We start from the raw sequence: 72,089 nt of genomic DNA, 5'->3' as shown, positions 1-72,089 counted from the left end.
TTGTTTCTTATCACTGCTTTCATAGAACCAGCAACCGTTCTTCCCTGTTGCACCCTTTCAATGACTTCATCCTCCAAACTTCCATCCTTACCCATCAGACTACCCAAGTACTTAAGTGTACTCACATTTTCCATTTCTTCGCCATCCAACCGCACCGTCCATTCTGTGACTTCATTTCTCTCAAAGACCATAACTTTACTCTTCCCTACATTCACCTTTAGATTCCATTTCTTACACATTCTCCCAAACTCATTAACCAAGCCTTGCCGTTCCCCTTCGTCTTTACAATACAGTATCATCAGCAAACAACAGTACAGGGAGTTTCCAAACACTGCCCTCTCTCATTAGAGTTGCTCCAACATCCACTGCCCTACCTTGTACCTCTTGTGTAACCCCATATGAACAACCAGGGGGACATGACACATCGGTGTTTCAATCCAACATTCAAATAGAGAAATTCACTCAGTTTACTATCCACACGCACTGCAGCCTTAGCACCCTCATAAGTACTCTTCATGGCATTCAGCAACTTCCCGTTTACTCCATATATTCTTAATATTTTCTACATTCCTTGTCTATCCACCCTGTCATATGCATTCTCCAAATCCATGAAGACTGCATACAACATCTTTCACTTCTCTAGAAACTTTTCTACTAAAGACCTGAGAATGAGTATCTGATTTACACAACGTCTTCCCTTCCTAAAACCTCACTGTTCTTTTCCAACTAATTCCTCTGTTATGTCCCTAACTCAGTCAAGAAGTATCCTACCATATAATTTTCCTTATTACACTACGATGACCAATGCCCCAATGGTTACCACATTCATTTTCCCCTTTTCCTTTATACAGGGGAATAATTATACCTGACTTCCAATCCTGTGGGACTCTACCCACAAGGGTTTGGGAAGTAATTCCATTTTGTGCAGTGTTTGTGTAAGCTGGTGTACAAGAGATGTACTGGTATTGGAGGTAGGCTACAAAGCAATGCTGATTTTGTGTATGCAGTATGTAATGGAAACAGAGAGATGTGAAAGGATTAATCTTGCTGGAGGGTCTTTTCAGTGTGTCAAGTAATTTTATTATTTTGGGCTGTAATATGTGCTGGGGATGGGACTCAAGCTACCCCGGTAGCAAGGATAGGTAGTGGCTGGAAGTTCTGGGAGTTGTGAGGATTGTAATGCTAAAAGTTAGTGAAACTTGGGCAGTAAAAGAGGAGGATATTCATATGCTTAATTTTACAGTACATAGGTGAGAATAATTACATGGATGTGTAGTGTGTCCTTGAATGACAGGTCTGGGAGGGGTTAGCAGTGCTAATGAAGAGTTGAGAGAAAGGATGGGATTTAAATGTATTAGTGTTATGATGAGGTGTAAACAGAGATAGTTTGGGCATGTGAAAAGGATGGAGGATGACAACTGGGTGCTGAAGATAAGAGGTTTGAATGTTGGACGTAATGTTGCAAGAGGCAGACCAAAAAAAGACTTGGGTTGAGGCCATAGTGTGTGACCTCAGGAATAAGTGACTGAATAATGAGGCTGCTAGGGATCAAGTAGCATGGAGAACTGCCATTAGGTGATCAAGGCCAGTGTATACAAGCATGTTGGGGCCTTCATTAATGAAACGAAGTGAAGCCCCTGGGGTATGAGACACCTCATATATGCTTCTTAACAAATGAACTGATTTTCATCCATTCCTGGGGTAGAAGGTATATGGCAAGTCTGATGTCATTTAAGAGTTGGACAGAGTCAGCACTAACAACAGGTGGTATAAAGTATAGTTCATCCACTATAACTTGACAGAAATATTTGTTGCTTTAGGCTATTTTCCATAGATTAGTGGCAGAATATGACATAATGGTACTACAGCTTTAAATCTATCTTTATCTATCCAACTACAGTGTCTGTAGCCTGACGCCCTAATCCCGGAAAGGGTGGCCGCAGATGAAACACATCCAAGTTGCTCTGTCACCCACCATTTGACTGCCCTCCCCCCAGCTTCCTCCCTCCTCCCTCATATACCTCTCAACTCCATCCCTCCACCTCACCCTCGGTCTCCCCCTCCTTCTCCCTCCTCCACTTCACCTACATACACCCTCTTATTCAGTCTTTCATTCTCCATTCTCTCCACATGTCCAAACCACCTCAGTGTATTTCTCCTAATTTTCTCAGTCACATCCACATCCATCCCACAATGTTCTTTCACTTCTTCATTCATCAACCTGTCCCTCCACGTCACTCCACATGCTCCTCTCAGGTAATTCATTTCCACTGCTCTCAGTCTTGGCTTGTTCCCCCTCTAGCAAGGTCCACGCCTCGCTTCCATACGTCAGGGTAGGGATCACAATACTATCATGCAGTGACTTCTTAACTTCCACACTCACCTCCCTATTTCTCATCACCGCTTTTAGTGAACCAACAACAACATACAGCTTTACATACTTTCCATAATGATTCTTCAAGATTAGCATCATATTATAGTTTTAAAATATATTTCTACAGCTCACCTTTCATGGTGGATAGAGGGCAATTTTCGACCAAGCTAAAATGGACAGAATAGGAGAGTGGTGGGCCACTCAAAGTGGAAATAAACACATTCAGTGCAAGGATGGAACTGGGCATATTATTCATTATAAACTCAGATAATTTTGTACTGTGGCTATTTCTAGCAGTCCAGGAGTTTGTGGAGACAGTCTTAAAATCCTTCCGAGTGCTAGAATTCACATCAGTTGAGCAAAGTCATCTAATGATAGCCTGAATAAAATAATGCATCCACAGAAGGCAAAAAGGTCAAGATATTGGGGGTGAGGAACATATCTTATCTATCTATGCATCTACAGATAGAAGCTTGAAGCCCAGGTGTGACCTCAGAAATAATTGCCTCAATTTCCAGCATTAGACTGCCCCTCTCTAACTCACCCCCCTCCCCACTCTAATACATCACCCTAGCTTTGGTCTCCCCTTCCCTAACCCCCCCATATATATATATATATATATATATATAGATAGATAGATAGATAGATACCCTCGTTATACAGAACCCTCCTTTAATGAATTTCGGTTTTACTGATCGCCTTGAGCTGGCTGAATGTTATGTGCATTTAATGAATTTTGCATGGTAAAAGAATGGATGTGCAGCAAACACCGACCAACATGGTGTCCCTACACACACGTGCACTTATACGCGCATGCATGCATGCACACACACACACACACACACACACACACACACACACACACCACTATCATTCCATCATCATTCTTCACACACTGCTTATCCATGATATCTGTTTTACTACTTCATCCAATTTGCCACCTTAAATATCTCATTCTTCCTTTCCACGTAATTTAGGTTATCCAGTAAATGTCTGAGACTCAGATTTTGACCTTGAAACATCTTTTCTAGCCCTACGCTTGGCAGCCAAGTATTCCTCTGTTACCAGCCCTTTTCCATTCCCGGAAAAGCCATCTTTTGTCCTTAACTGCAGCTTCTGCACCCTCATCCCACCACCAAGTTACTTTATGTCTTGGGGGCAGGGCCTCTTGTTCATCCACACACTGAATCAGTAACTCTCAGGAGATTGTTCATGAAAGCTCTGTACTGTTCAGTATTACTTCTGTCAACAGCTCCCTCTTTAGCCACCACTCTACTCGTCTCACTATAGAAGGCATCCTTTACTGCTTGGTTTTTCAACTTCCATATTTTCCTCCTAGGTGCATGGGTCCTCTTTTTCATCACCTGCTTCTGAAGCACATTGTCACAGATCAACAACTTATGTTCCTGCACACACTCTTCACTCCCTATAACTTTAAAACATCCCTCACTAACCTGTTAGCCCTCCTGACCAGGAAATGGTCTATCTGGCTGCTTTTCGCCCCAGACTTACATGTAATCAGCCTACTGTCTCTTTTCCTAAAATGTGTGTTGCACATAATCATGTTCATTGCCTCCCCAACTTCAAGTACCCTTTCCCCTTCCTTATTTCTTGTACTATACACACATCCCCCATGTACTCCATATCCTTGAGGTACATGACCATTGAAGTCCCCTTCCAAAACTACTGTACAATCTCATCATCCTCCATACCACTTACTACACATATTAAGTCATCCCAGAATCTAACCTTCTCTGCCTCATCCAAGCCTGCCAGTTGAGCATATGCCTATAAATGAAAACATTGTCCCACTGAACAAAATTTTCACTACTGTTATCCCTTCACTCACTCTCATTACATTCATGACATTCCATCCATTTCTCCATAACCAGCACACCCACACAACCCCAGCACACCCACACAACCATATCCATCTGCCATACCCTGCCAAAATATCTTGTATCTGCCATCCCTTCTGGCAATCATTCTGGCTGATCCTTCCTTGTATCTAACTTCTTGCACACAGCCAATGTCCACCCAACTCTTACTCATCACCTTCATTGCTTCCCTTGCTCTGCCCCACAAACGTCCCACATTCTATGATGCCACACTGATCCCCTTGGGCGATTTAGTTTCTGCAGGCCTGCTGATTTTTTTTTTTTTTTTTCCATAATCGGTAAAAGTAAAGTAATGAACAGAGACACACCATTAATGTACATCCCCCCAAAAGAAAACTCATTATTGTGCACCTGAGCTGGTTTCTGCCAAGAATGTTGGTGCAAAATCTGTTGTTTCTGATGGCCTTGAAGATGAGGCCCTACTTAAGGAATGAATCCCAGATGGTGGAGACCACTAACTCACCACTCCCTGGCCTCAGAACCCTGTACCTCAAGCCCATCTCAGGTCTCAGTATGGTAGGTGTTTCTTCCTTACTGTACCCTTTTTATCAGTTTCTATTAACCTAATCATTCCTGTGTGTGTTTCTGATAGCATAACAATACGTATATATGTATTTAGTGGGTCTAAATTGTTGTAAAATGGAAAACTTGGGTTTATAAGTGTGGTGCCAGGTACCAGTTAGGATAAGTACCATAGGTTCTGTGTTTTCATTACCACACAGTTTGTTACCACACACTAGGTCTGGTACCAATTATGCACAATAACCAAGGGATCATTGTAAATACAGGTACAGTATATATATATAACTGCCTAGCCCCATGCTCCTCATGGGGCAATGTAGGATTGGATGATGGATGTATATATATATATATATATATCTATATCTATATATCTATACATATATATATCTCTATATATATATATATATATATATATATATATATATATATATATATATATATATATATAAAACTGAAGACCAGGACAAGGAGACGATGAACTAGGACCATGTTCGCGATTTATTGCAGTAGTGATGTTTCGAGGCAATCCAACCCCATCCTCAGACAATGCTAAAATACAGTAATCCCTATACTATCCGGACGCCCACTTTCCGGACACCCCACTTACCGGACATTGTGGGGCTGGACCTTCAGAACTCAAAAATGGCCAAAAAAAGAAAAAATACCCCCCAAATCCTATTTTTTTCCCTCCCGTAATTTGAAATTGCCACGCAGCGCTGAACAGCTGCTTACACCACGGCCCATTCACCCCTTCCTTCCTTCCCTCTCCCCCCTCCCCTGTCAGGGTTGCTATTTGGTATTTTTCATTACCAAATGTGGGCCAATTTGGTCATGAAAAATTCGTTTGGTATTCTATCTATATACCTAGGCTGCTTCCCCCAAGGAAAGGGAGGTAGCCGAGACAGGACGACTCACTCTCCATTTACTCATCCATTCAAACACATTCATTCGCGTCTTAGCTCCAAAGGCGAGAACGGACAGATCCTCACCGCATCACACCGCACAAGGGTCAACTGCGCAATGCAATCAGTGACATCCGCAGCAGGGCCCGACAGCAGAACTGGTTTACCCCTGCCACATCATAACAGACCCATCCCCTTACCCGCACCTGACCTGACTAGCTGATCAGACCAAATGCAGGAGAATATCCCCTCAGGGCTGCGTCATCACTTATTCATTCACAATTTCTCTCCATTTATTTCTGTAACGCACAGCCACTCTTCCTTGCTCAACAGACATCCCTCTCGCATCCAGCGCTCTCTTCACACTGTCCATCCATCCTATTCGTGGTCTTCCTCTCAGTCTTACACCTCTCACATCAGATCTAGTTATCTTTTTCACCAATCGCTCATTATCCATTCTCTCCATATGCCCAAACCATTGCAACACCCTCTGCTCAACTCTACCAGCCATCTCCCGAACAACTCCAGTTCTCCTTCGCACTTCATCATTTCGCATTCGATCCATACGCGTCACTCCAAACATACTCCTCAGACATCTCATCTCCATTACATTCAGACTTTTCCTCTCTGCTACACCCATATTCCATGTTTCAGCCCCATATAATGCAGTTGGTACCACAACACCCTCATACAGCCTTCTCATTACATCCATTCTAAGCGAACGACATTTAAACACTTTTTTCATTCCTCCCAGCACCTTTCCTACTTCATTTATTCTAAACTTCACTTCTGCATCTATTCTTCCATCCACAGCAACATGTGACCCTAGATATTTAAAACAATCTACCTCCTCAAGCAACTCACCATTCAAAACTATATTCATCCCCCTACCATCTATCAACCTCGTACACTTCATCACTTTACTCTTATTCTCATTTACCTTCAATTTCCTCCTTTCACACACCCTTCCAAACTCCTCTACCGACTGTCTCAATCTCTCCTCTGAATCAGTCACCAGTGCAGTATCATCTGCAAACAGCAGCTGCTTCAGATTCCACTCTCCTCCATCAACATTTACCAGACTCAGACCACCTAAAACTCTTGCATTCACCTCCCTTACAACACCATCCATGTAAATATTAAACAACCAAGGCGACATCACACATCCCTGTCGCAGCCCCACTCTCACGGGAAACCAGTCACTCACAGCATTTCCCCACTCTTACACACGCTCTACTATTTACATAAAAACTTTTCACCCCTTTTAGTAACCTACCATCAAGTCCATACAATCTTAAAACAGTCCACAAAGCCTCCCTATCAATTCTATCATACGCTTTCTCTAAATCCATAAATGCCCAAAACACATCCTTTCCTTTCGCTAAATACTTTTCACACACTTGTCCCACAGCAAACACCTGATCAATGCATCCCCTCCCTCTCCTAAAGCCACACTGCTCATCACTAATCACTCCCTCTGTACCATCTCTAACTCTCATAATTAACACTCTACCATACACTTTACCTACAACACTCAACAGACTTATACCCCTAAAGCTAGTACATTCATACTTATCACCCTTGCCTTTATACAACGGGACCACACAAGCACTTGCCCAGTCAATTGGCACCATACCTTTCTCAAAGCACACATTCAACAATCTTACTAACCAGTCAACAATAGTCACTCCACCACCCTTCAGGCATTTGGTATTGAATCAGAATAATGCATTACCAAATGGATTTTTCACATGTATGAGGATACACAGGATGTAGTTGGTGGATTGTTTGCTGTCTCTGATTAATCTGCTAGCATACATAGCGTGAAAATAACCAACATGCTGTTAACTATGAGAAGAGTGATTACAGGTATTTCCACTTGTATATATAATTAGTGAAGAATAAATGCTAGCTTTACGAATTTGGTAGTGAAAAGTTTAATTTGGTAATGAAAATTGAGGAGTTTGGTAATGTGGCCATTGCGATCTGGCAACTATGTTTCCCCATCACCAACACTCCAACAGTTACTGCTTAACTTCGATCGCGAGTGGATGCGTATGACAGTGGATGCCACACGTGCTCCTTTTTTTTTTTTTTTTTTTTTAAATAAACTGCAATACCTCGCCAGCAGACCACACGGGAATTTACAGTGTTGTGCAGTGTTAATTAATTTTAATTTTTATATCCCCGAGCTAGACCTCATCAGATCATATAGCCCTGCTAGGGTTACAGGAGAGCGCTACCCCTCCCAGCACGGCAGCCACCAGGCGGGGCACGAACTCGCAACCTCACGATTACGAGCCCGACACCCTACCACCGAGCTACCACACTCCCTAAGTGCAGTGTTAAGAAATTAGAATTTAGAGTGCAAAGGATTAACTGTGGAGTGCAAACTGGCAGTTGACACTGGCGTGGTGCAATTAACAATGTGCAGTGTTAAACAATTATAACTCAGTGCAAAGAATTACTGTAAGTGCAGCACAACACTGGCTTACTGTACGTGCTTCAAGAGCATTTTCACCACTGCCACAGAGAAGGCGGCCACAGACATTCTGTAAGTACCCAGGCTGAGGTACAGTCACTTCTAATTCCTTATTCTTTGGTTCCTTTTCATTTATTTCATGCTTTATGTCCATTATTGGTGTGAATAGGGTCTTAAATAGGTTTAAATAGGTGCTATGCATGTCCGGTAGAGGGTTATTTAGGTGGCTTTCAAAGTTAGGCTGGGTTAGGGACCTTAAGTACAAGTCCAGCAGGCAGGGGCCCACTTTCTGGACATACTTTTGGCTCTATTACATCGGATAGTGGAGGGATTACTGTATATACAAATGAATTAAAAACTGAAGTTGCAAAAAATTGCACCTTATTCACAATATACAAAAAACCACTCAAATATATACAAAATAAATGAAGTTGAAAAAAGAAATTATACTTCATTCACAAAATACCAAAGTTCTAACTTACATAGGTCTACACCAAGACAACTGCATAGATCCACTGGTCATTACACAAAAGTCTATGAAAAAGTAAACTTGGTTGAGCTGTGTGAGACTGCTGAATCAAATCACAATGAGTCAGTGGGTAAATAATTTAATGGAAGAGTCATAGGTATTCAGTGAAGGGTTTAAGTCATATATAAACAATGATTCTGCAGTTCTAAGACTAGTTTTATAATTATTTGTCATTAAAATCTCAAAATCATCCAGATCAAAACAGTGACCCAAAACATATGAATGTTCCCTAATTTCCAAGAAGGGAGGGTTTGATAGTGGTAAAGTGGTTCTATATGTGTTCAAACATCCTAATTTTCAGGGTTCAGATAGAACTCCCAGTATGTCCTGCATTATAGTAGGAACAATTAAACTTATACACAGTGGTAGAGCATAAAGCATTTGGGATTCTATCCTTATACCTAAAAAAGGATCCTGTAGTATAGGAGTTTGTAAAGGTGAACCTTAATGAAACCTGAGGATAAACTGCATTAAGCAGTTTATTTAATTCCTCTCTCATGAGAAAACTGCTGTGCCCATAATAAGGGAGACTAATGTAAAATACTTGTTTGGGAACTAAAGAAGCAGGATTTGTGCAACTGAATAATTTATCCAGGAACTTATATAAGGTACTTTCAGAAAGATGCACAGGGTATCCATTAGTCAAGAAATGTGCTTTAAGCCTAGTAATTTCTAGATGGAAGAAATTCCAATCTGAGGAAAGATTATAACACCTGAATAACAAATTCTTAATGGAGTTGAGTTTGAAGACCCTGGGTACATAAAATAAAAAAAATAATTTGGTTTTACGCCACGTATCCCCAAAGGGCTTAGGCGTTGCCCCTGGGTAGAGGACTTTTGGATTGGAGCGTGTAGCATTTTATGTCCGGATGCCCTTCCTGATGTCTACCAATGACCCTTGGGTGGAATTGATCCTCCGACCCTTCGGTCAGAGTGCAGCACTCTAACCCACTGAGCCATGGCTGCTAAGACAAAAAATTAAGACCAAGTCCTGTAAAGGTACTCTTCTTATAAACAGAAGTACTGAAACTAGAGTCATGTCTATGGACTAACACATCAAGGAAAGGAAGCCTACTTTCCTCTGTTTCTACAGTGACTTCAGTATTAGGGTGCCTACATTAATCTTAGACACCCTAATACTGAATTCACTGTAGAAACAGAAGAAGAAAGTAGGCTTCCTTTCCTTGATGTGTTAGTCCATAGACATGACTCTAGTTTCAGTACAGTACTTCTGTTTATAAGAAGAGTACCTTTACAGGACTTGGTCTTAATTTTTTGTCTTAGCAGCCATGGCTCAGTGGGTTAGAGTGCTGCACTCTGACCGAAGGGTCGGAGGATCAATTCCACCCAAGGGTCATTGGTAGACATCAGGAAGGGCATCCGGACATAAAATGCTACACGCTCCAATCCAAAAGTCCTCTACCCAGGGGCAACGCCTAAGCCCTTTGGGGATACGTGGCGTAAAACCAAATTATTTTTTTTATTTTATGTACCCAGGGTCTTCAAACTCAACTCCATTAAGAATTTGTTATTCAGGTGGTATAATCTTTCCTCAGATTGGAATTTCTTCCATCTAGAAATTACTAGGTTTAAAGCACATTTCTTGACTAATGGATACCCTGTGCATCTTTCTGAAAGTACCTTATATAAGTTCCTGGATAAATTATTCAGTTGCACAAATCCTGTTTCTTTAGTTCCCAAACAAGTATTTTACATTAGTCTCCCTTATTATGGGCAGGGGGTGCTAAGAATCTCACGGTTGCCTCAATTACAATCTAATTCCTTTGTCAATGCAAAAAATACAATTAAAATTGGTAACTGGAATGTGAGAACGCTAAATCATGACGGTAAAATCGATGAGTTAGTGAAGGTTTTTCAAAATTACGGACTTGATATTTGTGCTCTGACAGAAACTAGATTAACTGGAGTCGATAAGTTGGATTTGGAGGATGGTATACGTTTATTGATATCTGGTCGACAGGACGGAATGCATTATCAGGGAGTAGGATTGTTGCTGGGTTGTAAGGCAAATAAGGCTTTATGTGAGTGGGATCCTATAGATGAGCGATTGTTATACGCACGGTTTAAATCAAATCATGGCAACATCAGTCTGTTTGTGTGTTATGCACCTACTAATGATGCACTCGATGAAAGGAAAGACACATTTTATGAAAAGTTGCAAGAAGGAGTAGGAAGGGTACCTAGACATGATGTTTTGATCTGCGTTGGAGACTTTAATGCAGTAATGGGCTGTTCAAATGAGGGATTTGAGGCATGTATGGGTAAGATGGGAGTTGGTAGTAGGATGAGTGAAAACGGAGTGAGGTTTGGAAGCTTCTGTCTAGCAAATGACTTAGTCATCGGGGGCACACTCTTTCAGCATTGCAATATACACAAGACAACTTGGGTGTCGCCGTGTGGAAAATATAAAAATCAGATTGATCACATCGCTATCAGTAGGAGGCATAGAAGTTCTCTGCTAGATGTTCATGTTAAACGGGGAGCGGATATTGGTAGTGACCATCAACTCAGCATTGCAAAAATAAGATTTAAACTTAAAAATCAGAAGAAGGAAAAATCTGGTGCTGGTAGATACGATATTGTTAAACTTAGAAGGGAAGGAGAAGAAAAGGAGGAATTCAGATTAGAATGCAGAAATAGGTTTTTGGTGTTGGAAACGTTGGAAGAGGGGGAGAGAAGTGTAGATGATATGTGGGAGGATGTGAACAAAGTTTTGCATGAGACTGCTGAATGTACGATTGGAAGGAGACATAGATTCAGGAGAAAGAAATGGATATCAGAGGAAACGTGGGATATGATAAAAAAGAGAGGTGAGGCTAAATTGAGGAGTGAGATGCAATGCGTTGATGAACGAGAGATTGAATTAGCAAGAGCTGCGTACTGGAGTTTGAATTCAGAAGTAAGAAGGTTAGCTAGGAGAGATAAAAGAAGATGTGTGGATGAAAAGGTTGCAGAGACTGAAATCTTAATAAACAAAAATGATGGCCAGAGTCAAAGAATAGCATATGAATCGATTAGAGAACTGAGTGGTAATGCAGGTAAACACAAGGAAATACCAGTTAGAGACAGGGAAGGAAATTTATTGACCAAAGATGGAGATATTAAAAACAGATGGAAAGAGCATTTTGAGACAGTTCTTAATAGACCAATACCACCAGAAGAGGATATACCGTCTGCTCAGGAAGATTTAAATATAGAAACAGGAGAGTTGAGGCTTACAGAAGTGGAGAAAGCAGTAAAACAGTTAAAGAATAATAAGGCACCAGGGGAGGATGGTTTATTTCCGGAAATGTTTAAAGTGGAGGGGGATAGATTAATAATGATCTTGACCAAGCTATTCAATAAGATATGGGTGACGGGGTTACTACCATCAGTTTGGAAGAATGGTGTAATTGTTAAAGTTCCGAAGAAGGGAAACCTTAGTGAATGTGGTAATTGGAGGGGAATCTCTTTGTCACCAATAGCTTTGAAAGTTTTCAGTAGAGTGTTGTTAAATAGGTTGGAGCTGGTGGTTGAGGGTATTCTGAGGGATGAACAGGCTGGTTTTAGAAAGGGACGTGGTTGCAATGATCAGATCTTTATAGTTAGGCATTTGATGCAGCAAGTTAATGAAATGAGAGTACTGTTAAGTCTTTGTTTTGTTGATTTTGAAAAGGCTTTTGATAGTGTTTCGAGAGAGACTATGGGGAAGATCATGAGACATTATGGAATACCAGAGGAGTTTGTGAGGGTCATTGTGAACATGCATGAGGACACATTTTGTAAAGTGATGGTTGATGGTTGTCTGAGTGATTCGTTTGAAGTCAAGTCCGGAGTAATTCAAGGTGGTGTTCTATCGCCTTTACTATTTACATTGGTCATTGATTACATTATGAAACGCGTTGGAACAGAAACCGGTGCAGGTATACTTTGGAGAGAGAACAGGAAACTTTTGGATTTAGATTATGCAGATGATATAGTTTTGATTTGTGATGGGCCAGAAGAGATGCAGAGAGTGTTGGACTGTTTGGTGAGTGAAGGTCGCAAGGTGGGTTTGGTTATTAATTGTGGAAAAACTGAAATAATCAATATGAATATGGAAAATGCGCAGGAATGTGTAATTGGAGGTATGGTTGTAAAGCAAGTTGATAGGTTTAAATATTTAGGTACTTATTTAGCCAAGGATGGTTCTTTGAACTTTGAATTCGAGGAAAGGTTAAAGAAGGCTAATCAGGCAATGGGAATGCTTAAAAATATTTGGAATAATAACAATTTCTCTGTGCATACAAAAATAAAACTTTATAAGGTAATGGTTAGGAGTATCTTAATTTATGGACACGAGTCTTGGTACAGCACAGTGACTATGGAAAATAAATTCTTGGTGTTTGAAAATAAAGCACTTAGAAGAATATTAGGAGTTAAGTGGTGGGAAAGGATACCAAATACCTGTAGTAGAATTAGAGAAATAACGGGAGTGCAGCCGATCGATGAATATGTTAGATTCTCACGATGGAAGTGGCTAGGACATGTGTATAGGAGACAGGGAATAGTACGAGGTACACCAGGGTGGGTGGCACTTGGTAGGAGAGGTAGAGGAAGGCCAAAAGAGACGTGGGTGAGGACAATGAGACGGGAAGCTGGAGATGAGTGTTGGGGAGATCTTGAGGAGTTAGCACAAGATAGGATGTGGTGGTGTGAGTTCATCGAGGCCCTATGCATCCCCGAGGGTGCCACAGGAAATGATTGAATTGAATTGAATTGATTATGGGCACAGCAGTTTTCTCATGAGAGAGGAATTAAATAAACTGCTTAATGCAGTTTATCCTCAGGTTTCATTAAGGTTCACCTTTACAAACTCCTATACTACAGGATCCTTTTTTAGGTATAAGGATAGAATCCCAAATGCTTTATGCTCTACCACTGTGTATAAGTTTAATTGTTCCTACTGTAACGCAGGACATATTGGGAGTTCTATCTGAACCCTGAAAATTAGGATGTTTGAACACATATAGAACCACTTTACCACTATCAAACCCTCCCTTCTTGGAAATTAGGGAACATTCATATGTTTTGGGTCACTGTTTTGATCTGGATGATTTTGAGATTTTAATGACAAATAATTATAAAACTAGTCTTAGAACTGCAGAATCATTGTTTATATATGACTTAAACCCTTCACTGAATACCTATGACTCTTCCATTAAATTATTTACCCACTGACTCATTGTGATTTGATTCAGCAGTCTCACACAGCTCAACCAAGTTTACTTTTTCATAGACTTTTGTGTAATGACCAGTGGATCTATGCAGTTGTCTTGGTGTAGACCTATGTAAGTTAGAACTTTGGTATTTTGTGAATGAAGTATAATTTCTTTTTTCAACTTCATTTATTTTGTATATATTTGAGTGGTTTTTAGTATTTTGTGAATGAGGTGTAATTTTTTGCAACTTCATTTTTTAATTAATCTGTATATATTTTAGTTTTGTCTGATGACGGGGTTAGATTGTCACGAAATGTCACTTCTGCAATAAATTGTGAACATAGTGTAACTTCGTCTCCTTGTCCTGGTCTTCAGTTTTATTTATATGCCATCAAGTTCCCTACTGGATCCTCAGTTGTTACTATTCTCTCTCTCTCTCTCTCTGCCTTTTCCTCTTTTGTCTTTCCTTCATTCTTTCCTCTTCCTTCTGCCTACGGGTGACTTTACACTCCCTCTTCTGTCTCTTTCCTTTACTCTTTCCTCTTCCATCTGCCTGTGGGTGACTGTACACTGAATGACAAGCCAAATGGTTTCCTCTATACCAGGAAACTATTTACTCTGCTGGGTGGTAACCATATAACCAAATTAAGGCACCTGGTGGTTTAGTGGGTAAATAAGGTGCACCAGTCATATTAAGCCTGTGTAGGTTTATATCCAAGGGATGGTTGGGGTTTATTGCTCACGTAATGCCACTCAGGGATGAGTGAGGCTGGTCACTGTCATCTTAAATGCTAGGACCAACTTGCCTAGCCTCGGGTTCCTATGCTCCTTATGGGGCAACATAGGATTGGATGATGGATGGTTGGATATATATATATATGCCCCATAAGGAGCGTAGGAACCTGGGGCTAGGCAAGTTGGTCCTGACATTTAAGATGACAATGACCAGCTTCACTCATCCTTAACCCCTTAACCGCGGGGCGTCACTTTCGTGACGCTTGGGAGCAAGGGATCATACCGCGGGGCGTCGCTTTTGTGATTCTGTGTTATTTTGAATTCACCCGGGCTTCCAAGTGGGGGCTTGTATCATCTATCAGTACTGCCAGTGTCCAACACTAGTCAGCACTCCTAATCTCATCTGTACTCCCATCCATTGTTGACAATTTAGCCATTTCTCCCCGTTCTTGACTCCCCTCCCTAACCCCCCTCCATTACCCTATCCTCTCACCTGCCCGGCCATGCTACGCTAAGTAAATCTTCCCTGGAATTTTTCACTGATTTCATCCATTGAAATAAGCCCTATGTCCTATTCTTATACCAAATAATATATACAAGAAAGAAATAAGGTAAGTGAGAGTGCCATACACCTGGAATTGGCTAATTATCACCTGACAACACCTCACGTGCACTCGTTCGCTAATTTTCGCTGTTTTTTTCCCCTTGAAATATGCCGTATAATCTATTTTCGTAATAAATATACACGTAAGGAGGGAAGGGAGAAGCCTAAGTGATATTTACATTCACCTGGAACTACCTAATTTATAATGTATTGTCTAGATTTCCTGCCAGTCATTTCAGTGCTAGACATAGCTGTTTCAAGACCTAACATTGGTAGCTCTGAATAACCCCTAAGCAGGCCTCCACCCCAGCCCTCCGTTATCAGTTTACTCTCATCTTCCGAAGCGAGGGTACGTATGTTTCTTCTTGCTGACTTCAAGGCCTTTTTTCACCCCCATGCAAAAGGGCCCTGTGACCTTTACCCCTTACTAAACCTCGTGTGGAAAGAGGTAAAGGGCTGCCAATTGATAAAAGAGTGACTACGATCTTTCTATTGAGTAAAACAGTGCAAGTGGAATTGTAAATAATGTGTAAACAGCAAGTGAAAGTAATGAATGTAAATATACCTGAACAATGGAAAATAGTTTTATAAGTTACTTCAAGTGACAGTGCATAACACAGTGTAAATAAAATAGAAATGTAAATAACGTAAATAAAATAGAGAACGTAAATAGAAATGTAAATGAGTAGTATTATAAGAATACAAGTATATACCCTAGGAGTAATGAAAGTGAAAGTTTCACTCTAGCATGTTTGAATACTATGAGTTATGAGAGTGAAGATGAAAGTGACATTCACTCTCAATGCCAGTATACAGGACGAGAAAGTGAATGCTACGTATTTTACTGAAAGAAATTGAATCCCTACAGTGACAATAAACTAGTACTACTGAAGGAAACTTATGGATAAAGACTGTAGATATATATAAGTGTTATATAGTAATAGAAATATAAAGTGTGAGGGGTTTTATGAATAATAAATGACAGAGTACCAGGAGCGAACTAGTGCCAGTGCGACGATCAGACGTGCTCGTAATTTCCATTGCTTTCACAGTGTTTTTTTTTTTTAGTATGGATCCCAAACTACTTGAAAATTGTAGAATAGTGTTTATAGTGTTTGTATCTGGCTGTGGTAATCATATTACGGGTTGTTGGGAAGTGTAAAGTGGAGACTTCGTTACCCTACTTCAGAGGTTTCCACAAGTCCTACGGTAACCGACAAAGGCTCAACAATCATTCCAGGAGAAAGCTGAAGGTATGTGCCATAAGCATATGTAATTTTATTATTCTAGGACTAATAACTGATTTTTGGCAAATATTTTTTGAGAGTCTGTAGGAGCCCAAATAACCCCGCGGGACACGCAAGTCATTGGTAAACAAGCCCGCGGTGTAGGGGTTAAGTGGCATTCCGTGAGCAATAAACCCCAACCACCCCTTGGATATAAACCTAGACAGGCTTCATCCAATTGGAGCACCTTAATTACCCACTAAACCACCAGGCGCCATAAGTTGATTATATGGTTACCACCCAGCTTAGTAAATGCTTTCCTGGTGTACAGGAAACTATTTGGCTTGTCACTCAGTGTAGAGTCACCCATAGGCAGAAGGAAGAGGAAAGAATGAAGGAAAGAAAGACAGAAGAGTGTAAAGTTACCCTCAGGCAGAAGAAAGGGGAAAGAATTAAGGAAGGAAAGACAGAAGAGGATGGATGGAAGAGAGGAAAGGGCAGACACCCAAAGCTTCACTACATCGAGTGAGTGGATGATGAGTGCCCCCACCTACTACAAAGTTGTGGTGCAGGAAATACCCAGACAAGAGTAAATAGCAACCTGACACCTTCAGGCTCCTCTAACACTCCACTGAATAAACTAACGTACCATTAGCTGGAATAAACTAAAGAGTTGTCCTGCCCATTAGTGAGTTAATGGTGACAGTACCAATACATTCAGGCTCAGGACTCGCTCAACTGAAAAAAAAATAATACTAATAATAAATAACTAACACTGGCTGGAATAAAATACTGAGTTTTCTTGACCAAGAGAGGGTTAATAGTAACAGTATCAACACTCTCAGGCTCTTTACTTTTTTTTTTATATATAAATTCATCTAATATTACCTGGAATAAAATACAAACAGTTGTCCCAGTCATGACAGAGTTTCGATACACATTACACAACATTTACAACAATCAATTATTATAAATTATCAGGACACAGTCTGACCAAATATAAGCTGACAGTGGAGAGGTTACCGATAAAACATGGACATGAACTAACTAAGAAAAAATTACATTAAACGTACTGATAACGTAAGTCTAAGCTCCTCTGTCCAACCCCTTCTGTTTGAGGATGTTTTATTTTGGTTTATTCTTGCTGCCACCAGAGAACTTTTGGAGTGGAGTGGTTAGCTACAGCCTTAACCTTTTCACCATGATTTCATATATCCTTCTATTTCCAGGTATTTTATGCAGCCTGGGAAACTCTTCTCATTGGAAAGGTTAGATAAAGCTTTATTAACCACTTCACTGAATAAAATCATCTGATGCCAACAAGAATAAATACAAATGAGATACTAAGGCAGGTGGGGTTAACGAACTCCACCCAAACAGAGATGAATAAAAACGAGCAATAACGAGTCAAATTAAAAAAACACATCCTTGGGCTGAAGGGGCCTGAGGCAATACTGTACAATACTTTCCAATGTTAGTGCCCATCCAAGCCATATCCTGGTGAATACTTATATTTCTGTCAGCTCGCAGCTCTCTATTTTCTTAATCCCTTTAGTATGTGCACGTATTATTTATATCTCGCCACCGCTAGACAAGTTTATTCAGCTCAGGAACCACTTTTAACTGGAAGGATTAGATATAACCTTCATAAACCCCATGTGCAGGCCAACCCTTACATCCTAAATAACATGGAGGCAGTAACAATAAACCAGCAAAACAAGTCACTGGATTCAAGGTCAATCATTAACTCCTTCACAATGTGGATGCCATTTTTCTTTTTATTCCTGCCACTCCCTAACAGTTCTACTCAGTTTAGGAAAGCCCCTCACAGAGTATATTACGTTTATATCTAAATCCTCTGGTTTGAAAAGTCACTCTCAAGATGGTTAAATCTTGACAATGGGAAGAAAATAGCAGATGTAAGAAAATACTCGTACTCGTCACCAACATTACCATCCCTAGTCATCATCAGTATCCCTCATCATCACCATAAACATCCCTCATCATTAACATCCCTCATCATCATCATGAACATCCCTCATCATCATGAACATCCCTCATCATCATCACTGACATCATCAACATCCCTGATCATCACCATAAACATCCCTCAGCATCATCATCATTAACATTTCAACTTTTTAATCTCAGAGAGAGAGAAAGAGAGAGAATCATCATGCCAACAAAACAGGCCACACATTCATTCACTCACTATTCAAGCCTCTGGAATCCTGACTCCACCTCACACTCACATACATAATATCCACCAGAGTCAATCCAAAGACTATCATATTACAAAAAAATGGGTGCCAAACCCTTGTCATGTTTCCTTACATAGTCCATCCAACCAGCTCTATCTCCTGCCACTTCCCATGCCTCATCAACCACCTCACATTCTCACTCCCTCCACCATGGGCCATCATGCTTCTTCAAGGTCACACACATACACCCTTTATCACCACCCTATTTATGCCCATTCTCTCTTAAACACTTACCATCTACATACACTGTTCTACTCGCTGTCCACAAACTTCCTTACTCCTCATCTTTTGCAAATTATATTATGAACCCCTCCAGTGACAGACACTTTCAGTATTTCAAGATATCTGATATTTTAGAACAAATGTTGCTTCACATCTAATCACTTTTGTTTACAAGCAGCGTTCCTCAAAGCTGGACTATTGCACACAAGGCCTGGCCAGCCTGTGCTGCACCCCTGACCTGTAATCATTAATGAACTTCTTAATGATCATTCTGTACATTAATTCTGACCCAGTCTCCACATCCCGCATACATTCTTCAATACCCTCTTCACTGCTTTAATTCTTAGCTTTAGTCTTCACATCACCTCCAAGTCTTATACCCATATGTAATAAGAATCTAACACGTGTTCCAAGAAAGTCATATAGTAAAAAAATAGTCATCATGATCTTGAAAGGATTAACTGCTTTGAATCCCTTTAAGCTGTGAATATATATATATATATATATTTTACTGATAATTTAATTTAGCTTAGAAGAGACTTTTCAGGCTGGAGGGGATAGATACAGCCTTCAATCACCCCTTCACCAAAAGAGGTCAGTGATATCTCAAATATATTCAGCTGGTTGAAGCCTTAGTAAAACAGAAAAACACATGATTAGGCTGAAGGGGTGAGGAGAGAAAGTACTAAAATATAAATATAACCCATGAATCATTACAAAACACAAAGTCCTCCTTTCACATTTATTCAACAGGGCAAGGAGGCTCATCTGAGATGAAAGGTCATATTAATCCGATGAGCCCAGGGACATCTTTTTCATGTTATTTCTGCAATCTCTTAATGACATTAATATGCTTAAGGTAGATTTTCACACTGGATGGGTTAGATACAGTCTTAATAAACACCTTAAAACATGAGAGAACTTTCTTAAGGCCAATAAAAATCTGCTGGTAGCGACAAAAATATGCTGAAAAGGATGTCACCCACGCTGAATGGGGCCAAACATACATGATGAAGAAGCCCCCAGTTTTTTATGGCAATATCTGAAGCACCTTATGAGGATAGAACATGCCCAATTTTTCTACATCATTGGTGACTGTACTCAGTAATGTGGCACGTCAGGTAATCAAGTATATTTAACTATTGGCATTCCAAAACTGTAAGACAGGGTAATAGCCAATCCCATTCTGCCCCCTTTGAGGTGTATGGCCCCAGGCTAAACTACTGTGGTCCATTGCATTTATGGTACTTGACCATCCCACTTTCCTTGGTGGAATTACATGACTGAAAAGTCTCTAGTCAACTCCTGCAGATCAAACTTATGAAAAGTTGTCATTAGGTGTGGTGTTTTGACCACTAAGCCACCAGAGGTGCGTAACCATTAATGACAGTCTGATCTTGCCTGTGCTTGAGTCACCTCTTCAAAGATGTACTTTCTTATTTTATTCTTGCTATCTTCAGGCGATTTTATCAACTTAAGAAAGATCAGTAATAGTGTAGGAAATTATTTAAGGTTATATCTAACCCCCCCAGGTGAATAAAATCATCTGGATGCAGTAAGAAGAAAAATTATATAAATAATATGATGCTCCCAGGCAACAAGTGTAAATTTTAAGCACATAGCCATTAGGCAAAAAACTAGTGGTGGCCTAGAGAGCTGCTGGTGCTGTTTTCTTTACATAATCCATCATTCTGCAGTTCAGTGCTGCCATGAATCTGGCACAACATACAGGTTTGAATAATGCCCTTCCTTACCAGTGTTTTAACAACATACAGGCCTGGATTCTCATTGGTTAAGGAGTTCCCCAGCACCTCTTCCTCACCAACATATTTCTGTATACTGTATTTGCACATACACATGTAAAAATGATGCCATCTTTTTCTTAAGAAATATCCATATCTGTGTTGGCCACAGTACAGATCATGTTTTCTATGGACAGACAGCTACACCAAGTGCTAGAACCAGCTGTATTACTTCCCAACTGTTGCCAGACTCTGTTGGCAAATAAGAAATCTAAGACATGTAATAAGATGTTAAAGGAGGAGCTTCAGCTTCAACTCAGACTCTGTCTGACTTTCCTGCTGGTATAACATTCATCAATATTCTCTTAGATGTTATTTGTGCCAACTATGTTGGTATTACCATGATACAGTTACAACAATCATGTAGTATTCAAAATAAACTGCTAAGGAAGAGGTGCCATAGCCTCCAAAGCTTACCAGAATACAATTCAAAAGTGACATTCCAGGCATGCTAGAGCTGTGTGACCTTTGCCTTCTGGGAAGTGAATGATTTTTTAAAACCTGAAAAAGCAACGTTCAAATGCTTTCTGCCTATCTGTTCATGGGACCAATTACTTTTTATTATTTTTCAATCAACTCCCAGACCTTTAATCTGCCTTCTTGGCCATTCCTTTAGTTCTACATCATATCATTAAGAGTTTACCTTCCTTATTACACTTCACTTTTCTTACAACACTATACGTCCCTTATCACATTTTGCTTTCCTCATCACACCTGATTTTACCCTCCTTATAACACATTCTCTGTATTTGTGCCTGATTGAGATGAATAATGCAACACTCTTAATCTTTTGAACCAGGGTGATGTTCTTCTTAGTATATTCTTGCTGCTTTCAAAAAATTTATTCAACTGAAGAATGACCTCTCACTGCTGAAAGGGTTTGCTATATTAATGCCATATCCAACTCCTCTGATTATAAAAGGTTACCCCATGCCAAATAAAACAATCCGATGGCAAGAATAACTAAAATGAAAATGACATCCCCGGGACCAATGGGTTAAACATGGCTGCTTTGCATCACCACTGAGAAGTACCGTATTTCGCAGTGTGGAAGATGCTGCATTATGGAAGATGCGCCTTGATTTTGAAAAGGCAGTCCATGAGAAAAAAGCTTTATACTTGTGACCAGCATAACAAACTGCTGTTTGATATAATCAGATTGCACAGTTTTCAATATCTGGAGTCAATATTGCACCAAGTTTAAATTAAGACGTATAAAAACGAAAACTTGTAACAGCTTTATATGTATACTTGACAGATGCCAGTCCTACTGGGATTTGCTTACATCTCTCACCAGTCCATTTTTTAATTTTTTTAGTATGATGGCGTGAGTATAATTACACTAATACAGTAATAAATAAGTGCATATATCAGCGTTTAAAGATTTTTTGGGGGGTGGGGGGGGAGGGGGGCAGAAATGAACTGAAAATTAAACTGACTGACATCATAAGACCTTTTATGCATGTGTAAATCATGAACACCACCAGTGTTGCACCACCAGTAGTAACAAACACTACATGGGATATGTGGATAAGCCCTTGACATTATTTTTTTTTTACTGATGACTAAGTACTAAAGTGCACTGTATTTTTTACAATACAGCATATGAGCAGTATCAGTTACACAAAAAAGAAAAAAACAATACACAACACTGACTGGCAAATGGTGAGCCAGCTATCAAAATAAACGGCTGTTTTGAATAGCGCCTAAGCTGATCCATACGTTAATACATTGATTTCATCTTCAAAGACACTTGGTTCAAAGTATTTTTTAAGAGGGCGGGGAGTGGCCAAAGCATCTTCCACACAGCAAAATAAGGTAAGTGATGCGAGAAATAAAATGAGATATGCATACAGTATATGACTTAATGATAACTCAAAAATAAATTTATTGAGAATCATAATTGCATTCACATAATTTGTCAGGGCAAAACAAGACTAAAACCAATACTGTACTGTTCAAGCGTTCAGATCAGTGAGAAGAGACACAGTGATTCCCAAAGATACTCCAAGTACAATCACAAGCAAAAGTTTACCAAAATTCCCTGCCAGCATTGCATCCTGTGTTCTGTACACCTCATTCCTTCTCAAACATCAGAAAGCACTGGTATCCTTCCTTCTCATGCTCTTTTGCTGAATGCTTCCAGCAGCTATAAATACAAGCATTTTGTGTAACAATTTTTCATTCGTACCTGAATGTCTGAGGGTATCCTTTCTTCTCACATTCTTTTATATGCCTGATTTTAATCACATAAAAATATTCTCCAACACCTTTCATAACCACAACCAGCAGAAAGTGATAAACTTTTGATCATGATGGTCCACAAACAACTGCTTTCACAGACGTAAAAATAATACCGGTACCAAAAATTATCTAACTTCTAAGCTGTTTTTCTTATTAGTTCCTGTAGTTTTTTACTCCTAATTGTACTTCATCTTGTCCTCTTCACTGTAATTGTCCATTTTAATTTTTTAATGCAGTAAAAGAAAAGAGCCAAAGGCTCAAAGTCTTTGGGGTTGAATATATTTTCTGCACATTATAAATTATTGTTCACACTTTTAAATCACTTTCATGTTAATATTTTTCAACTTCACATTACTTAATGCACATCACACTAATTATTAGTGTAATTATTAGTGTTCAGTATGCAATAATTATCCACTGATATCAGAACACTGTCTTTTCACAACAAAAACAATGCCTGAAGATTCCTTGTCTTTCAGTAACAAGTGCATTAAGTCATCACACTGTCAACATGAAGAAAAAAAGAAAAAAAAATCAAGGTAGGATTCTATACACCTTGCACAGTGTTTTCTTTGTGGCATCCTGTTGTGTACAGGTGAGGAGGGAAGAATGAAATAATTAAAGGAGATGAAATAACTAATAAGAATAGCACAGCCGTGTCTAGCTAAGAACCAAACTGAAGTGGTTTCAGTAATGTACAGATAATTATCTTGGTAAAAAATGTAGGGTGGAACTCGTGGCAAAACTGGTTTGAACTACAGAGCCGTGTGGAGAGATGAAATAAAAATCCTAAAAAAATTTACTGAAAAATTGATGATTTATGAAAAGGTTGAAAGTCGAAGCATACTGCTGAAATGGAGAGAAGGAATCAAGTACTAAAAAATTTATGAAAAAGTGATGATGTATGAAAATGGAGAAAGCAGAATCATGATACAGAAGTGTGTGTGAGAGGAGTGTGATGGGCTATTTGCGAAGATCTAAAACAAACACACTGCCGTCGGAAGCAGATGCCCCAACCTTGTCACCTCGGGAGTTCCAGCACACCTCAAAGATCCCACCAGTCCCTTTGTAACTGTGCACCAGCTGCCCAGACTGTGGGATACCAGAAGAAGAACAAACATGAATGCTCAATCAATCAACCATCAACATCCTAACCTTTTCTTTACTGAGTATTGTTACCTGACAATGGAAAGATAAAATAATTGTGGACATTATCATCCTGACATATTTTAATGGATATGACACAGGAAAATACCAAAGACAGTATCATGCAAACAACAAATTTATCAACTGATCCATCAATCTAAACAACAAACTACATTTAAATTTGTATTTATGTATTACTAAGAGGCAATAACAACATCAGCCTGACTTTAGAACACATTACTTGAAGAGGGTGCAAGTGGGAGGGTGGGGGTGGGATGGGGGGGAAATTGTATCTTCTCAATGAACACAATTTCCATTTTTTCTTGCTGTTCCCCCCCCCCCCAACCCTGGACAAAGACATAAGACCCAACAGTCCTCCTATGTGCCACACTCCTCCACCCATCATCACACTGATGTTATCAACCACCACCAATACCCGTACTGAATACAGAATATAGCTGTCTTCCTCAAGATTAATGTGCTGGTACTCACAAAGGTGTTTTTTATGATTTGCTGGTGGGTTTTAATCAGGTCTGGATAATCAAATTATTTGCTGCCCCAGCCTGGGATTGAACATACATTCTTTCAGAAGCAGCGCACTTCTTTAACCCTTTAACCGCGGGCATTGTTTTGCCCCGACTGGCCTCTCCCGTGGGGGTTCCAGCCAAAATGTAAACAAACTTTAAACCTTTATAACTCTGCACAGAATAAATCTAGAGCGAAAAATAAGGTACCACTAGAAAGTACTAACCTTCGGCTTTGCATCGATGTAGGTTTCATTATTTCGTTGACTATCACTGGATGGGCAATGCCATTAGAAGTGAGCGATCTAAAATCACTATTTTTCGCTCACACACCATTACCAAATGCCAACCTCATTCTGATAATAATACTATAAACATATATGAACACTGCACATACGATAAACACCCACTCTGTGTTCACTGAGGCAGGTAAAAGGCACTGTAATTGCCCGCACTTCACTGCCACATCAGCAGTGTTGTAATCACTATTTTTCGCTCACACACCATTACCAAATGCCGACCTCATTCTGATAATAATACTATAAACATATATGAACACTGCACATACGATAAACACCCACTCTGTGTTCACTGAGGCAGGTAAAAGGCACTGTAATTGCCTGCACTTCACTGCCACATCAGCAGTGTTGTCACTCACACAGCTGGACAGATACTGATGGGTGTTTGGTCCGGGGTGGGGTGGGGGGGTGGGGGGTCGGCTGGAGTAAAAGAACTTAATAGCTACTCTCCCTTGAAACAATTGGCGCATGGAAAAAACGCGCAGTATTCAAAATGTTCACAAACATTCGAGAATGACACCCGCGGTTTGGTCCAGTTTTTGCAATATCATTCTGGGATGACACCCACAGTTAAAGGGCTAATCACTCATCCACCAACTCTTCAAAATTCAACAATTCTAGACCATCATTATTTGTCAAGGATGTGTTCCCAAATACCAATTTTTTTTTTTTTTTTCTATCTATAGCCAGACATCATGATCCCATAAGGGATGGCCATTTGTCTTTGAGCTAATTCTCTGCCAACCCACTTGTTAACACGTAGGGAACACATATGGATTGGTTATATGATTACCACACAGTTGATAATTGTTTCCTGGCTTATAGGAAACCATTAAGCTTGTCACTCAATGTAAAGTCACCTGAAAAGGAAAGAAGAGTAATAAAAAATGACAAGAAAGATGGGAGAACTAGGAAGAAAGGAGGGTAGACACAGGAAAAGAATGACAAAGGTGAAGGAAGAAGCAGGGAGCACTGCATCAATGAAAACTATACCCATTTTATACTAACCTGACCCATTTCTTTGCCCTTTTGCAGTTTATTTCACATCTGTATTGGAGTAATGGGGTAGGAAGCAAACACACTATGACCCAATGCGCCCCACTTAACGGACAGTGTTCATTATGTCTGATGGAAGTCTGGTGTCTTTGCAGTGTCCTTTAAATCCCATATCTAGTGTATTTAGGTATATTAAATTGAGGGTCTACAGTATAAGTGATTTTTGGTATCACTAACCCAAAACTGGGTGTAAGTTTTTATTGATCATTTTAATTGATCACATACTCAACCATCGCATACCAGGGCATGATTGTGCTATTTTTTAACTACAGTGTTATTTATGAATGCTATGTACATAATAACAGGACATCATTATCCTAACATATAGAATAATATTAATGCACCATCTGTAAAATAAATAGTTTAAAGTGAGATGCTAAAAATCCTCTTGCATAAATGATAAAGATGATCTCTGGAATAGAATAGTCAGGCTGTATCTAACCCCACCAAGAAGAAGAAGAAAAAAAAAATCTAACTCTAAAATACTGGTCTTATTACCTGCGTGGACCATATATGGACACACTTGTCAAAGCTCCCAGATGCCAAAAACTTGCCATCAGGGGAAAAGGCCACGGAGTAGACAGGTTCTGAGTGCTTGGTGAGTGTGTGGATACATGCCCCACGCTCAACGTCCCATAGCCGCACCGTCGAGTCAAACGATGCACTGTTGGGAAAAAAAAATTGAAGTTATCATTGCTACACTGCACTGCTGAATCAACTGATACATTGCTTAGCTATGAAGCTACTGTTATTATTGCAAGGTAGCTGGTGGATGGTTACCATTATCCCTGGGAGGTACTGTACTATTATGCAAATGGTGTGGTGCCAAAAGCATGATGGCTCCCCAGTGGGAAACTCACCAACATTTACAGAGCAGGTCTGGCTTGAGATAAGTAAATATATATGTTTTCAAAGGAATGAAAGCACACTCAACCCTCAGCTATCACGGGTTCCGCTATAGTGTATCTTGTTATCACACCTATATAAAAAACTACCCAAATACCTTTACCATGCACTAAATGCCTGCTATCGCGCACCGCAAATATTCAAATTTCAAAAAGGCCAGGCTCCAGTGCTCCGCCCAGCAAACAAAAGCTTCACTCTGTGATTGGTCGTGTGATGTCAGCGCCAGCTGAGTGCTGATTGGCCGCGCGACCGAGTCTCCTGCCCGCCAAACCATTCAAGTGCGCGCCCTCAGGCCATGAATAGTGACAGCGAGAACAATAACCTTTTTTATGATATGACCATGGCCAACGTACCCCCTCCCCATCCCCCTACCATCACCCAACATAATGCTGCGGCACCTGGCAGGGAAATAAAGAAAAGGAAGAACCTAAGTTATGCAGATAAACTGGAAATGTGAAACTTATAGACAATGGAGAGACCAAGCGAAGTGTGGGGAAGAAACATAACATCAGTGAATCAACTGTGAGGGGTATTTATAAGAATCGTGATCACATCATAAAACATGCTCATTATTGGACTATTGTATGTTAATATGTGGTACAAAAAAGGTATCTTAGGGGTAAATATTGAGGTCATGGCACCAATTAGAATTATTACCATAAGTTCTTCAATTTGGCTATCACGGTTTTGGCTATAGCGCAGCCACAGCAGGACCAATTGGGAGTGATAGCTGAGGGCTGAGTGTAGTAGTAGTAGCAGCAGTAGCAGTAGTTGTTCCCAAGGCAGTCCGGCTGAATATTCCCGAGTCCCTAAAGAAGGCCATGGCCGAGACCGGGCTTTCCCACAGAGCTCTCAAAGAGTGTATGTTGTGTTGCTGGCGTAGGTGATTGTGTGCAATGCAGTCTTCCATAATGTACTTAATAGTATTGAGTGCTGTGTTGCATCCTGGACAGGCATCAGCGATGGGAGTCATCCAGCCTCTTCTGATAACTAAAGAGGGCTGGATGATGCCAACATCTCAGCCTGGCCAGGTGGACCCTGTCCTTATGAGAGAGAGAAGATTTAGAAGGGTGGCTATCAGGAGGCCGAGCATGCAGTTGTGTTATCTTTGTGTGACTGAATGGAGCAGTTAGTGATTTATGCATGGATATGCTTTTGGAAGATGGTCTGAGGGGGGAGAGATGACAGTATTTGTGTACGATATCGTGTGCTGGGTGTTGTTTTGATGTTCCTTGGTGTGTGTGTGTGTGTGTGTGTGTGTGTGTGTGTGTGTGTGTGTGTGTGTGTGTGTGTGTGTGTGTGTGTGTGTGTGTGTGTGTGTGTGTGTGTGTGTGTGTGTGTGTGTGTGTGTGTGTGTGTGTGTGTGTGTGTGTGTGTGTGTGTGTGTGTGTGTGTGTGTGTGTGTGTGTGTGTGTGTGTGTGTGTGTGTGTGTGTGTGTGTGTGTGTGTGTGTGTGTGTGTGTGTGTGTGTGTGTGTGTGTGTGGGTGTGTGTGTGTGTGTGTGTGTGTGTGTGTGTGTGTGTGTGTGTGTGTGTGTGTGTGTGTGTGTGTGTGTGTGTGTGTGTGTGTGTGTGTGTGTGTGCGCGTGCGCGCGCGCTGCCATGTAGTGTAGTGGATGATGTGGGTTTGTGGAGGCTGCAGCAAGAATTTGTGTGCCTCTCATATCTAGATGATCCTTAACTTTGGGGACTTAAGATTTCTTGGTGTCGGTGGTCTGTACATGTAGTAGCTGTGCAGCCTGTGATTATTTTTAGGGCCTTGTTCTGTATGGTCCATAGGGTGTTGCAGTGTGTTTCAAAGAGGTTAGAAACCCACGCAGAGGTTGCATAGTTCATCACTGAACATGGCGGTGGTTTCTTTGTTGTGTCTGCATGTTGTATGGGCAAGTGACCTTAGGGCGCTGAGTCTTGGTGTTAATTTATTTTTAATGTTTGTGATGTGTTGTTTAAAAGACACTGATGTATTGTATGTTACACCACAGATTTTGTGTGTGTGTGTTGGGGAGGGGGGTAGGAGAGTGTTGTTTATGGTGAGGTGTGGAATGACTTCTGCTGTCCAGTTTCTGAGATGGGTCACTGTTGATTTGGCAGGGGCTACTGTGAGCCTGTTTGTGGTGAACCATTCATGTAGTGTGTTAAGGTAAGGTTGGAGGATGTGTGTGGCTGTGTTCGCATTTTGGTGTGTACATGTGTTTTTATGTTGTCTGCAAAGGAAGCTATGTGTACCTGTGGTGTGGGGTGCAGTTATGTCATGCATTGTTAGAGAGCATAGGGGTCAAAATAGATCCTTGAGGGACGCTGTTTGTGATGTTTCTGATGTTCGATGCCTGACCAGCAAATGTTGCATGGCATGTGCACATCTGCCTGCTAAGTAGTTTGCCAGACATTTTTTTGTGTTATTGTGCATGTTTGTGTTGAATATTCTGTTTGTGAGGTTGTGGCAGAGGATGGCATCAAAAGCTTTGCTAATGTCCACCATGACTAGGAGTGTTCTGTATGGTGGCCTAGCTGAATTGATGTCATCAATATCTCTTTGTGTAAGGTCTATAAAAAGTGTGTTTGTGGTGTGTAGCAGCCTAAAACCATGTTGTGATGGGGCTAGGGGGCTGTGAGGTGTTACTAATTGTAATGCCAGTTGTTCAGTGACTTTACAGGGGGTGCAGAGAAGTGTGATGGGGTGGTGTGTGGAAGGTAACGTGGAGTCGTTGTTGGGTTTGGGGATAGAGATAATAGTACCATGCTTCCTGATGTTGTGTATTATGTTGTGTGAGAAGCTGAGGTTATGCTCAGTGCTGTAATTTGGCAGGCAAAAGCCAATTAATATCAGAATTAGAATGAAAAAATAATCCGATAATCAGAATAAAATTGGAATTGGCCGATTCTAATTCCAGTTTTGCAAAATATCGTTCTCCTACAGAACCCAGTAGAGCACACCCCCTTTATACGATGAACCAGTATGCAATGAATCGCTCACACCCTCTTTGTACAATGATGAAAGTTCGTTTTTTTTTTTTTTTCAATCTACAATAGCACCTTCACTTATACAATCATTATGATCCTGTACAAAGGCTCACTGGTCAATGTATCATCACTACTTTCACAAATATGATCACCAACACACAAGCTTACGGTCATCTCTGTTCCAAGATGACCTTTGAACTCACTCACTACTGGGTGTGTTAGTGTCAGTGATGGAACAATAGTGTGGTGTTGGAATTCACACAGCAAGTAAAGTACAGTATTGTGAAATAAAATAACTACCACCTTGTCAGCCTGACCCTCCATTGTGACATGGAGGGTCAGGCTGACAAATGAAGAAGTGAAGGAACGTTGTGGGGTGGATGTGGATGTGGTTGAGAAAATTTGGAGAAACACACTGAGGTGGTTTAGACATGTGGAGAGAATGGAGAATGAAAGACTGACTAAGAGGGTGCATGTAGGTGAAGTGGAGGTGGGGGGGGGGACTGAGAATGAGGTGGCGGGATAGAGTTGAGAGGTATATGAGGGAGGGGGGAGTGAGTTGGGGGGAGGGCAGTCGAATGGTAGATGACAGAGCAACTTGGAGGCGTTTTGTATGCAGCCACCCTTTGTGGGATTAGGGCATCAGGCTATAGATAGATAGATAGATTGTGGAACCAGCTGACTGTCCAATGTTAGCAGTGTTCAATCAATTATTTGTGTAATGTTTGTGGTAAAAAGAGTTATAAGCAAATTTTAGGTAAATTCTGTTCACAAATGGTCTCACCTCATACTTTTGAAATATTCATTACTAACCTTTAGCATGACAAACTGTAGTATAAGAGCAGAGCTTGTGAGGTGCAGTGGATGTTTGCAAGCAGAGTCTGTTTACATGTGGAATTGGTGGATTTTTTTTTTTTTTTTTACATGGTGACTAAAAGAAAATATATCACAAACTTCCAGTCATTCCCCACAATCACAATGAATGATCTAGAAGGTAAATACTGGATACTAATAACAGAACACAGAGAAGAATGTGCTTTTTAGACACACGATCAAACTCCACAAATTATCTTTACATCTTTGATTATCTTCATTTATAATATCCATTTCAAATAAATCACCAGATATATGTATGTCTTACTACTATTAGCCCACTTTATGCACACAGTAAGTATCATTTACCAGTTTCTTCAGCTTATGTATGAAAATCTAGTCTCCAACATTTTTGTTTAGGAACATCCAATCTCCATCATTTTTGTTATACAGTAAGTTAAATATTCCCTAAAGTTACTTGTAATTTTATGAAAATGGAGGTCTATCTACCTATCTATTGCCAGATGCCTTAATCCCCGTAAGGGGTGGCCACAAACAACTTGCCTCCATGTCGCCCTGTCCCCCGCCATTTCACTGCCCTGCCCCCAGCTCACACCCCCGTCTCTCATATACCTCTCCACTCCATCCCTCCATCTCATCCTTGGCCTTCCCCTCCCTCTCCTCCCCTCCACCTCACTCACATACACTCTCCTCGTCAGCCTCCCACTCTCCATCCTCTCCACATGGCCAAACCACCTCAATGTGTTTCTCCTAACACTTCCTATTACATCCACATCCATAACACAACGCTCCTTCACTTCCTCATTTGTCAGCCTGTCTCGCCATGTGACTCCACAGACTCCTCTCAAATAGCTCATTTCCACTGCTCTCACTCTTGACTTCTGTTCCTCCAACAAGGCCCAAGCTTCACTTCCATACGTTAAGAGCTGGTATCACAATACTGTCATGTAGTAACTTTTTCACTTCCATGCTCACTTCAGTGTTTCTTATTACTGTTCTCAAGGAACCAGCAACCTTTCTTCCTTGTTGTATGGAGGTAGGGGAAGTAAGTATGGTTACAATATGTAATATGACAAAAGTTGCTTTCCTAAATGGGCCCAAAGTTAAGGCCGGTTCACACTAGCTAAATCGCGGCCATTTTTTTCGCCGATTTGCAGGGAAAAAATGCCGATTTCGGCATTTCTCCTGGAAAAGTGTTCACATGGACGGGGACTGCAGAGGCAGGAATGTGGCAACAGTGTTTACAAACAAAGATGGTCCCCCGTACCCGTACTAGGTGTGCAGCTCTTGCACTTGCACTTTTCCTACTTCAAGATAAGCCCTCACGGCCGCGATTTAGCTCATGTGAACAGGCCTTTACTCTCACTCAGCTTTCCGGTGGCTTCAGGGGCCATATGCATAAATTTTCTTAAGTATAAATTATGTATAAGATGCCTTTACCTTTAACTCATACTTAAATTCTCATACTTTTATACTCATGCTCATATCAGATTCATCCAAACTGAAATGAACGTTAAAGTGAGACTAGTAGTAGTGGCGGTGTAAACACAAGATGTCGTATTCGTCTTCGTTCCCAGAGTTTTGCCTTGTTCGGTGCTTCCATTTATATCGGCCTGGCTTCTTTCTCCCGATTCCAGCAAAAAAAGACCGACATGTCGGTCTCTCCATACCGGGAAAAAAGTTGCCGGAATTTCTACCAGGAAGCAAATTCCGGCAAAAAACGGCTGCAATTTTGCTCATGTGAACTGGCCTTTAATGTAGTAGAGGTCAAAATGTTAGTTTTCTCATTAGGCAATCCAGCTGTCACAATATACTTCATCTTACCTATATAAGAACACTGGTGGCAGTCTCTAGATATCCTTGATAATTTGGTGCATGTTATGTAATGATTAACCTAGCTGTAATAGGATGGTACTGACAATATGTTATTACAAAATTGAGCACTTGAGGTCGTGTGTTGGTTTTGACGATTGCTTCTGTAAATATGCATGGTTTGTGTAATTGTCATTCCAGCAGCACAACAGCACAGGTGATCTGTCATACTATGAGAGCAGTTGTATCTAAACATACTGATGCATCATAAATACCAATACCTAGACATCTTTTCATGACATTTTATTTTTCACTGGACTATCTTAAGTGAGCTTTCCATCGCATGAAATCTGTCAGAAACTCTAGAACTTACATTTAAGAGTGTGGATGCATAATTCTCATGCATAACTACATCCAGACAGTAATTACTGTGCATACACTTATACCTCAATTCCATATGTTTAAATTAACCTGTGGATTGTAAGCCACAGCTCAGGCTGGGTAACGTCACGTTGCGAGCTACAGCTCAGGCTGTGCTGGCTGTGCATCACCGTAAACAACTCGACCCCCATGCAAACTTACGCATGGCGCTAAGCAAAGACAAAGAGAGATTTTTTCTTTTCACCAGATGATGCCTTGGATGTTTATCTTCAAGTTTATGATAAATAAAAAAATATATATATATATATATTTTTTTAATTTTTTCACTACTCTCGTACATAAACTTAGATATGGCCCAACGCAAAAACGAATTTTTTTTTTTTCTTTTCACCAGATGATGCCCTGGATGTTTATCTTCTGGTTAAAAAAAAAAAAAAATCCTTCATTTTTTGCACACCACAGGGTGGGATAAAAAAAAAAGGAACTGCGCAATCCACGGGTTAAAACCATCCTTGGCCATCTTACCAACTGCAAGAAATCTGGTAATTATATAACAGATTGCCACTGTCCATAAGACAACTCTCTACTGTTGAATCCTTTTAGAGACAGCTGAAAGCCTTTCTTTTTTCAAAATGCTACGACCTGGAGAGAGGTACTATGACAGATGATTATAGGGTTTAATTTTTGCCACTTTCATGTATATATGATGTAGCTTGTATTATATACAAGAAATGTCACAATTCTTGTAACTGTAAAAATAACGAGCGCTAGTGAATTCCCAAAAGGAAGAACTGGCGCTTTTGAGAAACAAAAGGCCAGATTATTATTATTATTATTATTATTAATTAGCAATCTCATTATGAATGGCAAAATTGTCTGTAACTGACTCATTCTTAATGCTATCTAGCCAATGTTGTCTGCTACGATAGCAATGTGACTCACTGTGCACATTCTTACTGAGGGTGGTACCGGGTATGCAATAATGTATCAACCATTAAGCTATAAGAGTATCAATAACATCACCACATACACATGGATTAGACAGTGATCATAATTTTGGAGGGCAGAAAAAAAAGGTGTCATCTTAATTCTGGAGATAAAGAGGGAGCGAACGGGGAAAAAAAAGGAGGGGGGGCATTGCTCTTTTATAGCCAATCTGCTGATTCAGACACCAAGTATCAGTATCAGCTTGGTACTGGAATAAATGTCAAAATGAGCAATGAACCAGTCCAGAGATGTGGTTTGGCTGCAGCACCCAGTTATGTTAAATAGCTGTCTATGCTGTGAGAAGGATGCATACAAGGAGTGTACCAGTAAATGTGCTGTGGTGTGAGGGACTGCTTTACTGCCTAGTGATATGAAATAGGGAAGTGACTGTGGAAGTCACTGCATGACAGTATTGTGATCCATACTCTTATCACCTGGAAGTAAAGCTAGGGCTCTGTTGGACAGACACAGAGAGCAGTGGAAATGAGTAATCTGAGAAGACCATGTGGAGATACAAGGTGAGATACATAAATGAGTAGTAAAGGAGCTTCGTGGTGTTATGTGGTTGTGACTGAAAATGTTGACTGAAATACTCTGAGATGATTGGGTCATGTGGAGAAGATGCATAATGAGTGACTGACTAGAAGTGTATGTGAGTGAGGCTGATGGCAGTGAGGGAGACCATGGATGAGAGACAGGGATGGACTGGAGAGATATATAAGAGAGATGGGTGTGAGTTGGAGGGGGGGAAGTAAAATGGCAAAGGATGGGGCGACGTGGAGGCAATTTGTTTGTGCCACCCTATACAGAATTAGTGTCTGGAAATAGATTATCTGCGAGCTGTATTTTGTACTGGTACTGAAAGAGATAGTTCTGACCACATGAACCTGTTTACATCTGGGAAGTGTTGTGTATTATCTATTCTAGGATTACCAGTGACTGACCTGGCAAGGATAAGATTCATGTTGGGGTTGTTGGTGCCAGGACCGGTGGGCGACCACTTGATTGTATATATCTCTTTGCTGTGTGCCTGTAGGTCATGTACACACGTGTCTTGACGCATAGACCAGATCTGTGAACAGGGGAAAGAAAGGTTAGAAAACAGCCATCATATTCTGGGATATTCATAGACAGGCAGGTCCCGATCTTACGAGCTAATCGGGAGCAAGGATTTTGCTCGTAAGCCGAATTCTCACTAAACGAAGTGAAGAACTCGTGGGAAAATAGGGTTAGGGAGCAAGGCCTCTAAGCAACCTCCCCAATAGCACCAAAACTGACTTTCTGATCATTTTAAATTGGAATAAAGGGTTAATACAAGAGGGTAATACACCTGAAATATAAAAACAGCATTAATATAAGCAGAATAACATAAATTAGAGGTAAAACAGGGATGGGGTGAACAACCAGCCAAGTAACCTCCACCAACCACCAACACCTGTGACCGACAATTTTAAGCAGGAATAAAGGGTTAATACACGTGAAATACAAATATCCTCGTATTGATTCTCGTACGTTGGGATTTGGGGAGATTTTATCTGCTCGTTAAACAGGTGGTGGTGCAAATTCAAAGACCTCGTATTAGTGAATTCTCGTTAAGCGATTGCTCATTAACTGGGACTTGCCTGTACAGTACTGTACGAAGGCTGTTCAGGAAGTATATACCTGACTTGTGGCTCTAAAAAATTTAACCTTAACCTGTTGAGCTAGGACACTAATCTGCCTCAAAGTAGGCCACTTCTGACTTGACACATGTATCTCAGCATTCTTTCCATTGCCTGAAACATTTCTCAAGGTCAGTTTTCAGTACCTCCTGCCGGTGCTTTGTTGCAATCGTCATGCTCTCTTCTCTCGACTCAAATCAGGAACCTTCAGCGGAGTTTTGAGCTTGGGGAATAACCTAAAGTCACAAGGAACCATGTCTGGTGGGTAGGGAGCCTGCTGGACTTGCAAGATATTGTGCTTGGCCAAAAATTCCTGAATGAGTTGAGAGGAATGGGCATGGGCGCTGTCGTGGTGCAGCTTCCAACTTGCCACCTTCCAGAGGTCTGGTCCATTCCACCGAACTGCGTCTTGAAGATGATGGATAACGTTGAGGTAATAATGCTTGTTGACAGTCTGATATTCTGGTGCTTTTTGTGATGCACACACGAAGGTTGTAAAAAAAAAAAGAAAAGAAAAAAAAGAACACACACACACACACACACATTTCACTTTGCTGCAGACCTGTCGTGCTTTTTTTGGCTAAGGTAACTCTGCATGCTTCCACTGGGACGACTGTGCTTTGGTTTCTGGGTCATACCCATACACCCAAGTCTCATCTCCAGTGATAACAGTCTCCAGAAAGTCTGGATCACAATTTGCACACTCCAGCATGTCTTGAGCAACGTTCATCAGAGAGAAGAGATCATGGCAAATGCAACAAAGCACCTGCTAGAAATGCTGAAAACTGGCTTTGAAAAATGTTTTAGGCAGTGGAACGAACGCTGGGCTATGTGTATCAACTCAGAAGGGGCCTTCCTTGAGGGGGATTAGTGTCCTAGCTCAACAGGTTAGCTACAGTCTATACACTTACTATGCAAGTTTCTACAACGCAAAATGTCTAGCATGCGACAAGGGGAGGGGGGTTAAATAATCGGTAATGCTTGGGTTGGTTTAGAAAACGAGAAATCTGGGCGGCAAAGTGAGCCAACTTCGGTGTTGCGCCACAGAGCATGACCTGCATCACCATCATATGCCATGGCCATGGACAGTGAAGATCTACTGATGTGAAACGTAGGCAAAATCCTGGAAGCCTTTGACGAGTTTAAAGATCAAGCGACAACAAACTAAAACTATAAAGTGAGAGCTCAAGAGGTTCTGGGTGCCAGAGAAAACAGCCTTCATTACTACCAAGACAGGCATGCTGAGGAAGCGAGCTGATGGCATCAAACTCTCACCACCACCTTTACTCCACCACGAGGAGAAGATCCAGTGCCCTCAACATCAGCCGAGGGTGACAACAATGGTGCATCTGTTGTGTCTGCCTTGGACTATAAGGGATTCAAGACTGATGTGGAGCATGTTGGTGGTGGAGTCGGGAGTCACGAGGTATGGAGGGTACTGGGGCCGGGGCACCATAACTGCCTCACCTTGCCTTGGAACCTCCACCTCTTCAGGTCAACTAAGTTTGTCCAGCACAGATTTTAAGATACAGGTCTATTGTCTATCTTGCCAGATGCCTAAATCCTGTATGGGGTGGCTACAAACAAATTGCCTCCACGTCACCCTGTCCCCCGCCATTTCACTGCCCTGCTCCCAACTCACATCCCCCTTTCATATACCTCTCCACTCCATCCCTCCACCTCATCGTCGGCCTCCCCCTCCCTCTCCCTCTCCCCCCTTCCACCTATTGTGTGGGTTATATTTACTGTGAACATGTGTTTAATGGCCCATAATACAGAGGCAAAATGACAGACTAGGGGCCAAAAGGGTGACTTTTGAGGTGGCCACCCCAACAATTAGAAGTTTCCCAGTAAGGTATGTTATTTCTAAAGCATGAAATTTCTAGACAGCGAGGTCTTCTACCGCCGAAATTCTCACATATAAGCGAATGGCCTGTATTTATTTTTTAGCCTAAGGTTGGGCACTTTCTGAACAGACCTCATATTTCTATTTCATCTATCCATTCTGACTCTTTTCTTTTCTTAAACCTCCTATTTCACTTTTAAACACTCATTTACACTCTCAATCCATCAGTCTTCTTGGACTATCATGCCCCCTCCCACCTTCAAATTCAATCATATCATCCTATTTATAACCATCCCTTGATTGCAGTGTTTTCCAATCTTTCACTTATAATGGCTCCCTAACTTCCAAATATTCTATCAGCGTCTCCACCCCCCTTCTAGGACAGTGTTTGCAAGATCAAGGTACGTAACAGGGATAAGAGTATTTTATTAGATTATTTTATCATGTGCAATGAAGGTAAAAGGACTTACGACATAAAAGTTTTTTTTTGTTGATTTACTTTCAGGTTGGGTTCCCCTCCCCCCCCCCTTTTTATTTTTAAGCTTCCTTCTTTTTTTCAGTACTGTGCTCAGCTTTAAAAAACTATATGGTACACCCACAAAAAATAAGAAGGTACAAACACCTAAACTGGGAATGGTGTGTAAATCCTATGGCCAGACTCAAACACACTGTGAAGTATTGTGACCCACTGTATCCCATATGACAGACACTGTTTGTCATAGTCCATGGAAGTTTGGTGACCTATACAGTATCGGCTAAATCTGTTATCCAGTCTATTGAGGTCCATTTTGTCTACTGTATTTACAAACTGCAAAAATTATAAAATATTTCCTTAAGGAGGGTTAAGTTCACCAATTATTTAAAAAGAGATAAATGTAAATGCTCCTCATATCATTCTCCGGAAAAATTTAAATGTTGTAAAAACTACTTCTTAAATCCCTGTCCACAGTACGCACTCCACAGATTGGAAAACACTGCTCTATAGCACTGTATACCTGAAATAAGCTCTTCTGTCCCACACATAATTCCCAAATCTCTGGATTTCTTACTAAATCCAACACAGACAACCCACAAATATTACACAAGTGTTGTTTCCACTGCTCTCACTCTTGATTTCTTATTCATACTAAACAAGTATCGCATAATTTCGTATCGCTAATAAAGGCTCCAACTTGTTTGGATGCACTGGTCCTGGTAACCTAATGGAGTCTCTCCATGCTGCTTGATCTCAAGCAGCCTCCCTGTTCAGTCCCTTATCCCTGAAGTCAAACTCTATGACCTTGTCCCAGGTTTTTTTTAGGTCTGCCTCTTGCAACCCTACCCTTGACATTCACACTTCTCACTTTTTGCACCCAACTGTCATCCTCCCTTTCAACATGCCCAAATCATCTCAATCTACCTCTCCTCGTCACAACACCAATACACTCCAGTCCCATCCTTCCTCACAACTCTCAATCATAATCCCAGGCTCCCCAAGCCTCACAATCAAGGGAGTAATGTAGTACCAGCCAATCAGGGCGGTACTTGCGAGGAGGATGGGAGTGCTTGTGACAGGGAAAACTGGAGCTCCTGTTTCACTAGCCATCAGGATGTCCTGACCATACTGCTTTGTTAAATTTTTTCTTTGTGACACCAAAATGAAGAGTAGGCCAGCATACTTTCCTAAACACTTTTCTTTACCTATGCACTACTATACATGCACTTTACATACCATGCAATGCATCCCACTGTGTCAAAGGGGTTGATGCCAGCATGGGCATGTGGTCAGAAAACTTTGTGCCCTGCTACCTAATGTCTGATCTGAGGGGAGGTGTGGCGCAGACTTCACCAGCGTAGTTTTGGGGACCAAGTATCATACCCACATTTTAGTGTGGGCACCACCACACCTTTATACGAGCACAATCCTTTTGCAGGCTACCAGCTCAGTTCTACTTCAAATCAAGGTCTGCGTACCAACAATTACCTTTCTTCCCTGTGCCTAGCTCTCTTCTTAAATAGCACATTCACCTCTCATTTCCACTGGCAAACCAAACTATTTACATTCTTCTATCAATCTGCCTCTTTCCATCCATAAGCACTTAACACTATGGGTCATATTCTCTTAAACACTATTACCTAACTCTTGCCTACGTTTACGTCCAAACCATATACCTCCCTGATATTACACAATTCTAAACCAGACTGCAAGAATCCTCCTCACTATTACACTGCAGAACTGCATCATCTGACTACATCAGACTTAAAATACTTCACTCTCCACTATTCATCATCAGCTTTTTACATTTACCATTCATCATCATTTTCCTGACCCTTGCTCCCACCTCAGGATAAGGTGAGGTAGGATCCACACAAGCGGGAAAGAATAGTAAAGATGGAGAACTATCAGTATCATGGCCTATGTAATGGGTCAAAATCACTCTTCAGAACCCTGGCTCAAGCCCATACTGCATACTTAATAATCTGCACATATTTGGGGGTAAATTTCCTGGTGGATGCACTTCATCTACACTTGCCAGATAAGTGTCAATCTGTTGCCTGTTTCATTGAAAATGGATGCCATTCCCTTGGTGGTAGGTATTAAGCAATAAAAAAAATCTGGTCTCCTCCTGTGGATCAACCCTGTGCAAGGTCATCATTCCAACCAAAGCATTCTGCTACACTACCAGGCACCTCAACACACACATGTATCCAGTAAAAAACAGAAAACATGTGTACCTTTAGTGTCATATCATCCGAGCAAGAGGCAAGAAGGTTCCCCTGTGGGTCCCACTTGATAGCATTGACCTCATTAGTGTGACCCTGGAAGCTCTTGATAGGCTTGTCCTGGCCCAGCTGACACACGTGGATGCACTGGTCTGTAGAACACGAGGCAAACGAGGTGTTGGTCTGCCAGTCCACATCCAAGGCCGGTGCTGAGTGGAAGGCAAACTGTTGTGTGCAGTGCCCTGAAGATGCATCCCAGATGATTGTTGTCTGCACAGGGAATGGAAAATATTCAAACTAATTTCTTGCTACATGTTGCCTTTAATGGCCTTATCTCCAACTAGGTAAACAGTAAAATATAAAAAAAGACTACCTATGAGAGTTATATTGCTACCCATATTGTTTCAGTGACCCCAGGCTCATCAGAACTTGAACTCATTGGACAACTGACTGAAGATGCCATTCTCTCACAATTCACTGCCTTCCTATTATGGGAGAGGAAGTGAGGTGAGGAGCATTTGTACAACCATGCAGCAACTGCTTATATTAATACCATGGCAAGAAGGCATCCCTCACCAGAACTATTACCAGTACCAGTATGATCTGTTTTCCAAAATTTACCATCCTAATTGTATGAAAAAGGATGCTGATATTCTGGAGCACATCCATGACATAAACAAAGATTTAGTGTACAAACAGTCCTTGTTTTAAGTTAAAGATACTTTTCAAATTATCACTTCTTCTTCCATATAACTGGAACTGTAAACTGGTGGAAACTGACATCATCATCATCATCATCATCATCCAGACCTCTTTTTTTCCCACCTAAGGATGGGATCAGGTAGGGTCCTGAGAGTAAAGAAAAGGCTTACAAGGATGAATATGAGCCAAATATTCCCAATTAAATGGGCCACACTCATAATTCACTCCCTATCCAAGCCCCAACAATCCTGGCTGCATCTCACAGGCACACCTCCCATGAATACTTGTTTATAACCTCCAATCAAACTGAGACAATCCAATGCCTATCAAGTTAACAAATGGGTGCCAAACACAAGTCACACACACCTCCATACCAAATTCTTCTAAAGACTTCAATCAACTCTCAGTTCTCAGGTATCACCACCCTCCATACCTCTCCTCCTCACACTCATTTACCATAACTACCCACCTTCTTGTCCAACCATGTCTGTTCTTATCTTCAAGCCAGCTCAGATACACCCTTTCCACCACACTATTCACACTTGTTCTCTCCACGGGACCATAACATCCAAGCACGCACACTTCAACTCTCGGGTCTACAGATTTTGTTACTCCACATTTTTCACTAATCACATCCATCCTTATCCTATCCACTCTTGCCACTCCACACACATTTTTCAATAATCTCATTTCTGCTGTTCTTCCTCTTGACTGTTCATTTTCATGCTGCATTAAGGTCTCACACCCATAGTTTACTGTAAGAACTACACACAAAAGGAACTGACCTCACAGGGCATACCAGAAAAAAAAATAAAAAAGACTCAAGGGAATATCTTATGATACAGGCAAAATTGTGCTGCATAACTGCATCCTAATACATGGGCAAGTTGCTCTTACCTTTAACTACAATCTGGAGGCATCTGGGCATCGCTGTCTGCAAAATTTTGAAAGTACTGTATTCCGCATTCACCTCCTACTGAGGGCACCGAGGGCAAGTCTGAAAGGGCTCTTTTTCTTTCTTTTTTCTTTTTCTTTCTTTCTTTCTTTTATTTTTTAAGGTTTCATTGTCACAGGCCCCCTCCCTATCCCCAATGAACTCGTGTTATAACAACCTAGCTATATTGCATCATTACGTGATGGGTTTTCATTTAAAACACTCTCACTGCATAATGAGGCAATGCTATGCATAACCTATGGGAAAAGGGAATTTGGTGTTTGAATGCCACCTGCTTACACCTATAATGCTATGTGAGAAAAAATAAATACATAAAACATTAAAAAGGCTAGTTATATCTAAAACACATACAAAATTAACATATGACCTACAACAATAAATATCCACCGTAATGGTAGCAAAGAGATCCCCAAGAGAGGCCACTGGAATTGCAATCACATCCACAAACCTTGAACTCTGGCTGGCTACTACTTACAACTTCTATGGTAAACAAATGTGCAGTATCCTTGCATAATAAACATGTCAACCAAGCAGTATTAATTTGTACGATACCATAATAAACAAGAACTGAACACACATGATGTAGTTTTGTAATTCATAATGGCACATAAATCACCATTCTTTAAATTTCTCAAGGTTTTCTATACTCAACACATATAGACACACCCATTCACAACATCAAATACATATTGTTATAATATATTCTGCAATTTGTATATTTTCCTATGCAAAATAATGTGCTTTTTTTAAACTTTACCCTCACTTAATGATACAGTTTTTAATAACACATTTTCCTTGTAAATGATGAATTACTGCACCGTACCTTGTCAACACCAGCACTAAGGATGTAGTTGCCCTTCTTATTCCATTTGAGGGCAAAGATGGGTCCCTTATGTTGTCCTAGGGTGGAGGCCAGGCGCCCATCAGTCATCCATATCCGAGCATAACCATCATATGAACCAGTAGCAAGGAGCGTCCCATCACACTGAGGTAAAAAAAGGATGTGGTAAATAATACTGTGGTAGACTCTGAGGTAAGCAGGTAGGTTATTGTTGTTGCTCAATCCCCCATCTGCCTGACTGAGTAGACCTGTCAACTGCAGGTAAGCAACTGTCATTGTGCAGCTGTCCCACAGGTGTCCTACACTGTTGATGCTGCGTCTACATCTTAGAGTGGCCTGCACTATGCAATGCTCCACTGTGTGTTTCATTGTATAAGCTAATTCTATAAGCAAGGCACACATGTGCGACTACCCATCATAAATCTAAACTGGTAGCTGAGGAGGGCTAGGTGATGTCCTGCTCTAAGACTACCTAGGTGAACTCAATCCTCTCCATTCAAGGACATCTCCAGTGAGTGGATGTCAGGAAAGGGGCTTGTAATACAGTTTTTTTAATTGAAGTATTGTATCGTCCTGCATGTGAATTGACTATGTAGGTGTTTCTTCATTGCTAGCGCTGGAATGTCTGGAGGTGGGATGTTGTTGTTGGTTAGATAATGTCTGTGTGGTACTGTGTGTCACAGTTATGTAATGACAAGTGTGTTGTGTACTGGCACAGGCTGCTGCACAGAAATAAGTGCCTCTCTTATCAAGGTAGCATCTAACCAAGATTTTAGTTTCAGAGTGAAAGTGAGCTGTGGGAGTGGTTTTAGTGCAGCCTATGGTGAAGCTTAGAGCACTGTTCTGCATGGCTTGCACGGTTTTGTAGTATTACGTAGGATGGGAGCCCAAGCTGGGGATGCATAAGACATCACTGATCTAACTTACTGTTTGTTGGTAGAGAGACTATTACTTTTTGTTGCTCAATGTCTGCTCCTGTAGTTGACCAGAATGCACTGAGTCTGCTGGTACACAGTCCCTTGATGTCCAGTATATGGTCCCTGAAGGTGAGTCTAGTGTCGTTTGTTACTCCAAGATCTTAATAGGGTGTGTGTGACACGGGTTCATTGCTGAGTATGATGTTAGGGGTGTACCTGTATTCATGTTTGCTGCTGGTGATGAGTGTGATGGATCTGGCTGGTGCAACTGTCAGTCTGTTGTCCTTAACCCAAGTCTACGATGTATTAAGGTAGTCCTGTTACAGTGTGCAGGCTGTCTACACTGTTAAGGTGATATCATCTGCATATGAGGCAATGTTTGTGGGAAGCTGGAGTTTGGGAATATCATGTCTGTATAGGCTGACCAGTGTGGGTGAGAGAACAGAGTCCTGTGGAACTCTAATGGGGAAATTCTGTGTTCGTGATGACTGCCCTGGAATGTAACACTTGCCTGGTTACCACACAAAGAGTTGGCATGCCAGCATTTGGTGTTGTTCACCATGTTTGTGTTATACATCTTGGTGATTACTTTGCACTGTCGGATGGTACCGAAGGCTTTACTAATACAGTAATCATTCGATTATCCGACATAACAGAGCCAAAGATATGTTCAGGTAATGGCTCCGCCCGGATAATGGACTTCTCCCCTAGCCCCCCCCTTCATACATAGCCTAACTTTGACGGCCATTGTAAAAGGCCACTACAGTACAACACTTGTTCCTGGTGTTTTACACTGCTATATCTGGTGAAACAGACCTACAAACAATAGCCAAGCAATTACCATGGCCAAGCAGACCCATCAACCACAGACAAGGAATCACCACTGCAGGGCCATAATCTGCAGTGACATGAAAAAATACCATACTGCACAGTACTGTACATGATAAGACTGGCTACACAAGAGAAATGAAGTGGGCACACAAAATGTTATGGCAAAATGGAATAAAATCATGGTAAAATAGAATACATTCATGGAACGGTAAAGTAAGCTAGAATAAAATCAAAGAACAGTACAGTCAGCTAGGAAAAAAAGGCTACGCAAGAAAAAGCTGTGGGCACACAAAATGTAATGGTAAAATGGAATAACATCATGGAACAGTACAGTAAGCTAGAATAAAATCATGGAACCGTAAGGTCAGCTAGAATAAAACCGGCTATGCAAGAAAAAGGCAGTGGGTACACAAAATATAATAGTTAAATGGAATAAAATCTTGATAAAAGAATAAAATCGTGGAACAGTACAGTACACTAGAATCAAGGAACAGTACTGTCATCACGAATAAAATGAAGGTTTGTTCTGTTTCATTTAGTTTTTGAAGGCTCTAACATGGTTGCATGCGTCGGCCTCGGCCATCTAATGGCAGCTCTCCATGCTGCTCGATCTATGGCAACAATCACAATTCTTTGTAGGGTGTCGTGTGGAATAACCTGCTAGCTCCTTGACTCTGACTGTTGTACTGCGGCTGGCGAAGCTGTTGCACTGCATAGAACAGTAAATCCCATGTGGTTTAGTGGCATACCCTGAAAAGCTTAGTTGGAGTTTAAGTCAAGGAGGAGCTCCTGCAGTCAGCCCAGGGGAGTGGCTGTGGGACGTGGTGATGGACTGTCCACTTCAGGTGACTCTGAAGGCAGCTGCAAACTCTCGTCCAGGGGAGAGACAACAGCTGACGACATAATAGGTTGTGGTTCCATCATTGCAGGCGTGGTTTGACACTGTAATGGTGGCAGAGAATAGGTGGACTGGGTGGGGATCAGAGGCCTGAAAAAGGAGCCAATCTTCGACTGGCAAAAGAAGCAACAATTCTGGCGTCAGATGACACTCTGCCACACAGAATGCAGAGCCTCCACAAGGTGAAGAGACACCATCTCTCTGTCACAATCCAAGTGCTCGGCATACTCAAGCACATGCTTGAGGTGTTCTCAGAATGTGCTCAAGTAGGGGATGGCCAGAGTACTGCAGTTCTCCAGGTCGTCTGTGTTGTCCTCGTCACTCTCATATGGCTGGGCAGCAGCTACAGAAGTGGTGATCTCAACTTCAGACGTAACCTGATAGCCGAGATCGCCCCCGTTGTCGTCTAACCACTCCCTCATGCCTTCGACGTCCACAGCCTCACCTGCATTACAAAAGCGTGTGTGGAAGTCATCCATGTCAAAGGCCAGAAAGTCGTGTCTGCTCTCATATCCCTGAAGGAGATGGGACCAACCACTCTCAAGGGTTTTAACAGAGGCTTCCCTCCACGCAATCATCCAGCTGTACACTGCAGACTTGAGGTTGTGGCATTGCAGGTTTTCCAGTGTCCTCTGCCCTCGCATGTCCAGGCCCTGCCTCTGCTCCTTGTCCTCAAAGCAACCACCACCTTGTCCAGGAACCTCCAATGGTACAGCCTCTTCATGGCCACGATAGCACACTGGTCCATTGGTTGAATCCATGCAGTGGTATTAGGTGACAAAAACATGCACCTGATGCGACCGTCATCTGTATCCAATTCCTTCTCGGAGGGGTGCACAAGGGCATTGTCCAGGAGAAGAAGAGCCTTTACCTGGTCACAGGGGAATCCAAGTTCCTCCATTTGATAATGGATGACCTCCTTGGCAAAATGCCTGTGGAACCAATCTGAGAAGATCTTGGAGGTAAACCAGGCCTTCACAGAATGGTATCACACAACAGGAAGGACATTCATTAGCCCATGAAGGCAACGGGGCTGTTTTGCCCTACCAACAATAACGGGCTTCAGCCAATGCATCCCGTTTGCATGAACACAGCACAAAAGAGATACCTGATGCTTAGACAACTTGTGGCCAGGCACACGCTTCTCCTTGTCATCTACCAGGGTGTTTGTGGGTACTGAGCAGTAGAAAAGGCCAGTTTCATCTGCATTATAACTTGACTAAGAGTGAGGCCCTCCTTCTTAATCACGCCTAACAATTGCTGACGAAATTCCTCCACTCCCTCCTCACTAGCGTCCAAAGCTTTGCCATGGTCTTATGATCTGTAAGGCCATGTCGAAGCTTGAACCTGAAGAACCAACCGATGGATGCCTTGAAGTCAGGGATGTTGTGGAGGTGAGCAAACTTCTCGGCACTGGCTTTCAACTCGGTGCCATGCACTAGCACACCTGCAGCTCATTACTGGGGGTACCAGATCAATGTCGAATGGTCGACATCAGCATGCCGGGGCAAACTCATAGTCTTCCGTCTGGTAATGTGTCTGTTCTTCTCGTCAGTCTGCCACATACTGAGTGAGTCCGTCACAAGATTTCCTTATGTCATGTAGGGCTGAACAGGCCAGGTCATACTCTGAGACATGGGAACTGGACCATCCCGTATCAAACTTACCCAGGATCTCACTCTTCTTCTCCAGAGTCAACATTACCTTCTTCTTTTTCCCTGGTGGAGGGGCCATTATCACCAATGGTGGGCAGCGCAAACGAAGAAGGACCTTGTGCAAGCACAATCCACAGATCACTACCTTGCCCAAGCACAAGTGCGCAATCTGACAAATATTTAGCTTGTGCAATGTCATAAAGCGCAAGCGCAAACCATTTGTATATATTTGTGGGAATTATTGTTAAATATTGAGTTATTTAAGTAAAATTGCATTCTTACTTACTTACTTTTATTTATTATTATTATTTTCTATTATTTGTAATTTGCGCAAGTGCACAATATACTATTTAGCTTGCGCAATGTCACAAAGCGCTAGTGCAAACCATTTGCATATATATGTGGGAATTACTGTAAAATATTGAGATATTTAAATAAATCAGAAAACTTACTTACTTTATTTATTATTATTCTATCTATCTATCTACTGCCAGACGCCTTAATCCCGTAAGGGATGGCAACTGGCCACAAACAAGCAACAAATCGCCTCCATGTCACCCTGTCCTCCGCCATTTCACTGCCCTGCTCCCAGCTCAGACCCCCCTTTCTCATATACTTCTCCACTCCATCCTTGGCCCCCCCCTCCCTCTCCCCCCCTCCACCTCACTCACATACACTCTCCTCATTAGTCTCTCAGTCTCCATCCTCTCCATATGACCAAACTACCTCAATGTGTTTCTTTGTTTCTCCAAAGGCTTCCTATCACATCCACATCTACACCACAATGATCCTTCACTTCCTCATTTGTCAGTCTCTCTCCATGTAACTCCACATGCTCCTCTCAAATAACTCATTTATTTCCACAGCTCTCAATCTTGACTTCTGTCCCTCCAACAAGGCCAAAGCTTCACTTCCATACATTAGAGTTGGTATCACAATACTGTCGTGTAGTAACTTTTTCACTCGTGGAAGTTCAAACAGAGGAGTGAGCGGGCTGCGAAGCGGAGGGACAGGGAAACAAAGGCTGTGATGTTGCCAGTTTTACTTTTATCTGAATTTTCGCAAGATGTTGTATTTAATAATTCAATATATACTGTATATACAATAGCATGTGTAATTCCTTACAAAAATCATTAAAACATATAATTTAAATCAAATATCCATAGCCTAATAAATTATTAGGCTGTGGATATTTGATTTAAATAATATGTTTTAATGATTTTTGTAATGAATTGCATATGCTGCTCTTAATAAATAATGTATTTTTAATTTAGTATTATTTACTAATAATAATAATTTAAAAAATATTAAAATACATTATCTCTGTTGAAGCATTTTAAGAAATGCTACTACCCCCCATCCCTTCCGCCTCCCTCAGAACCCTCATGACCTGCCCGAGCCTCCCCTATCCCTTGTCCAGACATACGGAAGATCCAAAGACCACGTGTCCCTTGGATTGCGCAATGTGCAATCCACAAGACAGGTGCACACCTGCCTTTTCATGTGCGAATGCGCAATATTGCGCATGGTCTCATAAGGTGGCAATGTGCAGACAATATTCACCGGAGCACAATGGTGCGCAATTACACTTTGCACAAGTGTACGTGCACCTGCCCAGCACTGATTATCACACACCCTAGGAAGAGGCATATGAGGAACAGCAAGGCCTGAGGCAGGTAGGGGATCACCACAAAAGCAACCACGTGCATCGCCATGACAACTTACATGGGGAAGATGTTTGCTCAGTGGCTGTCATACGGAAATCAGAATGACTAAGGGGCCTCTAGCAAACGGTGGGTGAACCATGGAGCCAGGCAACATGCCACCACTGGGCTATCCTCACCTGCCTGGGTGATAAATGTTCACTCTGCCAAAATTTCACCCTGGAGGTGAGAATTTTGTGTGGATATTTTGAAAAAATGTATGATTAATGGTTTAATACAGCCAGATCGCCGCATATGAACATTGGGCTGTACGGATAGTGGACTTCCAGATAATCATGTGTTTACTGTATCTATTGCTGTGAAAAGTGTGCATTGTGCAGGTGTCGTGGATTTGATGTCATCAAATGCTTGGATGGGTCTGTACAAAGAAGGATGTGTTAGATCCTTGTTTGTTTTATGTACAGTGCTAACTGTTCTATGTTTCCAAATATTAGGATTGCTACAGTGTGCATGAGTAGTTGCTAATGTTTGTGTGGGCCTGGATGCTTCGTGGTCCTAAATGTTTTTGGGGCAGGTCGCTGATGCCATCTGGCCCTGTGCTTACCGAGTTCTTTCTTTTCCTAATAATGTTATGTGTCTATTCTGGGGTGAAGAAAAGGGGTAGGTAGCAAAGCTTTACAATAACATCTAGATAAGCCATGACGACAACAACTTACATTCCAATCTAGTGATGTGACATCCTTGTTACTGGGAACCTCAGTGCCTCCCTTCTGAATGCAATGACGTAGCACCAGCTGGTTGGGTGACGTGGTGTTGTCATTCATGTTCCATATACGAGCTGTGCTGTCACCTGAACTGTGGAAAGACGGTATGAAAAAGGGTGAACTGCTACGTCACCAGCAAGGTCCACGAAACAGGCCAAATACTCATTCATTCACCATTTAAGCTCCTAAAACTCTGTTCCACCAGCATACCTACTGTATGAAGAAAAATACCTAACTATGAGCAGATAAAACTGGTTATGGAGTGAAAATGCTGAAATAGGAAAATGTACAAAAATGGTAACAGAGTTACATGGATAGAAAAAAAATTATACAGTGGAGGTAGGGTTGCAAGAGGCAGACCGAAAAAGACCTGGGACAAGGTCATAGAGTGTGACCTCAGGGATAAGGGACTGAACAGGCAGGCTGCCAGCGATCGAGCAGCATTGACAGCTGCCATTAGGTGACCAATGCCAACACACGGAAGCATGTTGGAGCCACAGCAAATGAAATGAAGTGCACTATTTGTTATGCAATTGTTCTGTTATTTGGTGTTAGCAAAGGTGTCTCAATGGCCTTTCGTGCGCCAAATGGAATGAGAGGCTGTGGCTCCAAAGGAATTAGAGGCAGCCATCTTGGCTCAATAAGTTGACTGGGAGGCACTCTTATCAGCTGACTGGGAGGTTGTGTACACATGGTAGACACAATTTCCAAGTCACAAGTTTCAGTATTTCACACAAAAATGTTTATAACTTCACTTAATATTACACACCACTATTTGCTGCTCGAACTCTGGCAGTCTCCCTATTCAGTCCTTTATCCCTGAGGTCACACTCAATGACTTCGTCACAGGTCCTTCTTGGTCTACCTCTCACAACTCTATCCCTAACATTAACAATTCTCACTTTCTGTGCCCAACTGTCACCCCCCGTCCTCTCCAAATGCCCAAACCATCTCAATCTGCCTTTCTTCATCACAACACAAATACACTCCAGTCCCATCCTACCTCTTAACTCTTCCACTGTAAACCTAGCATCCCCAGGCCTAGCATTCAAGGAAGCACTGCACATCCACCTAACCACTGTCATTTCTGTAGGTTTGAGCTGGTGAATATCCACTTCCTCTACTGCCCAGGTCTCACTTCCATACAACATTACACTCCTAACACATGCCACATACAAGGATCCCTTAGAACAGAGGGAGAGCCCTCTAAGTGTCAGGAAAGGCAACAGCTCCCTGAACTTCTAATCACTCCTCACTCTAACCACAGAGCTCCAGCCCCACCTCTGGCACATAAAAGGTCACAAATAACAAAACTCTTCCACACACTTGAGAGACACACCAGCAAGATCAATCCTTTTATGCCTGACAATCTGCACCTGCTCTCCCCAACACACTGCACAAATGAAACCAACATTATCTCGCAGTCTCCCTCTAATACCACTACATCTCATATGCACCCACTTATCACAAACAGCAGCACAAAACGGAATTACTTCCCACGCCCTTGTGGCAAACCGCACACAGCCACTCTCCCTCTTCTTTGACAGTACTGCCACCAACCCTACATAACATCACCTTTGTTTTATCTGCATTTACTATCAAGCCCTTGTGCCCCACACCATCTCTCCACTTCCTAAATCCTTCCTCCACCTCCCTTCCATTTTCTGCAATCAACGCCGAATCATCAGCATACAACATCTCCCAAGGGAGTCCAATTCTGAAGTCACATGAGAGGGCTTCAAGTACCATGATAAACAACAAGGGGCTCAAAACTGACCTTTGATGCACACCAACATTCATGGAAAACTCATCACTTAAATCTTTATTCACTTTTACCTAGGTGTGAGCACCCACATACAAAGCCATAACCACCCTGAGCAGCCACTCCTCGATCCCAAGCTTTCTCATGGCCCACTTCACCACCTCCCTAGGGACTCTGTCAAAGGCCTACTCCAAATCAACAAACACAAAGTACAGATTCCTTTTCTTTCCTATATATTTTTCCTGAAGCTGTTGAACAATGAATATAGTATCAGTGGTCCCTTTGGCAAAAACCCAAACTGCATCTCACCAATACTCACTCTTTCTGTAATCATACCTTCTACAACTCTCTCCACTACCTTCATTATCTGGTCCAAGTTTTATGCCTCTATAACTTCCTCTTTCCAGGGCATCACCCTTCCCCTTGTACATATTTACAATCACACTCTTCAGCCAGTCATCTGGGACAATGCATCCATATCATATTTATCAAGTCAGTAACTAACCCCACTCCTACATCTCCTGGGGCCTTCAGTATTTCAGCAGTCAACACAGACACATCTACTGCCTTTCCCAACTGCATCCTGCCTACTGCCCTGCTCACATTAACGGCATCAATCAAAGGCTGTAGGCTACATGCTGGAACTGCTGACTCCAAACCTTCCCTGTTCCAGTCAAACTCATCATTCAGCAACAGATTATAATGCTCTCTCCAGGCGACATTGATGTCCCCACTGTTCACCACTGCCTTTCCTTCATCATTCTCCACACACTGCTCACCTATGATATCTGATTTCCCTCTTCATCTGATCTGCCACCTTAAATATATTCTTCCTTTCCACATTATTTAGGTTATCAAGTAAAAGTCTCTGAGACTCAGATTTTTCCCTGTGTACCTCTTTTCTAGCTCTATGCTTGACAGCCATGTATTCCTCTTTGTTATCACCCTTTTTCCATTCCTGGAAAACCCTTCTTTCACCTTAACTGCAGCTTCTATACCATCATCCCACCACCAAGTTACTTTATGCCTAGGGGTGCCCCTTGTCTATCCACACACTGAATCAATAACTCTCAGGAGATTGTTCTTGAGAGCTCTGTACTGTTCATTAACACTTCTGTCAACAGCTGACTGTTCAGCTATAAAAGGTATCCCTTACTGCTTGGTTTTTCAACTTCCATGTTTAACGCCTAGGCGCATAGGTCCTCTTGTTCACCACCTGCTCCTTAACCCCTACACCGCGGGCATGTTTACCGATGTTTTGCGTGTGCCGCGGTGTTATTCGGGCTCCGACAGACTCTCAAAAAATATTTGCCAAAAATCAGTTATTAGTCCTAGAATATTAAAATTACATATGCTTATGGCACATACCTTCAGCTTTCTCCTGAAATGTTTGTTGAGCCTTCGTCAGTTACCGTAGGACTTGTGGAGACCTCTGAAGTTGGGTAACGAAGTCTCCACTTTACACTTCCCGACAACCCATAATATGATTACCACAGCCAGATATTAACACTATAAACACTACTCTACGATTTTCAAGTAGTTTGGGATCCATTCTCCAAAAAAAAAAAAACACCGTGAAAGCAATGAAAATTATGAGCGCGTCTGACCGTCGCACTTGCGCTAGTTCGCTCTTGGTACTCTGTCATTTATTATTCATAAAACCCCTCACACTTTATATTTCTATTACTATATAACACTTATATATATCTACAGTCTTTATCAATAAGTTTCCTTCAGTAGTATTAGTTTATTGTCACTGTAGGGATTCAATTTCTTTCAGTAAAATACGTAGCATTCACTTTCTCGTCCTGTATACTAGCATTGAGAGTGAATGTCACTTTCATCTTCACTCTCATAACTCATAGTATTCAAACATGCTAGAGTGAAACTTTCACTTTCATTACTCCTAGGGTATATACTCGTATTCTTATAATACTACTCATTTACATTTCTATTTACGTTCTCTATTTTATTTACGTTATTTACATTTCTATTTTATTTACACTGTGTTATGCACTGTCACTTGAAGTAACTTATAAAACTATTTTCCACTGTTCACGTATATTTACATTCATTACTTTCACTTGCTGTTTACACATTATTTACAATTCCACTTGCACTGTTTTACTCAATAGAAAGATCGTAGTCACTCTTTTATCAATTGTCAGCCCTTTACCTCTTTCCACACGAGGTTTAGTAAGGGGTAAAGGTCACAGGGCCCTTTGCATGGGGGTGAAAAAGGCCCTGAAGTCAGCAAGAGGAAACAGATGTACCTCCACTTCGGAAGATGAGAGTGAACTGATAAGGGAGGGCTGGGTGGAGGCCTACTTAGGGGATATTCAGTACAGTACACCCTCATTATCGACGTTTTTTTTATTGACGGATTTGATTATCGATGGTTTTTTTGTCTCCTGGGAGTTACATTATTATTATTAAAAAAATAAAAAAATAAAGAATTGTATTGGCACCTCCTAGCAAGTTTGCACGCCATCCTGCCAGGTGTCTCTGGCTGCTCGCAGCATGTTCCCGCCGACCCAACAAACAACAGCATCAGTACACGTTTGTCTGTTCTCATATCGTGTTCGGCCACATCTATCGTGCTTTCGCGATCATCAAGGCTCCGAAGCGCCCTTGTAACACTCCAACTGGAAATAAGGCAGCTAAGAGAGCAAGGAAAGTACTTACCTTGGAAGTAAAGAACGAAATACAGTATTACAAAAACTTAGAAGTGGAATGAGCTATGCAGCGGTTGGTCGCGAGTATGGCATGAATGAGTCCAGTGTTTGTGGCATAAAATGGAGAGAAAAAGACATTAAAGATGCTCTGGCTTCGTACACACCAGGATCGGCTAAAGTAACGATGCATGTGAGAAATGATGCCTTGGTGAAGGTGGAAAAGGCACTGAATATTTGGATTGAGGACTTAAACCGTCGACACGTGCCGCTAGACTCCCAGTTCATCAGAAACAAAGCAAAACAACTCTACGCTCGGTTTGCTGGTGAAAGCAGTGGTGTTGGTGAAGATAATGGTGATGAAAGTGAGGCAGGTGAAAATAGTGATGATGGTGATGAAAGTAATGACGATGGTGATAGGCCTAGTAATGTTGGTGCTTCTAGGCAAAAGAAATTTGCAGCCAGCAAGGGCTGGTTCGAGAATTTTAAGAAAAGGTATGGCCTACATAACATTAGGATGACTGGTGTAGCAGCTTCAGCAGATCAGATAGCAGGAGAATCGTACCCACGTGACTTTGCTGAACTTATAAGGGAGAAAGGGTACAGGCATGAACAAGTGTTTAATGCGGACGAAACACGCCTGTGGTGGAAGAAAATGCCTAAAAGAACGTACATTTCGAAGAAGGAGAAAAGTGCGCCAGGCTTTAAAGCAGCAAAAGATCGTGTGTCTGTGCTGTTGTGTGGTAATGCAGAAGGACATATGATAAAACCCATGCTCCTGTATCATTTGTTATAATGTTAAAGACGAGTTGGATTTTTTGTCAATAAAGGATATTTCTTGCAAAAGTTAGGCAGAGATTAAATGTGAAATATACGAGCATAAGGAGAGTTGAATTTTCCTAAAAGAAGATCCTAGCGAAAGCTAGGCTAAGATTCATCTTTGATAGCATAAACTGCCATACAGTCGTGAAAATTTAGGTCTGGGAGAAATGGAATATCAAGAATGAAAGGAAGCTCTTGAGAATGAAAGTAAATAGGAGAGCATGGTCTCTCTGGTATGAGCTAGCAGCACTGGCGTGTGTTGTGAAGATCGGTGCGAACAGCTGATCTAACGTAACACTTGCCCCACACTCTCAGTTATTAGAACGTATGAATGACCACCACTGCTGCTTTCGTTTTTTTTTTTTTTTTTTTTTTACACACTTGGTTATGTAAACATATGGATGGCTACAACTGCTGGTTTCGCCTTTTATTTTTAGATGAAGTGAGGTGTAAGTGGAGAGAGAAGTGATGATACAGCAGCCATTACAAGTTGAGGTCCAGTGTACGACCACTATGCATCAACATCAGAGATTATGCTATTTTTTCCATAATTCTTTACTTAATATAAGTAGTTTTATTATGATATTCAGTTTTTCAATTGCCTAACTAATTTATTTCTAAGAAACACTAAAACTAAACTCCATATTACATACGAGTGATTGAAGGGATATTAAAATATATAAATAAAGGGTACCTGACCAGACCAAAATCGGTATCGACGGTTTTAGGCATCGACGGGTATCTTAGGTACCTATCCCCCGTCGATAATGAGGGTGTACTGTACTACCAATGTAGCTCTTGAAACAGCTATGTACAGTATAGCACTGAAATGACTGGCAGGAAATCTAGACAATACATTATAAATTAGGTAGTTCCAGGTGAATGTAAATATCACTTAGGCTTCTCCCTTCCCTCCTTATATGTATATTTATTACGAAAATAGATTATATGGCATATTTCAAGGGGAAAAAAAACAGCGAAAATTAGCGAACGAGTGCACGTGAGGTGTTATTGCCAGACGCCTCAATCCCGTTTGGGGTGGCCACAAACAAATCGCCTCCAAGTCGCCCTGTCCCCCGCCATTTCACTCCCCTGCTCCCAACTCACACCCCCCTCTCTCATATACTTCTCCACCCCATCTCTCCATCTCATCCTCGGCCTCCCCCTCCCTCTTTCCCCCTCCACCTCACTCACATACACTCTCTTCGTCAGTCTTTCACCCTCCATCCTCTCCACATGGCCAAACCACCTAAGTGTGTTCCTCATAACGCTTCCTATCACATCCACATCAACACCACAACGCTCCTTTATATCCTCATTCGTCAGCCTGTCTCTCCATGTGACTCCACAGGCTCCTCTTAAATAACTCATTTCCACTGCTCTCACTCTTGACTTGTGTCCTTCCAACAACGTCCAAGCTTCACTTCCGTACGTTAGAGTTGGTATCACAATACTGTCATGTAGTAACTTTTTCACTTCCATGCTCACTTCCCTGTTTCTTATCACTGCTTTCAAAGAACCAGCAACCTTTCTTCCCTGCTGTACCCTTTCAAGCACTTCACCCTCCAAACCTCCATCCTTACTCATCACAATACCCAAGTACTTAAACGTACTCACATTTTCCAATTCCTCACCATCCAACCTCGCTGTACATTCACTGACTTCACCTCTCTCAAAGACCATCACTTTACTCTTCCCTACATTCACTTTTAGATTCCGTTTCTTACACACTCTCTCAAACTCATCCACCAAGCCTTGCAGCTCCCCTTCGTCTTCACTCAACAACACAGTATCATCTGCAAACAACAGTACAGGGAGTTTCCAAACACTATCCTCTCTCACCAGGGCCACTCCAACATCCACTACCCGACCTTGTACCTCTTTTATTACCCCATCCTTGTACAGATTGAACAACCATGGAGACATGACACATCCCTGTTTCAACCCAACTTTCAAAGAGAAAAATTCACTTAGTTCACCATCCACACGCACTGCAGCCTTCGCACCATCGTACATACTCTTCACAGCATTCAACAACTTCCCATCTACTCCATATATTCTTAACACTTTCCACAATCCTAGTCTATCCACCCTGGCATATGCTTTCTCCAAATCCATGAAAGCCGCATACAACTTCTTTCCCTTCTCTAGAAACTTTTCCACTAAAGATCTGAGAATGAATATCTGATCTACGTGAGGTGTTGTCAGGTGATAATTAGCCAATTCCAGGTGTATGGCACTCTCACTTACCTTATTTCTTTCTTGTATATATTATTTGGTATAAGAATAGGGCATAGGGCTTATTTCAATGGATGAAATCAGTGAAAAATTCCAGGGAAGATTTACTTAGCGTAGCACGGCCCGGCAGGCAAGAGGATAGGGTAATGGAGGGGGGGGGGTAGGGAGGGGAGTCAAGAACGGGGAGAAATGGCTAAATTGTCAACAATGGATGGGAGTACAGATGAGATTAGGAGTGCTGACTAATGTTGGACATTGGCAGTACTGATAGATGATACAAGCCCCCACTTGGAAGCCCGGGTGAATTCAAAATAACACAGAATCACAAAAGCGACGCCCCGCGGTATGATCCCTTGCTCCCAAGCGTCACGAAAGTGACGCCCTGCAGTTAAGGGGTTAAACACCATGCCACATATCAGTAATCTGTGTTGCTGTACATTCTTTGCATCCTATAACTTTAACATTCCTCACCTACCTCCTATCAGCCTTCTTGATCAGAAAACAGTCTATCTGGCTACTATGTCCTCCTGACTCGTATGTAATCAACCTACTCTCTTTTTCCTATAATGCATGTTCCACACAATCATGTTCATTGCCTCCCCACTCTCGAGTATCCTTTCCCCTTACTCATTTCTAGTACCAACCCACATGACCATTTAAGTCCTCTCCCAAAATTACAATCTCATCATCCCCCATACCACTTACCCCACATATACACTAGAATCTATGGTATTTTCTACATCATCCATGCCAGCCTGTAGAGCATACAATGATATAAATGAAAATATGACCCTATCGAACAAAATTTTCACTACTACTGGTACTACTCTTTCACTCACTCTCACTACATTCATGACATATTAAACCCACTTCTCCCAAGTTTTAATAGGGAAAAATTGCAACATGAGACAAACGGTACAGATCAAGATGTAATTACGAAAAAACTACATCACACTAAGAAGCAAATTGAGGAAAGGGAATGCATTAAGATGGCAGTTACCCTGAGGCAAGAAGGTCTGTGGTGGGATTCCATGCACAAATGAAAACCTCTGACTCATGGCCTCGCAGGATGGTGGCTTTGTTGAGGGGAATCTCCACACTGTTGTCTACCTCCATATTCTCTCCACCGGTGCCTGCAACATATACCAAAAACTTTAACATGAACTACTGATTGGAAGGAGGAGGCATTTTTACCTTTCAATAAATTGTGCATGAGATCAAAATAAGGACAAAAATTATTGTGGAGAAAATCTGCTGAGTGCTGTAGGTAAGATACAAGTATTATATAAGATTGGTGGCAGTATATCCAGCAGGGGGTGAAAATGGTGATTTACCAGGTGGCAGGGGATGTGCTGATCAAATACTAGAAATAACACAAGACAGAGGATGTATGTAAGAAGGATTACAAGATATCTATGGCATTTATGGATCTGGAAAAAGTGTATGACTAACTGGACAAGAAGTGTCACTACACTTAGTGACCAACCAAATAGTTTCCTGTCACCCATAAAACCATTTACAATGCTGGGTGGCAGCCTGACCATCAAATCAAATGACAAATGGTGGTCAAGTGGGTTAAGGCATTCAAACCAGATGGACCCTGCAAGGGTTTCCATCTGAGAGGTTGTTGGTGCTTATTGTTCACATACTGCCACTCAGGAGAAAGTGGGGCTGGTCACCCTGGCCTTACATGTTGGGCCTGAGTAGCCTATCCCCAGGCCCCTACGCTCCTGCTGGTGCAAAAAAGGGATTGGATGACAGTGGACTTTTACTTTATTCCTGTTACAAGTAGATGATTTTATTCAACTTAACAAGAGACCTCCAGTACTGATGGGTAAATGAAAAGCTATATTTAACTTCTCCATTTCAAAAAGTCTCTCCAAGGCTGAATACAGTTGTCTGGCAACAGCATAAAATAAAAAAAACGACACCAAAGTCTGCAGGTTAAGACATCGTCAAAAACTGAAGGTCTGTCCACACTTTCACACTCTCATCGTAAGTTAACACACAGGAAAATGTTACGGGGTAATGTGTGAAATAAATTACCACAGAGATGCTATGAAGCCTCCTAAGTCAGTCAGAATAGGACCTTAAGTGTTGAGCAAGATGCCTCACCTTCATCGCCATTGGTGCTGGGTATGTCTGTCTTCACTACGGCTTTGGGCTGTTGGTTGGCTTGTTGTCTGGAGGCCACGACGTCTGGCATTACGGCATCAATCAGGGAAAGGCTGTCGATCAAGCGTTCTGACCCGTCCTGGAAAAATGGAAAAGGGTTAAACAAGGCCATCATCACTACCTCATTACTATCATCATCATCATTATCATCACTGAGAACCTTATTACTATCATCATCATCATCATCACTGAGAACCTTATTACTATCATCATCATCATCACTGAGAACCTCATTACTATCATCATCACCAACATCATCATCACCATTATTAACACTAAGAACCTCATTACTATCATCATCATCATCACCATTATTAACACTAAGAACCTCATTACTATCATCATCATCATCATCACCATTATTAACACTAAGAACCTCATTACTATCATCATTATCATCATCACCATTATTAACACTAAGAACCTCATTACTATCATCATTATCATCATCATCACCATTATTAACACTAAGAACCTCATTACTATCATCATCATCATCATCACCATTATTAACACTAAGAACCTCATTACTATCATCATTATCACTGAGAACCTCAATACTATCATCATCATCATTATCACTAAGAACCTCATTACTATCATCATCATCATCACTATCATCACTAAGAACCTCATTACTATCATCATCATCATCACTATCATCACTAAGAACCTCATTACTATCATCATCATCATCATCACTAAGAACCTCATTACTATCATCATCATCACTAAGAACCTCATTACTATCATCATCATCATCACTATCATCACTAAGAGCCTCATTACTATCATTACCATCATCATCATCATCACTAAGAACCTCATTACTATCATCACCATCATCATCATCATTATCATCACTAATAACCTCCTTACTATCATTATCATCATCATCGTAAGCTTTCTAAATACACTGACATCTTCAGGAATGGCCAGATCAGTTGGTCATGCCTAAGGATTTTCACACAAATAGTCCTTCACTACAGCAAAGCCTCATATTGTGCTTCACTTTATCACATGCAAGGTGTCTCAATCTTGCAAAGCCCTTTTAGCTATGCCTGGACTTCTGTACTTGTCCCCCCCAAAAAAATAAATAAATAAATAAATAAATAAATATATAATTAAAATCATCATCAACTTTTTTCCTATGTAATGAAAAGGCAAGGTAGGATCCAGAAAACAAAGGTGGAGAAAGTAAGAAAGTGTGAGAATTATCAATAACATATCCAATAAAATGGGCCACACAGTCTCTTACACAAAATTTAAGCCTCTGGAATGCAGGCTCTACAACATAAGGGTTGTTGTTGTTGTACTAGTCTGTGCGATCAAGCAGACCCATCAACTGCAGGCAATTAACTGTCCCTGCAGGGCCATCACATGCAGTGAACCAATGTCCCCATACACCTGACAGCAGCAACAAATTTCACAAATGGGTTCAATAATACCGGTAATTAAAATACTGTACTGAAATTTTGGTGGGTGTTAAAGCAATGACTCACCCTGTATCACTAAGATTAACCCCTGCAGTTCAATGACACAGAGTAATGTACTGTATTTCTTGTTGTACTCTTGCTACCTTCGGAGAATTGTATTCAATTTGGAGTCCCCCCTCCCCTTTCTTTTACTGGATGGATCTGATCATACCTTAAACAAAACCCCCCAGGAATAAATAACATTCCTAACTTAAGCAAAACTGTTTAGAAATATCAAGAAAAAACTACCAGTATGTCATTGAGATGAAAGGCTTACCCAGTTTGTGAATATTTAACTTTTTGATGGCTAGGACTATCCTGTATTTTAAACTGTACGTGTACAGCAGTTCAAGCAAATATCTGTGCACACTCTGTTGGAAGCAATTTGAGACCATGTACGATAAATACTGGGATGTGAGAAATGCCTGGGTTGGTGGTTGGTAGCCCTTTACAAGTGCAGATGCCATACTTTGATTTATAGCAATAATTTCTGTTGCATTCATTACCATTTTATGTTTTTAACATTGCAAATAGCCTTTACCACTCTCATTAATAAAAAAATGTCAATAGACAACACAAATTGGTAGTGTACACTTAATATTTTACAATCGTTCATCATCTATTCCTCTGTTGCCCCACGAGGAGCATAGAAGCCTGGGCCTAGGCATGTTGGTCCTGACATTTAAGATGAGAGTGACCAGCCTCACTCATCCCTGAGTGGAATTACATGAGCAATAAACCCCAACCACCCCTGCCCAGGCTCAATCCGACTGGAGCACCTTAATTACCCACTCAACCACCAGGTGCCACAATTTGGTTATATGGCTACCACCCAGCATAGTAAATGGTTTCCTGGTGTATAAGAAACCATTTGGCTTGTCACTCAGTGTAGAGTCACCTGTAGACAGAAGGAAGAGGAAAGAATGAAGGAAAGAAAGACAGAAGAGGAAGGAAGGAAAGAAGGAAGGAAGAGAGGAAAGGGCAGTCACCCAAGCAGCACTACATCAACTGAGTGGATGGTGAGTGTCCCCGCTAATATTTTATATGACCTGTGAAATCCTGGCATTCCATTTTGGAAGTGGGCTACATCTTCTAATGTATTGTTATCACCCTTCCTAAACAATATAGGTATATAACAGTATATCATCTCTCATCACAGTGACAAACTGCTGATATGGCATCTTTAACGGGTGTTAACATTGTGAAATGTGACATTGCTACAAGATGACTCTTTTACAGTCCATAATTGGCAATGGGGTGTTCTATGAACCAGGGTCATGCATAATGAACTCAGTCTCATGATTCAATTATTATATGGCATTCAGTGCCAAAGCGACTCACTACACTAAACCCAGAGTCCATGTGTGCTGCATTACATACAACCCTTGTACAATATTGTGATAACTACTTCCGTACACTGTGAGACTGTAATCATATATTACTACCATCATCCACTCACTTGATGCAGTGCTGCCTACTTCTTCCTTCACCTTAATCATTCTTTTTTGTGTCTGCACTCCTCTCTTCCTACTTCTCCCATCATCCACTCACTTCATGTAGAGCTGCCTACTTCTTCCTTCACCTTTATCATTCTATTTCTGTCTGCCCTCCTCCCCTTCCTATTTCTCCCATTTTTCCTGTCAAATTGTATTACCCTTCTTTCCTTTTCAGATGGCTTTACACTGAGTGACAAGCCTAATAGTTTCCTATATGCCAGGAAAACATTTACAATGCTAGGTGGTAAACATATATCCATCCATCCATCCATCATCCATTATCCAATCCTACATTGCCCCATGACAAGCGTAGGAGCCCGGGGCTAGGCAGTTGGTCCTGACATTTAAGATGAGAGTGACCAGTTTCACTCATCCCTGAGTGGAATTATGTGAGCAATAAACCCCAACCACCCCTTGGATATAAACCTTCACCAGCTCAATCCGATTGGAGCACAATAATTACCCACCAAACCACCAGGCGCCAAAATTTGGTTATATGGTTACCACCCAGCATAGTAAATGGTTTCCTGCTGTAGAGGAAACCATTTGGCTTGTCACTCAGTGCAGAGTCACCCACAGGCAGAAGGAAGAGGAAAGAATGAAGGAATGAAAGACAGAAGAGGGAGTGTAAAGTCACCCGCAGGCAGAAAGACGAGGAAAGAATGAAGGAAAGAAAGACAGAAGAAGAAGGAAGGAAAGAAAGATGGAGGAGAGGACAGGGTAGACACTCGAGAGCGGCACTACATTGCGTGAGTGGATGGTGAGCGCCCCCACCTAACCAACTCATAAGTGTTCCTTACATGTCAACAAGTGGGTTGGCGGAGGGTTAGTGCCCCTCCCCGTAAAACAGCTAACTCAAAGACAAATGGCCACCCCTTACAGGATTATGGTGTCTTGCAACAGACAGATAATTTATTCGAATATGGCAACACACCCCCTGTGCAGAGGTATGAATGGAGGTGAGTGCAACCATGCACACAAACCCCCCCGAGATATCACTTATCCCATAATTATAGAAATTTGGAATCACTGACCCCCTCCTCCATAAATACTTGTTTGAGTTAGGGTACTGTACATCCAATTACAGTATATGAATATCGGTACAGAGAGAGAGACAGACAGAGAAACAGTACACTGTATAAAGCCAGATCATTTCTGCTTGTGATGCAGAACCAAGTTTTAAAATAATCAGATTATATGTAAATAAGTGTAACCTGTTTAACTGAGCATCTTGCCTGATATTCCTCCTACCCTTGTGTTTTCTCCTTTTTTCACAAATTTACTTCCACCCACCTCTTGGGTGAGACTTACGATTGGGATGATGATGATGATGATGATGATGATGATGATGATGATGGTGATGATACATGGACATGGATATGAAGAAGCAAAATATGGCAATCCCAGAATGGAATGAGACAATGACCATATTCTCACTGACCTCTCCTATGCTTATCTCCGCCTCAGTGTACTGCAGTCCTTTCTGTATGATGCTGAGGAGGGCTGCGGGGGGAACCAGGGCACCATTGATGTTGGACTGAGATATGTGTGACTCAATCCCAAACACATACGCTGCATGGTAGAACCCTGTCAAACATACATTACATGTCATTTACAAGCATGGGTTGGGACAGAACTACATAACAGGTGGTCTACATAATGTCAGAGATGTTTCATATTATCACACCTTCTCCACATATAAAGTACTGTAAATGGGTGAACTGGTAAATCAGCTTCATAGGTAGCAATGGAATTTTCACCAGCAAATTTTCAGCAATGCAACAGAGAAAAACAATGACTAACTGTAATTTATGAGTTCTAACAAATTATACTAGAGTAACAAAACAAGACAAATTTCCCTTACTCCAAAAGTTCAATAGAAAAATTTATTGTCAAAAGAGTCCTGGCCACAAAGTACAGTAGAACCTCTCTCATTCGGACTATATGGGGGGAAGGGTTGTCCGAATTAGCAGATTGTCTGGACCATCAGGGTAATCTCCAGTTCATACCAAAAACTATCTACATATGGTATGTTTGTTAATTATTAACATATGTGGCATATGTCAACCCTACGTAACTGCAAAAGATGAAAGGATACTAAAATAACCAAACTAATCATGTACAGTACCCTCGCGTCCAGCACGGTAATATTGTCATGCATGGGTCACGTGTTGGACCAAAAACGTGTTGGACTAACAACAGAGCTTATGGGGAAAAATGAATTATGTCAGCAACCCTCGGAAAAGTCACCCTAAATACCTACCATGTACCTATACTGTACATATATTGGTACTATTGTAATTATAATAAATGGTACTGTGCTATGAATGATAACTAACCTTTTAGGATAGTGTTGGTGGGCTTGCTGGGAATGGAAGGTGGTATCCAAGGCTGTAGGTAGTCCTACTGGGTCCCTGGAGGATGGCTGCTGGGGTCACTAGCGGGTAATGGCTGCTGCTCCTCCTCAACCTCCCTCATAAATCCTTCGAAATCAAACCTCCCTCATAAATCCTTCGAAATCAAACCTCCCTCATAAATCCTTCGAAATCAAACCTCCCTCATAAATCCTTCGAAATCAAACCTCCCTCATAAATCCTTCGAAATCACGCTCAGAATCACTATCTTCATCCATTAATCCTCGGCAAAGTGCATGCTTCTCACACTGTTGCCAGAGCCCCGTCTCGTGACTGTGGAAAGTGATCGCTGTCGTTGACTCGGTAGAGAATAAGGAGAAGCAACTTTGTTTATAAACTGGTACACACGCTGATGAGAAGGGTTTCAAAACGATTGATATTTATTCTAAAATATTAATATGTATTCAGTGTCAGGCTAAATGTTCAATGCTGTAGTACGATACATTCTCTGTCGAGTCACCTGGGTTTTGGTCACACTGTTTTCCCCATCGTATCCTCGACAGGAATCCATCCAGATGAATTCCAAATGCCCGTGGTATCGTCGGCAATTTTACCACGTTACTGTTCCGATTTACCATCGTATCCTCGGCAAACCTGGCATGAAGTGCCGTGTGATAGCCTCCGGCTGCCAGGATCTTGTCTTAATAAGTTTTTTATTATGATCACGTTGGCTTCATTCATGTCGTAGGCCTTGGCAATGTCAACTTTCCTCTCCCCTTTCTTCTTCCTCTCAATGCTTTCTAGCTTGGTGGCCTGAGGGAGGTGCCGACACTTCTTGGGGTTCTCAGAAGGCTCCCTAGGCATCGTGAGCAGGGTAAAATGCAGTAACAAGGGCAGAAAATGCAGCAAGAAAAAAGCACCTTCCAATGCAATTATGCGACTGAGTGGCTCTGTGGCGGGAGAAATGTAAACAAAACATCACGTGACACCAGAAGCGTTTTTAATTGGGCGGCATCACGATCACGTCACGATAGCGGGCGGGGAAGGCTACTTGATCAGAAGTTTTTCATTGGCTATCATCATCATGGGAATGTCCAGTATGGCAGTGTTGGACAGGGGGTGATCGTGCTAGAGTGAACTCTGCGGATTTGGCCCACTTCTCGGAGCTCTGTGCGTGTTATGCTAACACACTCGTGTTGCAGTAATTAAATCGTATTAAATAATACTAATTAATTGCTCACCGTGCTGGACTCGAATCGTGCTGGACTAACGCGTGCTGGACGCGAGGGTACTGTACAAAAGTTTTGTATTGCATAATTTACAGGTATGGCCATGACAAGAAACTAGCCAACATTTTAAACTGTAGTAAGTGACTAAGGCCCGTGTAGGCAAAAAAATAAATTAATTGATTAACTGTAATATTTGGAATAAAAATAAAACTTATGTAGGCAAAAAATACAGTCATCTTTGGCATATTGATAACGCCCATATGGGCAAGAAGCTAATGTTTGATGTACAAGTAAAGCACATTTAAGTACAAAAAATAACCTACAGTAATCACTAAACACTGCAGAATATTCTGAACCATTATTGTGTAAGCAAACTCCTCCTTTTAACACCTTTATTCATTGCAGAAGCTACACTTGCAGTAAGGGACATGGTAAGGAGGATTAACTTTTGAAATACAGCGCAAAAATATAAATGGTTGGTGAACTAGTTAATGGAACGAATGCTAGCGTGTGTTTAAACAGGCGCCCATGTTGCGACCTTGCGTAATCCGAGACTAAACGAATGACGATAATTTTCCGTGCCGATACTGAAAATGACTTTAGAATTCAGTCATTCATTCATTGCCAGACGCCATGTATCCCGAACGGGGTGGCCAAGGGCTTAGAGTTAATTGTTTTACAGGGAGGGGCACTAATCCTCCACCAACGCCACTTGACACGTAGGGATGCCAACAGCATCTGGTGTTCCCAGGCGGTCACCCATCCAAGTACTAACCAGACTTTAGAATTACTTTCAACATATTTTTGGAGCTTATTATTTTAAATTTTGTCAGAGTTAACAGAAATCCGGATTAAAGGGGTCCAGAGCAAAGAGGTTCTACTGTACTTGCATTTTAATTTCATGAGCATTACAAAAAGGGAAAACCAACACACGCTATTTTTGTCACTCACGCTGTACGCATCTCTGCCCTTTAATTCCAGTGTTTCTGGGGTAGTTAGCAACCTAATAAAATAAAGAGGACTCAACGTACAGCAAAACGAGAAAACTTTATGTATGCATTATATCCTATTTCAGATGTTTACTAATTTTTTTTTTCATTTATCAAAAATTAACTTTTTTCCTATTACAGTATTGTATTTCAGAACACAAGAGTTTCATCCTATATGCTGCAATACTGACCTTGAAACCAGTGATATTGCTTGATTAGGGAATAAGTACATGAAGTCTTGAGGGCAAGTGTTAATGCTATGCATACAATACAGGTAATTCTAATTATAAATAAGGGATATGCTATGAAATATCACAGCTTTTCACAAATTTGGTATTGTTTACTAAATTCAGGGGAACCTGAATGTCAGCTTTAATGGTTGCTGTGATGGTCTGACAGGAAATTATTCTATACTGTAATAAACTGGGGACAAACAGCAGAAAGAGCCTAAAAAAAGACAAATATCATAAGGACATACTGGACTTACGTGGAAACAATGAATGCTCCACATACAGAACCGTAAAGTACTGCGAATCTCTTACATCTTTTGACTGGCATGTGTGAACAATTAACTGGGCAAAAGGGACTGTTGGAGTTTTTCTGTTAAATTCATGGTATACAGGATCACATCACAGCTTTTCAGTACTCACAGTACTGTATATGGGACTGAATACAGAGGCTGCTAAAAACTGAGCAATGTGGAGAGGTGCTATTTGGTGACAAGGCAGACACATGCAAGCATGTTGGAGCCTTTATAAATGAATGAACAAACCTCATACAGTTAAAATGTCTGCATCCCCCATTTAATCTCAGAGCTGCTCTGTGTGGGGTGCTGCTGGAAGGGTACTTAGCATACTGCCCTCCACCAATCAGCTAACAGTCACAGGTTCATAGGTTCAAACTTAGACGTCCCCCCCCCTCTTCATCAATTTTTGAAAATGCCAAGCTGCAACCACTCTGCTGGACCTAAACCCCAAACCCCAACGGGATAGAGAAACTGGATGATTTGCCAGTGATTAAAAAACTGCAAGACTTGCCAGTGTTTTAACCCATTCAATCCCAGGGTTGGTCTGAGGTGTTGCTGGAAGGGTACTTAGCATATCACATTCCACCAATCAACTCATAATTGTGAAGTTCGTAGGTTCAAACCCAGGCATTATCTCCATGCAACTTTTGAAAATCCCTAGCTGTCCATTCTGCTGCCCTGGTGAGATATACAGGCACTTCTTACACGCCAGTAACTCTTTTAGCTACAATGGGGTTTACCGGTAAAGTTTAAGTGGTGAATTATGCAAGCTTCAATAGGAGGGATTCCGTGAAACATGGAATCTAAATAATGCTCGTATAATTTTGATTCAGTGAAACTGCACAATACCACATAATGGATCTGGGTTATACATGCAACTGTACTTAAATCTATTCTACCAAGGTAAACAATGCATAAGGTGTGGTGATTACCTGACTCCTGGAGGTAACGATATACCAGGAAGTTGACTTCATCACTCGTGATACTCATGGTGGTGCTGGGGGTAAGAAAAACCAATGTATCATAAATTAAAGACTGTACTGCATTACATACTGTACACCAACCCCTCTATGTAAGGAACTAACTGAACACCTGTGCACTGTTAAATTTACAAGTTCATTAAAAACTGGATGTTCAATAGTCATTTTAAAAAGAACCAATGTTTATTAATTAGCATGCCTTCTCACGTCTGACACATTACTGTTACCTGCAAAGTATCTTATTATTTTTTTTTCATGTACAATTGTTCAGATTTACTGAGGTGTTAATGAGTAACTTACTCAACAAAATAAACACACAAACATCAATAAAAATTTCAAATCAATATTAAATTAAGGTAAAGCAAGAAAATGAAATTAACCAAGTAACCGGCAGTCATGATTTCCATCATCATTAAACTGACGGCACTGTCAGTCAGACAGATGAATTCATCATATACACAACCTTTTTTGGTATAAAAGCAGGTCATTTGGTTGGCTCAAAGATTTTCTTAAAGCTGAAATATGGTACATGTAGGTTCATTATAAAGAGAATACTGTACTGCACTGTCAAACTATGGTAGTGATTTCTTACACTTCCAAAAGATACTATGCATATGGTTTCCCAGTTTGGGAGACATAATGGAAAGGTACTTTAGTACAGTGCCGTTGTATAGCTTTCTTGTAACAACATACTGTATACAGAATATAAATAATGTACTGTACTGGCACAATGAAGTAAGACTAATAAATACTGGCTGCTAATAGTAAAAATAAATATACCGTAGTTTACCAGACACTTACTAATAATAATAACAAAAATAATAGCAATTAGTGACAATAATACACAGCAGTCATCCTTGCTTGTCTGAGGTGTAAGGGAATAGATAACTCCACAAACTGCAAAAACCTGAAAACAATGAAAACACTTCTATCCTCCACAGCAACAATTTAACTGGCTACATTTGATTGCTTTAAATCTAATTGTACAGCAGTGCCCCAGAACATCACCAGACATTAAAAGCTAACCGTACTACAGTATAGCCTACTCTTTTTCTCTAACTTAGCCGAAAACTGCCATTTCATAATCTCATTTGCAGTGTTATAACAATATACTGACACTAGAATATGAAGCTAGTCACTGAAAGGTGCTATGAAAGTCATGAAGAATCATAGCATTATCTTATTCTCCCATTGTGCTGCATGAAATAAGCTGCAAAAGGAAAAAAATCGAGGTCAACTTAAGGTAACACTTAAGGTTAGGTAAGAGTAGAGTTTAACGTGTTGTTTGAAGCTTCAGATGACTGAGCAAGTTTTGTTAAATCACTCCAAATTGCACCTTAAACTACTGGTACTCTATTTTGATATGGTTTACCCAGCTGCAAATAACCCAAACCTGCAGTTAAAATGGGGTGGGGGGGGATAAATGTACAACTGAGTAGAGTACAGTATTGATACAATATTGATACAATGACAAATTGAGCTGCAAGGCTACTACTACTATTTCTGTAACCCCAAGTTCACCTGGATATAAACCCAATGAACTTCATGCCAAAGCTACCTTTCTCCTGCAGTCCACCACTCTTTTTCCAGAGAACGGGAAGGTGTTGAGGAGTATTGGAATAACAAGGCACATTACAGTATAAGTGTGGCACTACTGGAAGGTGCCCTCTTCATTACCTCACAGAGCACTTAGGCCTTATGTAGACATGCTGCTGTGGGCTTACATGTGGTTTCCATGTACAGTACAGTACTATATATCACAAGTATGTATATTTCATTTTTTTCTTTTTTTCTGAAAACAATAAATTATGTTAATTTCTGCTTTCACACAATCATGGAATCTGCGGACTTCCATATCAGTTAACAATCTGGGGATTACTGTAAACGTTACTTCACCTTTTTATGCATATTTTTCATCAGTGCAAGTGGTGGAACTACGATTCTCCCTCGTCTCCAAAATCACGATCAGGAACAACTGTGGCGTGAGGCTGTGACGTCACTCTAGTCGAGTGTAATAAGCTTGCGTGTCTACAGTGCAGTTATAACATTTGTATGTTGGGAAGCTAATTTAGGTAATTCTGAGAGATACTGAATAAAGGAAAAACAATGAACCTGGCAGGACACAGGTTTTTAGAACTGTTTTTCAATACAGTACATTAAATAATTAACATGGTTTTGGTGAACATGATCAAATCTCAGTTAAGAAACTAAAAGGAACATTATGTTGTACTAACTTTTACTCTCTGTATGTTAATATACTGTATATGCAAATGATGACAATTAAACTTCCTTCAACACAAGCTTTACCAATACAAAACTAGTGTAAGCAGTGGCATATGTGTTACTTTTTGACCCTCCAATGCAGTTTTTTTTTACACATCTGCACTTCCAATTGCATGGGGAGGGCAAAAAATCACCCAGTCACACTAACAGTATGGGGTGGTGCCACTTGTTAATGCTGATTACAACCACTTTTGCTCATGTATTTTTCAGAGTGTGCCCCTTTTTTCCCATGTTCCTCATAATTGGTGAATAAACATTTGCAATAATCTATTTTGTTGTGAAAATAAAATTTCTTACAATTCTACAATGCTTTCTCGTCAATTTAACTAAATTACGCCAAAATAATTTAGTAGTAATAGTTTGCTTTTTGCACTCAAACTTTTCTCCATGAGAACATAATTTTTATTTTATCGGCTCTGCTATCACATTAGCTTACTTCATTCAGCTCAGAAGACCACTTTACCTTAGTCATAATGGAGTTGGACAAACGGCAGGAGAACTCCCATTAACAAATGATGACAATTTCACAACAGGGATATCTTTTATAAAAGTATAATTCATTTGGAGGATTGGAAGTCAGGTATAATTATTCCCTTGTACAAAGGATGAGGGGAAAAAGAAGTGTGTGGTAACCATAGGGGCATTTGTCTTCTTAGTATAATAGGAAAAGTGTATGGTAGGATACTTATTGACAGAGTAGAGAAAGAACAGAGGAATTAGTTGGAGAAGAACAGGGAGGCCTTGGGAAGGGAAGAGGTTGTGTAGATCAGATATTCATTCTTAGATCTTTAGTGGAAAAGTTTCTAAAGAAGGGAAAGAAGTTGTATGCAGCTTTCATGGGTTTGGAGAAAGCATATGACAGGGTGGATAGACAAGGATTGTGGAAAGTATTAAGAATATATGGAGTAGATGGGAAGTTGTTGAATGCTGTGAAGAGTATGTATGATGGTGCTAAGGCTGCAGTGCATGTGGATGGTGAACTAAGTGAATTTTTCTCTTTGAAGGTTGCTTTGAAACAGGGATGTCATGTCTCCATGGTTGTTCAATCTGTACATGGATGGGGTAATGAAAGAGGTACAAGGTCGGGTAGTGGATGTTGGAGTGGCCCTGGTGAGAGAGGATAGTGTCTGGAAACTCCCTGTACTGCTGTTTGCAGATGATACTGTGTTGTTGAGTGAAGACGAAGGGGAGCTGCAAGGCTTGGTGGATGAGTTTGGGAGAGTGTGTAAGAAATGGAATCTAAAGGTGAATGTAGGGAAGAGTAAAGTGATGGTCTTTGAGAGAGGTGAAGTCAATGAATGTACAGCGAGGTTGGATGGTGAGGAATTGGAAAATGTGAGTATGTTTAAGTACCTGTACTTGGGTAGTGTGATGAGTAAGGATGGAGGTTTGGAGGGTGAAGTGCTTGAAAGGGTACAGCAGGGAAGAAAGGTTGCTGGTTCTTTGAAAGCAGTAATAAGAAACAGGGAAGTGACCATGGAAGTGAAAAAGTTACTACATGACAGTATTGTGATACCAACTCTAACGTATGGAAGTGAAGCTTGGACGTTGTTGGAAGGACACAAGGCAAGAGTGAGAGCAGTGGAAATGAGTTATTTAAGAGGAGCCTGTGGAGTCACATGGAGAGACAGGCTGACGAATGAGGATGTAAAGGAGCATTGTGGTGTGGATGTGATAGGAAGTGTTATGAGGAACACACTGAGGTGGTTTGGCCATGTGGAGAGGATGGAGGGTGAAAGACTGA

General features: G+C 41.2%; 1 protein-coding gene across 1 annotated transcript; it reads right to left on the bottom strand.

Annotated features, from left to right (window-relative positions):
* Positions 1-22,454: 22,454 nt before the first annotated feature.
* On the bottom strand, positions 22,455-68,072 carry ebi (transducin beta like ebi). The gene is made up of 10 exons (XM_080274968.1): positions 68,015-68,072; positions 63,426-63,571; positions 58,954-59,092; positions 57,839-57,971; positions 49,297-49,435; positions 42,598-42,759; positions 40,130-40,387; positions 34,852-34,979; positions 26,526-26,691; positions 22,455-24,094 (listed from the first exon to the last, which is right to left on the bottom strand). The coding sequence occupies exons 1-10, from the start codon at positions 68,070-68,072 to the stop codon at positions 23,966-23,968; spliced, it is 1,458 nt and encodes a 485-aa protein (XP_080131094.1). The 3' UTR covers positions 22,455-23,965.
* Between the last annotated feature and the right edge of the window lie 4,017 nt (positions 68,073-72,089).

The sequence above is a fragment of the Coenobita brevimanus genome, chromosome 60, assembly GCF_032717465.1.
Source record: "Coenobita brevimanus isolate Jiangsu-jjx chromosome 60, ASM3271746v2, whole genome shotgun sequence".
In the NCBI taxonomy this organism is placed as follows: domain Eukaryota; kingdom Metazoa; phylum Arthropoda; class Malacostraca; order Decapoda; family Coenobitidae; genus Coenobita; species Coenobita brevimanus.
The sequence above is the reverse complement of the archived record's forward strand: the minus strand, read 5'-3'. Positions and strand labels throughout refer to the sequence as shown.

What these genes read in the sequence shown, in the direction of transcription:
- ebi (XM_080274968.1), bottom strand. Translation starts at nt 68,072, where the DNA reads ATGAGTATCACGAGTGATGAAGTCAACTTCCTGGTATATCGTTACCTC. An exon ending in CGGAGATAAGCATAGGAGAG is followed by an intron (nt 59,093 to 63,425) that starts GTCAGTGAGAAT and finishes CCATTTTTCCAG; the next exon opens with GACGGGTCAGAACGCTTGAT. An exon ending in CAGCACCAATGGCGATGAAG is followed by an intron (nt 57,972 to 58,953) that starts GTGAGGCATCTT and finishes TATATGTTGCAG; the next exon opens with GCACCGGTGGAGAGAATATG.